Here is a 72089-nt window from a genome sequence, read left to right on the forward strand (position 1 = left end):
ACTGATCAAAAATTATTTAAACAATATAACAGAAAGTGAATTTAGAATAATAGTCATAAAATTAATCGCTGGGCTTCAAAACAGTATAAAGGACAGCAGAGAATCTCTTGCTACAGAGATCAAGGGACTAAGGAACAGCCAGGAGGAGCTAAAAAATGCTATCAATGAACTGCAAAATAAAATGGAGACAACTACGGCTCAGATTGAAGAGGCAGAGGAGAGAATAGGTGAACTAGAAGATAAAATTATGGAAAAAGAAGAAGCTGAGAAAAAGAGAGATAAAAAAATCCAGGAGTATGAGGGGAAAATTAGAGAACTAAGTGATGCACTAAAGAGAAATAATCTACACATAATTGGTATTCCAGAGGAGGAAGAGAGAGGGAAAGGTGCTGAAGGTGTACTTGAAGAAATAATAGCTGAGAACTTCCCAGATCTGGGTAAGGAAAAAGGCATTGAAATCCAAGAGGCACAGAGAACTCCCTTCAGACGTAACCTGAATAGATCTTCTGCACGACGTATCATAGTGAAACTGGCAAAATACAAGGATAAAGAGAAAATTCTGAAAGCAGCTAGAGATAAACGTGCTCTAACATATAAAGGGAGACCTATAAGACTCGTGACCAATCTCTCTACTGAAACTTGGCAGGCCAGAAAGGAATGGCAGGAGATCTTCAATGTGATGAACAGAAAAAATATGCAGCCGAGAATCCTTTATCCAGCAAGTCTGTCATTTAGAATAGAAGGAGAGATAAAGGTCTCCCCAAACAAACAAAAACTGAAGGAATTCATCACCACTAAACCAGCCCTATAAGAGATCCTAAGGGAGATCCTGTGAGACAAAAACAAATGAACATTAAAAAAAATTTTAATAAATAAGTAAATAAAAAGGAAGTGAAGTTTTACTTTCAATCGGAGCGTGTTTGGAAACTCCCAAGGCAGGGGGAGGTGAGGCATTTGACAAAGAGAAAGATGTTATTTTCTCCCTTCCATTAGCACAGGGCTGTCCTGGAGTAAGTGATGTGGTTTCAGCATGGTTCCAGGGAAGTGACTGCACATTGGGAACCAGATGCTTGTCTGGCCCATCCTGTAGACTCTTGTGTTCTGCACGGGGTTCAACATAGACACAGTATGTAAATATGTTAACCCAGAAAGAGTAAATCCATCAAAGAAAAGAGAACTGTCATTTACTAAGGGCAACTAAGTGCCACACACTGAACTCAATACAATTGGTCCTTAATACTTTACAGATGACTCCAACACTCAGAACACAAAACTGATCAACCCAGATACCTGGCAAGTGGCAGTGTCAACACCAGAACCCAGATCGGACCATCAAGAGCTCACACACCTTTGCCCTTCCATGTCTGCCCTGAGGATGGTGGGGCCTCTTCTGGTGACTCTAGGCTTCATGACCATGTGACGTGAGCAGTCACACTGTGCCCCACACTCAGAAGGACCCTGGACTTGGCTTAACGCTCTGTCATCACCATCTTGAAATTCTTCATAATTTCTGAATAAGGAGCCCTGTGTTCACATATTGCACTGGGCTAGCAAATTATGTAGCTGGTCCTGTTTATAAGTATAGTCTAACCTCACCTCCCACACTTTCCTGATACATCATTTCCTGCCATCACGTTGGCTACCTCTCTGAGACCCATATTTGTGTCTTTCTTTATACTGTTGCTCATATCTGACTGGGGGATGGGTAGAGAGTAGGAAACGATCATTCGCTATTCACCTGTGGGTACCGTGCTATCACATTTAATCATCATGACAACCTTGGGATGGAGCTAACACTATCCCCATTTTGTGCATGAAGAAATAGGCTCTGAGAAGTTTAAATTACGTACAACTGATGAAATCCAAACAGACATTTGGACCCAGGTCTATCCGACCTACTCCTTCTACTGCATTATGCTTCCTCCAAAGGTTGGCATAACCTTTTCTGTAAAAGCCAGATAGTAAATATCTTAAGCTTTACAGTCCCTACCATCTTGGTTGCCACTCAACTTTGCCATCATAGCATAAAAGCAGCCAGACTATACATAAATAAATGGGTGAGTTTGTATTCCAATGATTTGTATTTGTATCACAGAGATTTAGTCCATGAGCTATAGGTAACCAGCCCCTGTTTTACACCAGCTGCTATTTGACAGCCCCTCGTGACCACTCTAGCTCAACATGGTCTTTCCTTTATCTGAATTCCATACTTTATAAGTCTAAAATCAGGCAGGAAATAGAATTCCACTCAGACGGTTTAACTAGAGAGATGTTAATGAAGAAATTATTATACAGAGGTGTGGACAGGTGAAAGGAACCACAAGGAGTTGAGGTGCCCCAAGACTAGCAGAAGTGGGGTGCTAGGGGTTGAACCCCTTCCTAGGGGTTGAAACGCAAGCATTGTTCTGCAGAGCCAACCTTGAATATGTCATAGACAACAACACTTCAGGAAATGGTAAAGCCACAACCAAAAGAATGCTGGAACCTTGGATGAATTCATGGAGCAGAGAAGCCTGGCTACCCTGTACCTATCACCTCTGAACTATTTACATGGGAAAGAGAATGAAGTATCTGGTTTGAGCTACTAACTTTTAGCATTTCTTTGTTACAAGAGTATACCCTAACTGATGCCCTGATACATGGCTTAAGCACTTAAGAGGTTTCGTCTTTTTCTCATACGAGAAGTACAGTAGACTTCTCCAGGTATTGGTTCAACACGTTCTAGGATGTCAGGCTTGAAGTTTCTGTGATTCTCTTGAACTTTCCTTTACAAACTCAAAGTGGCCATTGAAGCTTGAGTTATCACATCCGCATTTTGGAGGGAGGGGAGGAAGAAGGGGAAAGCAGATGGAAATGAAAATCTTCTTTGAAATCCCCAGTGCTCAACCACTCCCATTTGATCAGCCAATGTCACATGGCCATTCCCAGCTCAGAACCAGGAAGGTGAGTTTTTCATTTTCCTGCCCTCCTAGTAGAGGAAGGCAAGGGGAAGGAGGCTGGGATTGGTGTTGAGAGAGCCATTATTAGTAATATAATTATTATATAGCAGTTCCCAGAACTTTCTGGGTTGTTTCATGGAAATTCCTGACTTCTTCCAACTGTGCTGCACCTGCCATCAAAGGCTTTGGATCTAGCTGGAGAAGGCCATTGTCCTAAGCACCCAAATAGAAAGTGATAAGCAGAGGGTCCCCCTGAGCCTGCCCCTCCCCAGCTTACTCTCTGCAAACAACTTTCCTTTGGGACTCTGACTGCACTCAGAATTGTCAATGAAGGAGGCTGCGTTACCTAAGGAGGCCAACAGGGAAATGGCTGGTGTTTGGAGTCTGTGAGTGTATAGATGTCGTGTCTTATCTACAAAGTTCATTCTTAAGCTCAAGGGGGGTTTATGAGGTACTGAGGGTCTCACATTGCACATAACAGAGGCTTAATATGAGCCAGGCACGTGCTCTGCACTTACCAGGTATTGTCACAGTTGGTTTTCTCCAAAACCCTACAAAGTGGACAAAATTATTTTCCAGATTTTTCAGATGAGAAAACTGAGACTCAGGGAGGTTTGGAAGAACAGAGAGATATTTGGGAACATTTTGCTCTGAATTGTGCAACATGTCTCTACTTCTCTTGGAAGGACTTTGGTTACAATTTAGATGAATGTTCCACGCTTTGTGGGTGCCACACTAACGTGTCTTCTGGATGTGACCCTGTGCTGAGCATGGTGACCTGGAAATTCTTTACATGGGTCATGGGTGCCACCTCATTTCAGGAGTTGAGAGAGGGCAACGAAGACACAGGAGGCAGACACAGGAGGTTCGTCCTGTGTGTGGAGGAACTCTGCCTCCAGTTCTGACTTCCATACATGTGTGGTTCCATGGCCACCTTCAGAGTGGAGCAAGGAACCCTTTCCCACATAAGTCCTCACAAGCCGTTCTGTATACACTCTCTTACCTGATTTCTTCACCAAAGGCCCACTGCAATGCAAAAGCATTATCACATGCATATTTAGTTTCACTAAGATACAAATCTGCCTAACAAAATATTTACTCATTCTTTGACCCTGTGAGTGTAAACGCATGACAAAAAACTCAAGAACTGAAAACCAGAGCCAAAGAAGGAAAACACACTAGTTTGAGCAAGCTGCTACACCAACTGAAGCACCTTCCACCAGGAATGGTGGGGTTTCTCCATCCGCAGCTCAGATTAGCCCCCAGCCACCTGCACTGCCCTGCCTGACGCACAGTCAGGTCAATGCTTGCTGGCTCCAGTCAGACCAGCCCCAGACCATCTCTCTTGGGGCTCAAGTCTTCCTTTTTCCTAGGGCCACCCAAAGAACAGGCTGATCCTCTCCCACCACCCCCCTCAAAAAGTGAATGCAGAGAGACAAGCAGAAAGAAAGGAGGGAAGTTTCTACCCACCTGGCTCACTGGACTGTAGCCCTAGCATCCCATCTGGGTGTCTCTGGAAGTGATCTTGAGCAAGAAATGTCTGACCTTCCTAGAACTCTGACTGCACAAGCTCCAGAAAATTGGAATAGCACCACTTCCCTGGGTTTTAAGTGCTCATTTTCTTCTCTTCCTTTTTTTTCTCTCTTCATTGTCTTCTCTTCATTATCCCCATATCTCTCTTGTGGTTTGCTCTTAATGAAACATTTTCCTCTAGTTTCTTTTAGGCCCAGCCACCTCCCCCATAGACCTATGGCTACTACTTTTGTTCCACTTCTGCCAGATTGTTGCCAGAGAACTCTACAGTAGGAGGACACATGGTGGTCCCTTATCACAGGATGGACATTTGTCTTTATAGCCTGCCTGGCATCCTTTCCTCCAGTAATGGCTCACTGATTTTCCTTAGGGCTCCAGCGCCCCTCCGTGTGTGTGTGTGTGTGTGTGTGTGTGATCTGAATGGAGCTGACTGCATTCCCTACTCTAGGAATTCAGCTATCGGAGGGTCATATCTGCCCTGGACATAGGGACAGCTCCATAACCCAAGTCAGGCCAAAAGAATTGACTCAATTCCAAGATGTCCTTTCAAATGTTGGAAAGAGGCATGTAGACCACACCTTACGAATTTCATTCTAAAATGCAACGGAAGGAGGAAAAAAATCATAGAAAAGGTAAACGAGAAAGAGACATGATGTGATTGAGGCTTTTAAGGGATCAGAGTGCATGTAAAGAATGGACAAAGCTGAGTTATGGCAGTGGGAGGTGGTGGAATAAAGAGAAGTGAACAGTTTTGGGGTGTATGTTGTAGTCCAAACCAACAGCCCTCCTGCTGTCTCCAAGACAGAGTCATGCAGGGGGAAAAGGCCCTCAAATCACCCTGGCACACTTTTTCCCTGATGAAAAGAACAGCAGTTGACTTCATCCAGAAAGTAGCTGCAAGTGTGATGACCCAAACAAGATTTTGAAAAAATGATCACCTTTGTGGCATCTGTCTTCAAGTGTTGAAAACACTGGTTGCAGTCCTGGGGCCCAAGATCTTCCTTAGGGTTCATTCAGATTATAAGAGGGACAATATTGGAGAGAATGGTTTTAAATGTCCCCCAAATTTTTATTACCCTCATCGAACACATAGGGAAATTATTTATTATTACACTTATCTGAACACGTAGGGAAGAAACACACAGGAATGCGTGTTGGGTCACCTTTCTTCAGTTGGTTACTCTGAAACCATACATACATACATACATACATTCCATTCATACAATGTCACATGAACCTTAGAAGAAAAATGAGCATTCTTAACTGTTATGGGTTGAATTGCATCCCCCAAAAAGATATGTCTGTGTCCTCACCTGTGATACCTGGGAATGTGCCCTTATTTGGAACTAGGTCTCTGCAGCTATAATTAATAAGTTACGGTGGGGTGATACTGGAGTAGGGTGGATTTTAATCCAATATAACTAGTGTCCTTGCAAGGCGGAGACATAGGGAGAGACACAGAGGGAGTTCAAGGATTTCTAGCAACCACCAGAAGAAGCCCAGAACACAGGCACGGCCCTGCTGACACCTTGCTTCTGGATTTTGACCTCCAGAACTGTGAGAGAATAAACTGTCTTATGTTTCCCAGCTTGTGGTACTTTGTTACACAGCTCTAGCAAACAGGTGCATTGGGGTTTTCTAATTGAAACAAATTTTTGAGTTTTTGACAGAACTTCAAATTTGGGTTTTGGATTAAAAAGCACACCTTTTAGGACACCTGGGTGGCTCAGTCAGTTAAGCGTCCAACTTTGGCTCGGGTCATGGTCTCATGGTTCATGAGTTCAAGCCCTGCATTGGACTCTGTGCTGACAGCTCAGAGCCTGGAGCCTGCTTCGAATCCTGTGTGTGTGTCTCTCTCTCTCTGCTTGCTGAATGTTCTCTTGGTCTCTCAAAAATAGGTAAACATAAATTTTTTTTAAAGCACACCTTTCAGTATTTTCACATGCATATGTAACTTTTAGGCCTTAAAAAGATCTTTGGGATTATCTGGGCAGTCATATTTTGAGCTTTTTTAGTCTTTGCTACATTAAAAAAAATTAAGATTAAATTTTAAAAATTAAAAGGCACATTTATAAGCACATATAAACACATACATATACACACACATGAAAACACATATATGGTTTCCAATTACACTTTCAAAGTCGTACCCTACATCTATTCACTCAAACACTAGTTACTTGTGTGTGAACCCCTTCCTAGCACTTCCCGGGGTCTTTAGCCAAGCAGATACTAGAATATTCACTGAACAAATGAAGATCACTCCTAGCAACATATTGATACAGGCAATTTTTTTTTTTTTTAGGGAAAAAGGCATTTGTCCAAGGAATCCTTAATTAAAGACCAAATCACAAATCAGAGCTGGGAGGAAAAATAAGGCTCATATCCACTTATTCCATGTCCTACCCTTGTGAAGCAGTAATTCTCCCCCATTCTGGTTCCATGTGAGTATTGTGGGTCTCAGATAGATAGATGATAGGTAGATGCTAGAAGATGATTGATTGATTGATGATAGATACATAGATAAATAGATAGATGATAGCTAGATGATAGATGATGATGATGAAAGATAGATGATAGATGATAAATGATGATATACAGACAGATAGATAGATGATGGATAGAGGATAGATACATGATAGATAATGATGATGATAGATGATAGATGATAGATGATAGATAGATGATAGATAGATGATAGATGATGACAGATAGATAGATAGATGAAAGATAGATGATAGAAGAAAAATAGATGATAGATAGATGACAGATATCTTGTAGATACATACATATGTACATAGAAAAATATATGGAGATATATATATATCTTCAACATGGTAGAACTGGGGGGAAAAGCCATACACTGGGCCATGAATTAAACATGGCCAATCTCATTTCCAGCTGAGTAGAGGCTTGGCTTTCAGTGTTACAGCCTTCCATGTTCCCCTGGATTTCTAAAGTGTTTGCAGACGCTCAAATATTTCTCTCTTGTTTGATTGGAGGTCCCATGGCTGAGGCATTCTCCTGTCCAAAAAGCCTGTAGAAAAGATGGGCACTAGAGCCAGGCAAACTCTCAGGTTTCCCTGTTCCCCCCTCCTCCCTGCACTTCCATCCCTGCTCTCTCCCAGTTGCCCAGGGAAGCTCTTGCCACATGGGTGTGGTCCAAGGCCACAGGGACCGGAAGCAGCCACTCCCACTCCCTCTGGATGCCAGGGCCCTTGCAGAGACAGGTTCACATGTGTAAGCCCAGCTCTTCATCTTCTGCCTATTTATTAGTTTTAACGGGCACCATATGCAATCCATTGATTTTTGTGTAACATTTTTCTTTTCCTTCCTGGACCTTCGCAAACTATTCCCACCATGGCAGGCAAACAAGCACAGCTGGGGAACACACCCCATAATAAGAATCTGGTTCCTCTGAAGACTCTCTTTGGATCCACTTTTAGATAGGAGAAAAGGGTTCTGGGGGCGGGGGAGCAGGGGAAGTGGATTGTGCCTGGCCCAGCCTGAAGTGACATCATTCTAACTTATCAAAGGGAGCCAGGGCTATGATACTTTTATGGGAAACTGCTGTCGCTTCCGACTGAGTACACGCTATCTACTTTAATTTCATGATTAGTGTCATTTCATCATTGGAAAGACCAAGCATTTTCCTGTACAGTGGCATAAAGCTAATATAAAATCAAGCATATGGTTCCTGAAAATATTCATACAATGTTTTTTAAAAATTGACATAGTTCAATAGTTGGACAATAAATTTCCTTCCTAATGAGACGTTAAAAAGAAAGTGAACATTTGATGTTATGCCCGAGGAGAGTTAGTTATTGAAGATTTATAGGCAATCTGTGCAAATACTGTCATTTTTTCCAATGAGTTTTTAATTTTGGTTTGATAATGTCCAGGTGTCTATATTTGCCTGTGATACTACATGCATAAAACTAGAGCAAGAGACATATATTGTCTTTCTTCCTCCTTGAACTGTACCTATCCCGTGGGCACATTCACGGCAGAGTCGTACTGAGTCTGTTCATACACAGCTGTGCTTACACTGCCATACGTACATGACGTTAAATAAAGACAGGCCTCTAGCTACCCACACCAGCAGATGGTGCAAGAAACAAAAATCTTTCTACAAGTTTTCCCCCAGAAAGATGGCGTCCACACAGGGGGCGCAGAACTCCTCTGCTGAGCCTGAGATACTTCCGCATTTGGAATGCTCACAGGCTTGAAGGTGGGCGTGGCCTGTAGGACTATCACGGGTCTTTCAGCAATAAGGGGCCTGGTGTTCATCTTCAACTAACGTTCAGATAAAACCCTCCTTGTGTGGGATCCTTTTGGAAGCCTGCCTGCACCAGGCCTTCTGTGTTGTCTTAGATGCTACAGCGACCCTCTTCTGTATCCTTTGCCACCATTATGAGCATTTGAGTGGCTTTGTGTGTTGAGTCTTTGTGCAGTCCAGTTATCCTACTAGAAGCATCAAATGGAAGAACTTTGGAGTAAACTTCAAAGGTCTTTCTAACGATCAGTCATGTACGCAGTGCCCGGGGAGGAGCAAAGCCATCCATTAAGTTCAAGTCACCTGTTGCTATCCATATGGAGCCTCCATGTGGGGGAGGAGGGCAGGCATGGTCTTTCTCCCCTATTAGCTGCTCTCCCTCTCTTTCCAAAGCACAATGGGCCTTTTCTTCTCACATTAGGGGTACCCACAGCCACTCTTCTTCTGGTCTACTGGGGGTCTCCCAAAGAAACCAGAAAACATGAAAAGGGACAAGAACGCAATTTAGACAGAAAACTCAGATCTCCTACCAGATTATCTCTTCAAGCTCCCTGTGTGTTATCAAATTCTATTAAGTGTCTCTGTTAAGATCAAGTGATAGAAACTATATTACATATGTAAGGTATTCTCCAATCTGGAAAACTCTAAACCCATGACGGAGAGGGGCATTGGCTGTGGTAGTGATGGTCGCGGTGATGATGGTGGAGGCATTGATGATGTTGGTGGTGGTATTCCTGTTGTTGGTAGTAGTAGTGGGGGGATGATGGTGGTGGTGATGGTGGCCCCAATGGTAGTACCCCAATATATTATCATTTCTTAATTTTAGTTCCATATTCCTCTGATAAAGTACCTATGGCTTAATATAAAATTTTCTTCCATTGCCTGGTGTTGAACCTCCTTCTCTACATTTCTGGAGCCTCTCTGAGACACAAGCAGAATCCTGGGATTCTTCTGGAAACTCAAATCAGCCAGCATCCTGCCCTGTCCCCAAGCAAGCAGAAGTCATGGAAGGATAACCCCTCCTGGCTTTCTTTCTTACTTGCTCCTCTCCCTGAAGGCTTAATGGGCATCCTGGAAGGGCAGAGCTGAGAGGGAGAATAGGAGAATGTGGCCAGAGCAAACCTGCTTTCCCTCCATCAATCCAGACTCAAACCACAAACCAGCTGGGCAGCTCTGGTAGAAACCTTGGCGCCATCTGCTGGCCATTCCGAGTATGGTATCCTGGAGGTAACGTGGTCCTGTGAGAGGGGGTGGCTGGAAGCCACACACCCTTAAGAGATCACCCCTCTGTGCAAGGTGCTGTGTGGACTCTAGGGGTGGATGGTGGACAAGACGAGGTCGCTGCTTTACAGGCTGTCTTGAAAATCAGGGCACATACCGACTGGGGTCTCCTGGGGGAAAAGTTGGAAATGAGGATCACACTTGAGAAGGGCCTTGAACGACAGGCCAATAACGTGGGACATCAGCCTGCCTATGTACCCCAGAGTGTGCTCAGTGGAGGGCCAAGGGTATGCAAAACCCCAAGAGAAACATGGTACATTTTCCCAAGAATTTATTCCAAAGACTTGGAAGGAAAAACTGTAACAGTTTTGAAGATATTTTAAATTAAAACAAACGCATATGTATCATCCAGTAGAATGCAAAAGTTTTACAATTTTTAAAGACAACCAGCAATCCTCAAAGACGTTTTCCACCTGCCACAGATGTCTGCTGCCCCCTGGAGGTCAGGGTTTCTAAGTGGTAGAGGCTGAGATCCACTGCACAACAAACCTTGGAAGGGACGGCGGGCGGGGAATTCGGATCAGAAAGGACCACTTCAGGCCTGGATTGGGGCTAGGGAAGAAGAGGAAGCGATTTTCAGCACCGTGTCAGCTGTGCCATGACGGGCACTGACATCCGAGGGCTCCTGCTCTGGTAGGCGGCTGTCAGAGGCTGGAAGTCGCCTGTGCTGGAAGTTCAAGGTGAAAGGCACCTACCAGCCAGAGAAAAGTCGGCCTCCGTGTCACCACTCTCCACCACCATTACAACAAGGTCATTGGCAGGAACAGCAGGCTTTGCTTGCATCAAGGGTGATTGCAAACATATGCCGCCTCCAGGAAATAGTGGCAAACGCCCGTGCTTTCATCCAACCGCTCTCCAGTCACTCCTGGTTTCCCCACTCGTGGTATAACACGGCCAGAGGAAGCCTCCCCACCCCATTTCTGCACAAAAGAAGAAAGGATTTGTGATGCCACACGTCAGCCGAAAGAGCTTAGGTCAGTAGGGGGATGATTGGTTGGAATTTGACCTCTTTTATCCCCCAAACATTCATGATCTAAGGTGTCTTTAAGAATACACACTCTGGAAAGCCTTGACCCTGGTCACCGGGTTCCCACACACCGGCTCTCTTTACTCAGCTTCTTTTGAAAATATGCATATTTTCCTCCATGGAAATTTCTTCCCTATCGCCCACCCCCACTTGTCAACCAAAGAGCAGAGCATTATTACGGTACAATTATTTTCTCAGGATGACTTGGCCAGGAGCTGTCCTAGCTATCTGTGCTAAGTATGCCCTTGGCTTTGATCAGATGTGAAGTCCACTGGGTGTTTTTTAGGTGTAGTAGGAGGAAGCGGACACAGGATTCTTCCAGCGAAGAGGTTTGGCCTTGCCAGACATTTGCTTTGTTCGCTGAATTATGTAAGAGAGGGCAGTGAGGCTGGAGGCTGGAGCCAAGTCCCTGGAGGAGCTAAAGAGTTGGTGGAGGGAAAAAGAGAAGTCCACACTAGTGAAGCCCCTGAAACCTTATGGAGGATTTTTAAAAAGGCTGCCTGTGTGCTGAGCAACGCTCCTGCTGCCTCCACCTCTGCAAACCTGCAGTGAAACCTACATCATTTGTGAATGATTTGGGAGCTGGATATGCATTGTGTTGGGGATATGAGCCATCTGAGAGTGGGCAGGGATGAGGGCAGAAGCTGGAAGGAAGCCCATCTGTTTTTCCCTTCACATATGCATCCCGGTGATTTAATTCTCGAGTAACATTCTTCCGTTTGCAATAGAAGACACCCACGTGATCTGAAGCCCTGTAAAGACATGGCAGCGGGGCATCATGGAGAAAAAAGGGAAGGCTTTCATGTTAGAAAGCCAGAGGGTCACAGCAATGGCACTGCTAGGAATTTCCCCAAGGGATACAGGAGTGCTGATGCGTAGGGCACTTGTACCCCAATGTTTATAGCAGCACTTTCAACAATAGCCAACTTATGGAAAGAGCCTAAATGCCCAACAGCTGATGAATGGATAAAGAAATTGTGGTTTCTATACACGATGGAATACTACTTGGCAAAGAGAAAGAATGAAATATGGCCTTTTGTAGCAACGTGGATGGAACTGGAGAGTGTTATGCTAAGTGAAATAAGTCAGGCAGAGAAAGACAGATACCATATGTTTTCACTCCTATGTGGGTCCTGAGAAACTTAACAGAAGACCATGGGGGAGGGAAAGGAAAAAAAAAGTTAGAGAGGGAGAGAGCCAAACCATAAGAGACTCTTAAAAATTGAGAATAAACTGAGGGTTGGTGGGGGTGGGAGAGAAGAGAAAGTGGGTGATATGGCATTGAGGAGGGCATCTGTTGGGCTGAGCACTGGATGTTGTATGGAAACCAATTTGACAGTAAATTTCATATTAAAAAAAAAAAAAGAAAGAAAGCCGGGGGTTCAGGGCCCCTGGGTGGCTCAGTCGGCTAAGCGTCCAACTCTTGATCTCAGCTCAGGTCATGATCATGGGATCGAGCCCCGCATTGGGATTCTCTCTCTCCCTCTCTCTCCCCCCGTCCCCCGCTCTTCACATGCACTTTCTCTCTAAAAATAAACTTTTTTTTTTTTAAGCCTGAGGTTCAATTCTCAGAGCTTCCCTTACCCTCTGTGTGACCTGGACAAGTCCTGGAGTCTCTTTAGGACTCAGAATCTGCCTTTATAAAATGGGACTTACAATAGCAGTCATCTGAGAGGATTGTTGTGGGGTTTCAATGAGATAATACATGGAAAGCAGAAGAATCCAAGATCCTTATTATTTCTTGGCTCTGAGACACACCTGGCCTCCCTACCGAATCTGCACACAACCCCCCATACACACATACCACGGGCAACCTTGGATTTTTTTTTAATTACAAAGGTAATACATGAATATGTGCTTCTTATTAAAAAAAAAATAAGCTCCATAAATGAGACTGTGGTCTCCTTTGCCAACCATCCTATGGAATAGGGTGCTATCCAAATATCCACGTGGCCTCCCACATTTCCCAACATCCCTTGCAGTTAGGTTGGGGTCATGTGACTATTTCTGGCCAAAGGACTGTGAGCAGAAGTAAGCCACACTCTCCTCCATCTCACAAGTCTGTAGACCGCACGTTTTGAATAGCAAAGCTATAGCGTGGACGAGGGTGTCCTGTCTGTCCTTTTTATTACCTAAGGCACTGGATCGGCTCACCAAGTGGTTCTCAAACTTGAATATGCATCAGAATCACCTGGAGGGCTTGTTAAAACATAGAGTGCTGGTCCCCCTCCTCAGAGTTTCTGATTCAGAGGTGGAGGGGAGAACCCAGGAATTTGCATTTCTAACAGGCTGTCAGGTGGTGCTAAGGCTGCTGGTCCAAGACTGTGGGAGCCACTGGTCTGATCTATCCTGTTCTCATACATGCCCTCAGTCCCACCTGACCTCCTACAAACATCAGAGTTGCAAACTGTTATTAATGTGTGTCTCTTCCCCATCCCTTTTTTTATGCACTCACACCCATAGGTCTATATAAAAAAAATGGAGAGTTTCCCTTAGTTTCACATGAATGGCATCATATTAAATATATTATCCGGCATCCCATCTCTTTTATTCAACAATATGTCTTGGGACTCATCCACGTTAACTCATACACAGCTAGCTCATTCTTTTTAGCTGCCACATGGCGTTGCACCGTATAGATATACTATGCTTTCTTTTCCCGTCCCTGTCAGTGGATATTTCGGTGGTTTCCAACTTCTTCCGATTCAGACAACAATGCAACGAACTTTTACACATATTTCCTTGCGTATATGTATTATTATTTTTATCAAGGTTATGCACATTTAAAATTGTCATAGCTGCTGTCGACCATTCTTATTTTCTAGGCCCGTGCTAGAACTCATGACAATGAAGAAAATAAATCTTTTTAAAGTAAATTTTGCCTCTTTGCACTTTGAGGAGCCCTGATGATATACTGCGACATTTCTCAAAGTATGTTTCATGGGGGGAAAAAGGAGTCCTGTGCTCCAGAGTGAGTAATTCAAAGTCAAACAGTGTAAAACAGCTGTATGCACCACAGGCCTTCTCAGAGTTTTTAATACATAAAAATGTACCTGCAACACTTCTCAAACCTACTTGCCATGGATACCATTCGTCGCTGGGAAACTCTGAAACTAAGGTTACTCAGCAACCACTTGAAGAAAGAGTATTATAATAAAAGAGCAGACTTGGGCATGAGGCTTATTAGCTGTATGACCTTGGACACGTTATCTAGCTTCCCTAAACCTCAGTTTATTTGTGTATGAATAGGAATAAACCCTACAGAATTGTGATTAAATGAGAAAACAAATATGAAACCACTTGGCATAAAATAAATGTCATTAAATCCTTCCCCTACAACCTAAGGCTAGACGTGGGCCTAAGAGGCTGGTGTCGACTTCTTCAGCTAAAAGGATATAAAATATTTCCTATCGGAACCTGGCATTGCCCCTGTGTCTAGAACATTTTGTTTCTGCTGTGTGCCCCACTGACCAGAAGAAAATATATCATTGTGGGTTTTCTTTTTTTTTTTTTTTTTTTTGGCAGGGGGAGCTCTGCAATCAAATTAGGTACAAACCCCAGCTTACAGGCTGTGTGACATTGTACAAGTTACTTAACCTCTCTGGGCTCAGTTCCCTCATCTTTAGAAGGGGACGCTAACGGCACCTACATCACAGGATTACTGAGGCTGAACTGAGATAATCCATGTAAAACTCCATGATTAGCCCAGTAACAGTAAGTGGATTATTAGTTATTAGGATTCTGGTCCTGTCCAGTCCAGCTGCTTCACCTGTCTGGTTCCTGATTGCCATCTCCCTGTTCCATCTCAACCTTTGGTTTCTAAGTCTTTTCTGCATCTGGACTTTCCATAACCATCAGTGCCCCCTTCAACCCTGCCCCACTCTTTTGCCCCTGACTTTCTACCCTGCAGGTCCTGGCCCAACAGGACACATCTTTCCCGGAAGCCCTGATGCAGGGGAACAGACAGCCCGCACAGCAGGCAGAGCTTTGCCTACGACATGACAGTGCCTTCATCTGCAAAGCCGGGTAACAGAGACAACAGGGCAGCAAAATGATCCCTCTCAGCTTGTCCAAGGCCTGAGCCTGCCACCTGACTCGTGTACCACCATAAAAGACCCAAAAGACCAAAAGAAAGACGGTCTGATGAAAACAATGATCTACTAATGAGGGAATTAGCATCTGAATGAGTGGCTTTTTGCATACCTCGAGTTCATAGCCTCCACCCTGCAGTGCTTGGTCCTAAGGGAAAGGCCTCAAGCCCTCCCAGATAGCAGCAGGGGTGTACCATCTATCTATCTGAGCGGGGGTGGCTGGGTGGGTGGTGGCAGGGGGAGGCTGGGAATCTTCATCGAAATCTAAATTTTCCTTTTCAACTGGCATAAGAAAGACATGCGGAAAGAGAAGCGGGTGTCAGGCTCCATCCTCCTTGGTCCTTTCCCAGTCACACTCCTGGGAGAGCCAAGGACTTGCCGCTGATGACATCGAGGGCTGAGGTGAGGCACCTGTGGGGCTGCAGGCAGCCCCGGGCACGCGGGAGGGACTCGCTGTGTTGTTTATTAATTCAGGGACAGATCTGTGCTCCCGGAAGATGCTCACAGAAGACCATCCGTGAACCAATTCGCTCTGTTTAGCATTTGCCAAGTGCCCAATATGAGCCAAGCCCAAAATGACACGATCCAGGCCTCTCACTGCAGGGACTAATGGTCACAAGGGAAGCCAGCAGGGAGGACTCAGGGGGTTGGGGCCACAGCAGGTACAGTTGGAGGGTGGGACAGCATGCTGGCCACCCTCTTTGGGCCACTGGCAGCTTTGATGCTTCGCGGCTACTTTCCAAACATTTGCCCAGGAAGGGCTATGGTATCAGTTGCTAATGTTCAGCATACAGTGGTATCCCACAACACGATTGCCAATTCCATGTATCGTGTTCGGTGACCTCATTGGGAAAGGTGATAACAGGGCTCCTATCCTGCCATTTTTGAGCACCTGCTAAAGTTCAGCATAAGAAAAGGTCAGGAAGTGCCTAAGAGAGGGCCAAGTCTTTGCAGGGGAGCCCAAGAAAAACACATAACGGCTGTAAATTTGCTCCACAACACTCAGATGACAAAAAGAAAAAGGCCATATTACGTTCTTTAAGAAAAAAAAAATCAAATTAAATTAGATCTGGCTCTGAGCCTATGTCACTAGAAACTCCATCTCAATCACGTTTTGAAAGCAGAGGTTTATGAGGGTCACATGACATCCCGGGGGTTATGCGGTGGCCAGAAAAGGTGGGTAAGGTAGTGTGCCGGGGTCGCCGAATCACCGTTGATCCTTCTGCTGAGCGATGTTCCCAGCCCTGCTGCCTGGGTGAGCACGAAGGTTCTCCACAGCACCCACTCCACCGAGTGAGGGGTCAGCTAAAGGCCCCCTCTCCCTCTGCACCCCACATCTCAGCTTTAGTAGTACCTCTAGATCAGCCCACACCCATCCCCACATCTGGCTGCAGCAGGCCAGTGGGACCCAGGACCAGAGCATTTGTGGGCCATACCCCACACATACACAAATCCACTCCCTTCCCTGTCCTGGACGAGCCCAAACGCACCCTCTGGCCTGAGCCGCCTCTGCAACCTCCCTCAGCTTCTCCAAGGACCTACATCCCCAAACAAAACCACGATGGGTCAGGGATCTCCCTCTCATGCGTCTGGCAGGTGCCATTTTGACTCTGAAACACCAAAGCAATTTAGTTGGGAAAGCCCTGCCTGGGAACGGCTTGGTGCCTGCTCAGGACGGGAGGAAAATACCGCTCCTCTTATGAGCCTCAAGGAGAGCCTTCGAATGAGTGTCTGGGTAAACCTCCTGTCCCGCAGGCCCCCGCAGAGCAATGCACTGTCATGTACATGTTATACAGCCCATACACAGCCTCTTAGCTCCCACTGCTCCAGTCCTGATTTTGTATTGCAATTAATAAAGTTCTCAAAGACTTTCAAAGACCCAGTCTGTCCCCAGTTTCCGTGATGGCACAGAGCTGCAGAAAGGACAATGACCTTAGAAAAGTGTTATTTCAAGCATGATGGGAACATAGAGAACATCTGTGTTTTCCCCTATTTGTAAATTCTTATTTGCCTTTTTCCCCTGCTTAAAAACAAAATATTTGCATATTATGTATTGTTCAAGGGGCAGCTGGGTGACTCAGTTCATTAAGCATCTGACTCTTTGTTTCAGCTCAGGTCATGATCTCAGGTTTGTGAGATCAAGCCCCACATCGGGTTCTAGGCTGGCAGCATGGAGCCTGCTTGGGATTCTCTCTCTCCCTCTCTCTCTGCCCCTCCCCAGCTCTCTCTCTCAAATAAATAAACTTTAGGGGAAAAGATGTTCAAAATATTTCAGAAATATTTGGTCTAAGAAACAAAAATCCTCCCCCCCCCCAAAAAGCAAAAATCATCTACAAGCTCACCCATCGGAGTTAAATATCAACAATGGTTTGGCACATAGTCCTCCAGATATTTTTTCCCAATGAGCATATTTTAATTACTTTTTTATTTATTTTATTTACTTTATTTTTTTAAGAAACAAAGCCTTTTTTTTAAAAATTTTAATGTTTATTTATTTTTGAGAGAGAGAGAGACAGAGCATGAGCAGGGAAGGGGCAGAGAGAGAGGGACACACAGACTCCGAAGCAGGCTCCAGGCTCCGAGCTGTCGGCAGAAAGCCTGACACGGGGCTCAAACCCATGAACCGTGAGATCATGACCTGAACCGAAATCGGATGTTTGACCAACTGAGCCACCCAGGCACCCCTACTTTTTTAAAAAATAAGATCGTACTATATGTGAAATATTTTTTCAACCAACAGATCTTGGACCTGCCAAAAACTGAGATCTACCTGCCTCAGTCTTTCTAAGAGCTCTGTGGTATTTTACTGTACGTACCATAATTTACGTAACCTGTCCCCTGCAGGCTGACATTTTATCTACCCACATTACAAGTGAGTCCCAGAGGGCCTAATGGGCTTGGGCTGGGTCACATGGATAATTAGAGATAGACCTTAGACTAAAGCCTCCGCTTTTGTCAAACCAGAGACAGCCCCCTAAGTTTCTATTTTTTATGTATTTCATTTCCCAACGGCAGGAGCAGGGTCTATATGGGAGAAGGACTTTGGGTCAGGTTTTGTGCCAGTGATTCCAGAGAAGAATTCAGGACAACTGGCTGTCACAGCTAACAGAATGCCATTCAGGTCCTTTCATTAAAGAATGAGTTAGACACATGCCATCCTACTGAATTAGTAAGAACATAGAGACAAAGAACATAAAAGAACCTGGGTGGGGGAGGACTGGTGTCTGGTCCTTAAATCAATTTTTGATAATGAGTGTCATATATTTAAATGTTCACACATAATCATCACATTAGCATTAACTATACCATCAAAGACAATCTGATTACATAATATGCTTCTTCATGTATCACCGCCATGAACTTGTTAATACATGTAATTATAAATGGAGAAGTAGATTGGGGGTATATCCAATAGAAGCCTCTGGAAGGCTGGGTGTGATTTCCTGCTGTTTCCCATCAACTTGAATGAAACAAAGCTAATGATTGTCCTGGCACCATGATGCCAGGACACACTGCCTGGCCATTTCTCCCAGGCATCAGAGCAGACCTGCTGTTGATGCTTTTCAAGGTGTTTGTGGGCTCTGTGTATCATCCTCTGGTGGCCAGAGGCTCGTGTCTAACCTTTACCAGCTTCAATGGGAGAGGGGTGGGGCGGGGGTATTGGGAAGTTGCTGGGGTGGTGCCCAGATCAAAGGGGACTAAACCAGCAAAATTCAAAAAAGCAGAAGTAACGCTGGTCCTAGAGGAGCAGCTCAAACACTGCCCCACTGTCCACACATTGGCTACACACTGTGGATACTGGGGCTCCAACACCTTTGCTACAGATGCCTTGCTCACCCTGCTGAGGCTCCAACACCCTATGTTGGCCGCTGTCCTCATCCTATTCGTGCTCAGATTTACCCATGTTCACACTCCTCCATGCTACATGAGTTCCCATACTCCACGACACGCTCTGACACCCCTCACTAGGCCACCCCCACGTGGACACCAACGCCCTCCTCACTGTATGCAGGCCCCACACCTGCTCCAAGTACTGAAAATCCAACTACCCTCTGCAGATGCCTCCCTTGCCTGGCTCCACCTAAGAACTGCTGGACCAGATTGTTGGGGATATATAAAAATGGTTTGTGTAAGACTGAAAGCTGAAGGCATTTATCTTCATAGATACCAGGTCTCTCGGAGCCAGCTGATGCCTCCAAGGGAGACCCAATAAAAATGGATACATAAAAATGGATAAATAAAAAATTGGATAAAAATGAAGAAATCTCTGACATTCAGTCTTGAAGACAACCATATGCCTTATGGTAAGAGCAGCGTGGCATTATGGGAAGTGATCAGGCTCTGGGCTTAGATCCCCTTCTACCATTTACGACCTGAGCAACCACTGAGCAGGTCGTTGATATCTCTGGGTCTCCATTTTTTCATCAGGTTTGTTTGGTGGTAACTGTTTTAAGCCTCTTGTACATGGGAGACGCTAATAAATGGTATCAATTATTATTATTGCTGGATAAGAGTGGGGTACACAAGCTGTTCCATTTATTTCTTTTTTCTATCCATGTCTAGTCCAGTTAAAAAAATGCAAACAAAATTGTCTAGAATATTTTCTGTATTTGTCAAGTTTCCCTTTAACAATCCATCCAAAACATCACCTTATTTTAGCAAGATGGATGAAAATTCCAACTACCAGTTTTTAAGACTGTTTTCTGTCTGGAGTTTCCACTGAGCCAATGCATCAAAGGTTCTCTCTCCTCCACTCGGTGACTAGGGGCAGTCACTCGCCCCCAGACTACCCGCAACCTACTTGAGATGCATCCGTGAGCCATTCATGTTTCAGATCCACACCAGAGAAAACCCTTCAGCAGCTCACTGGCTGGGTATCCTTTGGTAGATCTGTAATACCTCCCTCTCTCCTTTCAGATGGGAAACTGAAATCCAGTGATGAAAGTCTTTATACTCACTTTAACCCTGAGAAAAAGCAGGGGAACTCCTCAAAGAGACTTTCTCAACCAAGCCATCATTCGATGTGGACCTTTGTGTCTTCCCTGAAATGGCTTTCAAGATCACTGTTTGACCTTTGATATTGGCGTGGCTATCACTCCAAGACTAGGAGAACACCAGTTTGGTTTTCTCATGGTAGGCACACACAGAAGAGCTGGTTTTGGGGTGCTTCCCCCATGATATAGGGAATGGGAACAGAGAACTCATGATCATGGGAAAGGGAGAACAAGTCTTTAATTTTACCCCAAGTTTTGTTTCTCCCACCACTTCTTAGGTCAGCTCCTTGGGTAGACCAGCTGTCTGAGTTTCCTACGTGGGCTCTGCAAAGTTTCTGGTGCATATATCCAGCCTGATGGGGAGAGAGAGCCCCCTATCATCAGAAGGGCTAACTCAATACACACTACTTTAATCAGAATTACAACTCTAGTTAGAATGATTTTTAAGAATGAAGGCAAGACATCCACAAGACTCTTTCTTCAAGTGAAATCTGTTGTATAAGCCTAATACACAAAACGGGTGAAAGAAAAGCTTGTTCAGTATTGGCCAGGTCAGTAGAAAGTATCCAGATGAACACGTACACACAGAAAATGAGATATAAAGCTAGTCATATTCTTGGGGACTCCTGAAACTTGAAAACCACCAACAAGAGGATGGAATGTGGGTTTTGATTCTGAGACACCTCAGTTTGAACACCAAACCTACTTATTTCCTAGCTCTGTGTCTATAGGTAAGTGATTTCACTTCTCTTAAGCAAGGCTCCTAGTCTGTACAATGGAGACACTAACACTGATCTTACTTTTTTTCTGAGGAGCTCTCATAAGGACGATCACAAAGTACATGAAAAGCATCTTGCACACTGCTGGTGCATGGTGAACAGCATTGTGAGCATCTCAAGCGCTTGGATGTTTTCTCCACTTTTCTAACTCACTTAGCTCCCATCCAACAGTTGAAAACGTGGTTGCTGAATAAACGCTTGTTGTTTTCATTGCCTTTTGTCCATTAAAAATGTGTCCATGTAAAAGTAGGCCTCCACAGCCCTAAATCCTGAGCTATCATTATTCTGAAAGAGCACAGTGGGACACAGATCATATTGAGAAGCATTAGGCTAAAGAGAGCTTTTAATTGCAAATGGCAGATAAATGAAGATGGGTCCCTCTATGTGTGTGCACACGAAAATTGACAGTCCAGATGGTGATAGGAAATTGAAAGTGCTACCTGCAATGCTTGATATGAATTACAAACTGATCTTCTATAATAGCCCAAATATCTCTAAAGACGTTTAATGTAACCATTCAGTAGCACACCCTTTTTAAAAAATAAATTTGCTTTACTGAATGTGTAAATGGATTAATTGATAGAGGGTCACAGAAGCCTTTGCCACAGTGTTGATAATCTTGTTAATAAAACATCATGAAATTTTTCTAGGGAAAAAAAAATCCTTTTTCTGATTTCAACCTTAACCGGAAGGGAAAATGTTCTTTGCAATGACAGCAAATCTAAGAAAAGCAGGAGAAAAGCATCAATAAATATAAAAAGGAGGCATTTATTAATCAGAAAACAAGAGGAAAGAGATCACAGTAAAATAAACAAATGTCCAGATAATGTGATCAAGAAAAAAAAGAGAAAACAGTTCCTAAGAATCAGAAATAAGTGGAGGGATATAAACAAAGATATGGAAGTTATTTTATTGTTTTTAATCTGAGAGAGAGAGAGAGAGAGAGAGCAAGTGAGAGAGAATCCCAAGCAGGCTCCACACTCAGCGTGGAGCCTGACACAGGGCTCGATCCCATGACCCTGGGATCACGACTGGAGCCAAAATGAAGAGTTGGACACAATAGACTGAGCCACCCAAGCGCCCTGAAAGTTATTTTCAATCATGGAGAAGTAACAGGTATATTCTGTGATGATAAATTTGAAAAGCTTGATAAAATGGTTTTCTAGAAAAATATAAACTGTCCAAATTTTCTTAAATAAATAGAAAATCTGAGCAGACTAGCAACTCTGCAAAAAACTGAGAGTAGGAGAGAATTGGAAAAGTAGTTTACAAGGCCCCTGAGCCCAAATGATTTTATAGCCTATTTCATTTAACATTCAAGAAACTATCATTTCCATATATAAATAGTTCCATAAGTCTGAAATAGATCCTAAGTTTCCCAATTCAATTCATTAAGCTTAGCATAACCTTGACACAGTACCATGGAAAGAAAAAAACAAGAGACAACATTATGAATATAGATAAAATTTAAATTGCAAATCAATAAGCAAATAAGCAAAATTTCAAGTAATAGTAATACCATAACCAATTATGATTTGGAATATAAGGCTTGCTCAATAGCAGGAAAGCTATTGATGTAATTTATCATATCGATGGATCATAAAAGACATAGCACAGGGACAGCCCAGATTTAGAAGTCAAACAGAAGACCTTGCAGCTAGAGCCCCTGGGTTGGAAACATGGCTTTTCCTCTGATGCTGACTTTTATCAAGCAATTAAACTTCTCTCAGGGCGCCTGGGTGGCTCAGTCGGTTAAGCATCGGACTTCAGCTCAGGTCACGATCTCGTGGTCCGTGAGCTCGAGCCCCACGTGGGGCTCTGGGCTGATGGCTCAGAGCCTGGAGCCTGCTTCTGATTCTATGTCTCCCTCTCTCTCTCTGCCCCTCCCCCGTTCATGCTCTGTCTCTCTCTGTCTCAAAAATAAATTTAAAAAACGTTAAAAAAAATCAAACTTCTCTGTACTTCGGTTCTCTCACTGAAAAATGGAGATACTGACATTATCTACTTTATGGGGTTGTTGTGGGGATTGAAAAATTCACATTTATAAAGTTGTTTACACCAATGCATGGTGTTTAGGAAGCCCTACACACATACTTGCTAAGTAAAATAGACTTAATCATCGTCTCTATAAATGCTGATGGCAGTTTATCATCCCTGTTAGAAACTTTCAGTAAACTGAAGAGAATATTTCCTTAACACCATAAAGAATATCTATCCCAGACTAATGACTAGCACCACTCCATCCTGGCAATAAAGGGACACCCATGAAAATCAGGAGCAAGATCCTGATGGCCACCATCACCCCTTTGACCTCTGCCAGATGAGTCCCCAAGGCAGCCCAACTACAGGGAGAAAGAAATTATTCTCTAAGTAGACAACACTATTTTGTTTGCAGTCAGATTTGTCTTCAACATTTTCCTGATCTTCAGCTGATAATGAAATAATCCAAGTTATTCAATTATTTCCTCTCATGCCAAGCCCTGACATAGAATACTCAGAGGTCCCACATAAGCATTCTGGTGAGAAGCAAAGTGTCAAATGGTCCCGAGGGATGGTGCCCACAGAGACCAGCAGCTCCTGGCTGAGATGCTGAGAGCCTTGTGGGGGAAGCAAGCCCTGGTTAGAAAATTTGACACTGGAAGGAGATTTCTTGGCTTGGTCCAAGGTCATGCTTCCTTGACCTTCCTTCAGTTCCCTTGTTTTAAATTTAAAAAAATGTTTTAATGTTTATTTATTTTTGAGAGACAGAGACAGAGAGGGAGCAGGGGAAAGGCAGAGAGAGAGGAAGACACAGAATCCGAAGCAGGCTCCAGGCTCTGAGCTCTCAGCACAGAGCCCGACGCAGGGCTTGAACCCATGAACCGTGAGATCATGACCTGAGCTGAAGTCAGATGCTCAACCAACTGAGCCACCCAGGCACCCTGATTCCCCCATATATGAGGATAGTGTGACCCAACCAACTTTTGATATGGACAATATGTCCATACACTAAAGATTAAAAATTTACTAAACAAATATTGAAACTCTGTAGTTAGTCTTGTTTTTCTCACAGAGCCATGGGTTAGCAGTGCTGAAGCTACTTTTTGTATACACTAGGGCTGAGCAAATAAATAATGGGGGCCAGGTTTCTCACTGGTAGATAAAGGAGTTACAGAGATGGAAAAGGGAAAAGCTAGAATATACCCTGTAATGCTGGGTTGGAACTGGTAGTATCCGTGTGAACAATGGGTCTTAACATATACAGACTACTCAACATGAAAATAGATGTGTGTGTGTGTGTGTGTGTGTGTGTGTGTGTGTGTGTACATACATCTATGTCTTAGCTATATTCACTACAAGGGCCTAGAAGCAATGTCATCCCAGTAGCAGTAAGCTATAAGCATCCAGATATTGGTTTCTAAATACTCTGATCCATTAAAATGAAACAGAATTCTTTGGAGAAATTGCTGATTCCAGGGTGGAAATAGGAAAAGTGCAAAGATGAACCTAGAACCTAGAACATTTTATGCCCAAAAGTAAGGAAGTGTTCAAAAACAATGACAACCCATCAAAAGGACTTGGAAGCCAACTTGGTATCTAATGGCAAAATCTGGGGCAACTGCACATCAAAATATAGAATGATAGTAAAAGCTTATGACCTATTGACTATAATAAGAATCCACACTAATGTAAACAAGCAAACACATATATTCATACTTACATGAATAAATAGATAAGTAAGAAGGAAAAGTTCTTCTTTACCGAGGAAAGTCAATGAATAAATGTAGAAGAAATGATAGGATTATAAAATCACCTGTCTGGCCAATTGATTAAGGCAAGAATACTCAATGGATAATCAAATCAGTAAGTGAAATTTTTATTTTGACATATGAACATTTATGTGGTTACTAAGTACCTTTCCATAATATGTTTATTAATTATAAATGGAAAAATAGCAACTTTGCAGTAGAGAAACCTACCAAGCAACTTACGTCAAACAATCAGCTTTAACATCATCAGCAATAGGTCAGATCGATAGCATGTGTCTCTTAATATGATGCACTGACAGATCACGACATCATTCCTGCCGAAAGCACACACTCTGAATCTAATCACGAGGCAACATCAGACAAACCCAAAGGAGGGGTCTTCTAAAAGCTTGACTGCTCTAGAGTCTTCAAAAATATAATCCACAAAATATAAAACAAGTCTCAGAAACTGTTCCAGTTTGAAGGAAACTGATGAAATGTGACAACTGAGCACAACACACGATGCTGGGTTTTCTTCTGCTATAAATACACTGTGTCTTTATAATTGAGTTCATAGACAATCGTAGTCTGGGTCTGGTCTCATATTGGAAATAATGGATAATGGATAATGGATTAACATTAATAACATGTAATAACATTAATAATTTCAGACATTGTACTATGACTATCTAAGAGAAGGTCCTTGTTTTTAGAAATTCATACAAAAGTAGACAGGGATAAAGTCTTAATCATGTCTGTAACCTATTCTCAACATTTCAGCAAAAAATTAATAATGTAGAAGTAGAGAGAGAGAGACAGAGCAGGATAAAGCAAATGTTAAAGGTTACCATGTGGAGCTCGGTGAAGAGTAATACCAATTCTTTGAACTACTCTTATAACTTTATGAATGTCTGAAGTTGTGTCAACATTTTAAATTTTTAAAATAAAAAGGATGGTGTTGCAGTTTTAAAACATAGCCATGAATTCAGTGGTACTCTTCCCATTGGGAGGTAGGTCAGTGTCCCTTCCCCTTGGTTATGGATGGGCTTGTACCTACTTGTACCTTGGACTGTGACAGAAACACTACCATGTGACTCTAAGACCAGGTCATCAAAGATGACCATGCAGCTTTTGCCCTCATAACTGGAAAGTTTGCTCTTGGAGCCCAGAGCCACCCTGAGACCACCATGCTGGAGAGACCACACAGAAGCTTCCAGCTACCAAGAGTGCCAGTTGAGCAGCCTCAGTCCAGTAACCAAACAGTTGAGTGAAGAATGTCTTAGAAGTGGATCCTCCAGCCCCACCTATTCCCACCCCCAATAATTTAATGTCACCCCCAACCATTTGAGTCCCAGCTGAGGTCCCTACTGACATGATAGAACAGAAAAGAGTACCCCTCTGTGCCTTCCAAATTCCCGACCCACAAAATCCATAAGCATAATAAAACCGTTAGTGTTTCATGCTACTTGGTCTTGGATGGTTTGCTACACAGCCATAGGGACCCAGAACAAATAGCTAGTATTTCTACGGCACTGACTGTAGGCCAGCCAATGTGCTGAGCACTTCACCTGGATCGTCTCCCACACCCCTGTGCACACCCTGTGTGACAGACACTATATTCTTCCTGTCTTACAGATGAGGAGGTGGAGGCCCAAAGAGTTTTTATAACTTGCCCAAGGCTGGTTCATAAAACTAGGATGTTTTCACAGGAGTCCATATTGACACTGGAGCACCAGTTTGTCCCCATCAATGTATTCACTCCTTCAGTTCCCATTGATCCAACAAATAAACCACATGAGGGGCTGGAGACACTGCAGATATGGTTCATGCCTTCGTGGGACGTACAGTCCGGTAGAACAGACAGAAATCAAACACGCGACACCAGAGGAGATATCAAAGAGCAACATGATTAGTGCAGGGAATGAAAGGGACACGCATTCTGATTCAGCCGAGCAAGTCAGGATTATCAGGAGGCTAGAGTCCTTCTAGAGCAGAATTCTAGAGCAAAAATCTAGAGCAAGATTCCAGAAGCCCCTGCCTCACTCTCATGGGCTTGGGGCTCCCTGTTTATGTTTCAGACAAGCTACGATGCAGACAAGTCTCTGCCTGGTCTGGCTTTAACCACCTGGGCACAGGGCAGACCAATATGTGTGGCTGTTTCCCCAAGAACTCCCTCCCCCCACCCCATCAAGGGGAAGTGAATTGTGATGAAATGTGGCCACTGTTCCCTCCAGTTCAATCAACAGAAAAAGACAGGTTTCAAGTATGCCACCATCATCAAAAACAAGTATATCTGAGAGGGCCTAGGAATCTGTGTTATTCCCAGCTGGTCAGGAGTTCTGATCTCTCACGGACAGGCAGGTGCCCCATCACACCCGCTAGAGCCCAGGGCTGCAGGAATCCAGCCTGAGGCCAGGTGCCAGGAGCCCATAATGTGTCCTCCCTACCCTCACTGCCCTTCCCAGCTCTCCCAGCCGGGGACCCGTGGGAGGCTAGCATTCCAAGCTGGGGGCGGTGGGAGGGGGGTAATGCCACCTTGCAGAGCCCAAGAGCCACTTTCTTTCCACAGCTTTGGCCTGACATCTGGTGGAGGAAGGAGACTTGGCACATTTGGTCATTTAGGAGGGTAGCTGGAGCCCCAGGCAGACATCGCAAGGGCTTTTCCTTGTACTGAAAGGAAGGTTCTGGAGAACCAGGGGCAGGGAATTTCCCTTGGACCAGTAAAGCCCACCATGTCTTGAGGTAGGTGCTTCCCCTACATTAACGCACCAAATCTTTCTAACGCAGCCATGAGGCAGGTGAGAGCTTTCTCAGATGAGGAAACAGCCCCTAAGAAAGGGTCAGTGGTAAGAAGTGGGGACCTCCGCTTGAGACAGAGGTTGAGGCCACTTCCCATCCTGGTCGTTCTCAAAGTGCCATCTAGTCCCCCTGAAAGCTCACTTGGGTAGTTTCTCCAACTTAACATGGCCAAACCAGAACTCTTGATCTCCACACCACATCTGCGGTCCCTTCCTCTTCCCACCTTCATCTTCCCCATGGTGCCATCATCTGCCGGTTGTCCAGACCAAAACCAGGGGACCCACCCTCGTATCCTCTTTCCCTCCCATCTACCACATCCAATCCAGTGGCAAGTCCCGGCAGAGAGCATATCCGAGGCTTGCCCTCTCCGCTGCCACCCCAGATCAAGCCTTCCTCACAGTCCACCTGGGCCTGTGCAGGAGCCCCTAACTCATCCACTCTCCTCTTCCTTTTCTAGGCCTTTCATGCCATTGCCCAAAGGGATCCTTTTAATTTTTTTTCACATTTGTTTATTTTTGAGAGACAGAGTGTGAGCAGGGGAGGGCCAGAGAGAGAGGGAGACACAGAATCCGAAGCAGGCTCCAGGCTCTGAGCTGTCAGCACAGAGCCCAGCGCAGGGCTCGAACCCTCAAACTGTGACATCATGACCTGAGCTGAAGTCGGACGCTTAACCGACTGAGCCACCCAGGCACCTCATAAAGGGATCCTTTTAAATAGAAAATCAGATTGCGGCGCCTGGGTGGCTCAGTCGGTTAAGCATCGATACTGGTTCATCAATACTCATTTCCATAATTTATCATTCCGTTACAATAACCCAGGCTGTTCCCTCTTGTAGTGCCTACAAATGAAGCAGCTGGCAACTGTGACGCTAAGAGAATATGATGCCCCAAACAGGGAATGGCAAGGGTGAGACTAGGCCTGGCTCCCTACCAGCAGAGAGAAGGCTTGGGACTGGGGGCTCCCTCAATTTGATTGGCTTTCTCCCAGCTGAAGGAAAATGAGATGTGGGCGGAGCTTAGCAGACTACAGAGGAGCATGGGCCCCAGCGGCCTGGACTTCCTGCCCTTTGGTGGGTGGGACAGCTTATCAAAAAGGTACAAAGTCACAGCCTTGATGGCAAAGCAAACCCCCCAATGCTCTCGGTCTGCTTGTGGGCTCTGGGGAACCTGGCTCTGCTGAGCCCACTGGCTCTCCCTGCCTGTGTGTGTACGGACGAGGACACACCACAAATGATTTCAGTTCCGAGAACACAGAGGGAGCTGGAGGGGGTTCTCAGACTTCAGCCTCTGCAGAGACGTGGATATATAATGACCCTTTCATTGATTGAGGGGCAGATGGCAAGGGCAAGTATCGATCCTAAAACTCCGGACAGGAAGACGAATCGTAGCAGTGAGAGAAGAAATGTCTACATTTGAGAAAATTGAGAATATGCCAGAGACTAATGTTAGCCCAAGGCCTGTGTCCGTAAGAAAAAATAGAGCAGATAATGCGGAATCTTGGAAGGAACCATATCTATTCATCAAGCATTTATGGGATGCCGGCTCTGGGCTGGCTTTCAGAGTGCCTGGAAAGAGATGATGCCTCCCTCTCTGGAACCCCCTGTTGGACATTTCTTATACTCTGAAATAGTGTACAGTATTGTATCATCTGGGTGTGGGCGGGAGGGGGGGGGTGCTCCTCATGGTGAGGACTGTCATTTCTGTGCCCCTAGCAGAGAGCCTAGCACTACTCAATATTGAGGGTTGGTGGGGGGAGGTGCTTGAAGCTTTTCCCTGGAGAGAAGCTCATCCTAGGAAAATACCACTCTTTCTCACAAGGTGGCGCTCAAGGCTCACACAGATTTGGACACAGCCCTTTGAGCACTGAATCCTCTTACAGATCATCTAAATCCTACCAGGTTTTTATTTGTTTTTAATATCTGAAGGGGAAGCTGATGTTCTTAATCAGCTTTCCTCTCCCCAACCCCATCAAAATCTAATTTTTTTTTTCAAACCCAGACTCTTGTCTGTAAACAAGCCGTAAAATGGACTCCTGAGCGTTGTCTGGGCACCAGGCTGAGCTCACTTTCTATCTAGATGGCTGTAACATGTGGAGTTAGTTTGATTTGTTGATATCTAGGAAAGCAAACTTCTCCATTCCAAGCCAGAGGAGGCCAGGCTGGATACTGTTGCCTTGCTGGCCTTGAACTAGTGGATCTGATCCAAGCCCATTCCATGACTTTTATTGGCATTACTGCAGTTAAGAAATTCCTTTACAGCCGGCTTGCTAGTCATAAGGCTGTAAGCCTGAGCTTCTAGAAAAGCACAGAGGAAAAGAGCTCTGAGAAGTGGTAAGAGAGAAACAGATGAGTGGGGACCTCCAATGAGTCACAGGATCTATCATGCCTAAGCCAGCCCTGGACTTTCCAATTCACTTCAACCAGCATTCCTTGCCTGCTTAAAGCCAATTTCACGGGGTTTCCTCTCCCTTGACACTGAAAGAGCTCCCACTAACACATTTGAAGAAAGTCCTGGTCACCTGATATGTTTTTGTTTTGTTTTGTTTTTTGAGAGAGAGAGAGCACAAGTGAGTGAGGGGCAGAGAGAGAGAGAGAGAATCCCATGAGGTGCAGAGAGAGTGCAGAGCCCGAAGCAGGGCTCAAACTCATGAACCGGAAGATCATGACCTGAGCTGAACTCAGATGCTTAACTGACTGAGCCACCCGCGCGCCCCACCTGCTATGGTTTTATAGACCAAAGGCAGAGGTAAGAGTTCAGTCTCCGAGGTCAGTTGCCTATATTTGAACCAGGAGGTTGAGGCAGCAACTTCAGGAAGCCCAGAGACAGCCTTGGAGCTGCCCAGCACCTGAAACCCAGACACCATGCTGGGTACGAGACATCCCTGGGCTTCAGGAACGTGGGGGAATAAGGCAACCTCTGAGTGCTAGCTCTGTGGTGATAAAAGTATGACTGTAATAGCTAATTTTTCAGATGAAAATAGGATTTCATAGTGATATCTGCACCCCCATTTGGGTTGCAACATTATTCATGATAACCAAGATATGGAGACAACCTAGTGTCCATCAACAGACACATGGATAAAGAAAGCGTGAGATTATGTATATCCATCAGCCATGAGAAAGGAGAAAATCCTGCAACTTGTGACAACATGGATGAATCTTGAGGACATTACGCTAAGTGACATAAATCAGACAAAGACAGACAAATACTATGATCTCACTTAGATGTGGAATTTCCAAAAGCCTAACTCACAGAAACAGAGAATAGAATTGTGGTTGGGAAGAAGGCTTGCTGGGGGGGGGGGGGGGGGGGGGGGGCGGGCGGGGACAGGCGGGACTGGAGAGAGACTGGAATGCTGGTCAAACAATACAAACTTCCAATTATAAGATGAATAAGTTCTAGGGACCTAGTATACAGCAAGGTGATCATAGTTAATGATTCTGCCTTATATACTTGAAAGTCGCCAAGAGAGGGGCGCCTGGGTGGCGCAGTCGGTTAAGCGTCCGACTTCAGCCAGGTCACGATCTCGCGGTGCGTGAGTTCGAGCCCCGCGTCAGGCTCTGGGCTGATGGCTCAGAGCCTGGAGCCTGTTTCCGGTTCTGTGTCTCCCTCTCTCTCTCTGCCCCTCCCCCGTTCATGCTCTGTCTCTCTCTGTCCCAAAAATAAATAAACATTGAAAAAATAATTTTTAAAAAAAAAAAGTCACCAAGAGAAAAGATCTTAAATATTCTCACCACAAAAAAAATTATGTGATGAAGGTGCTAGCTAAGACTACGGTGCTCATCATTTTACAATACAGAAGTGTATCTAACCAACACAGTATATGCATTAAACTTACCCAATATTATACGTCAATTATATCGCAGTCAAGCTTGGGGGAAAAACTAACCTTTCATGAGTAAATGTGTGCCAGACCCTACTCTAAGTGTTTTATGTGTATTAGTTCATTCAATCTTTGCAATAGTTCTACATAGCAGGTACATTTGTCATTTTCACCAAGAGGTGAGGAAGCTGGGTCTTAAAGAAACTAAGACACTTGGCCAAGGTCACTCACAAGTTTAAAAAGAAAGGGGAGAGGGGGAGGGCTGGATTGGAATCCAGGTAGTCGAGTTGAGGAGCCCAAGTGAACCTCCTCCGAGTTCAGACCCGGGGCCCAGGCTGAGGATGGGACTGAGCAGCTCCGGAGTCATCTGAACCAGCATCCCAGGCTCTTAAAGCTGGTGACCGGGACTAGAGCTGGCCCTAAATTTGGTGGAGGTGACCCTGTGGGTGCAGACCCACGAGTGAAAGCAGAGCGCTGGTGTGGACCAACAAGTTCTCCTGGGATTAAGGTCCATGTCCAAACCCTGGATCTGTCCCTTCTCGGCTGGGCACTTAACCTCCCTGAGCATCGGCCTCTTCTCTGTAAAATTGGGCGGACAAAAATACCCACTTTACAAGATCGCTGTAAGGATTCCAAGAGATCACGCAGATACAACATGTATCACTGTGCCCAATGCCCAGAGAGCTCACAAAAAGTTCAGTATTGTATTTATTTTATATGAGATAGGGAGAAAGTGATTAGGGGACTACAAAAATCCAAGAGGCTTTGGAATTTTGAAAATGAGACACAGCAGTGGAGAGTCTATAAATCCGCGGTTCTCAGTCGGGCCGCACATTAGAATCACTTAGGAGACTTTTTCTTTTTTTTTTTTAATCTCATCCCTGCACCCTGCACCCTGCCCCTAGACCAATTACATCAGAATCTATGGGGAGGGGGCCTAGACATTGATTTTTCTTTTAAATTTTTTTTTCAACATTTTTTATTTATTTTTGGGACAGAGAGAGACAGAGCATGAATGGGGGAGGGGCAGAGAGAGAAGGAGACACAGAATCGGAAGCAGGCTCCAGGCTCTGAGCCATCAGCCCAGAGCCCGACGCGGGGCTCAAACTCCCGGACCGCGAGATCGTGACCTGGCTGAAGTCGGACGCTTAACCGACTGCGCCACCCAGGCGCCCCTGATTTTTCTTTTAAAGCACACTGGGTAACTAGTGTTCGGCCAGGGTATAGAGCCACTGCTGGGGAGCACAAGCATTTGGTCCAGCAGAACCTGAATGACGAGGCTCTCGCCAGCTTTCTTCTGGAAATAGGAGGGGGTGGCCTCTCCAATGGTAAAATCAAAGCTAGGGCCCCATTCTGACAGCTGAAATTTACACAAGGTTTGGACAGGTCTGTTCTCAACGTCGGTGTTGCAATTAGCAGCTCCTCCCGGCTTCGGTGACATGGTGACAGATGGATGAAATGAATACGCTGGGAGATTAAATAATGGGGAGATGTTATGCCAACAAAATTAACTTGTCCAGCCCTGTTCCTTAGCAACTGCACTATTATTTCAGGTTTCCTTTCGAAGCCTCTGGTTGTTCACACCACTCCCTTTCATTAAGATGCGAGGCACCGTTATTTATAACTTCAATGAAAAGAGAAAATCAAGGAATGAGGCAAAAGAAACTTCTAACCACTCTCCGAATGGCATCAGGCCGGCACTGTGCAAATAGGATCCAACTGGCAACTCGTAAATTGGGGTGCTTAGTTCATTTTCCTGCAGACATAGCATTCTGTGCCCCTCCAAGGCTTCACAGAGCGGTTCTGCCTTTTATGAAAACGCAGTGCGGCTTCCAATCCAATCAGGGGCTACCCGGATCGTCATTGTGTGGGAGTCAGGCCCTGAATGCCGGAGTTCAGAACACAATGTCCTCAGAAGAAAATCGCTTTTGTGTTTCAGGAACAGGCACAGAGTGGGTAACTGGCTGGTTGTCAGAAGGGGTGGGGGAACCCTCCTCTTTCTAAACTCTGCCCAGTTGAGTTACCAAAGACCATCCTGTTCTCAGATGGAGTCTCTCCTGGATAAGCAGCAACTACCAGGCTTCACTGAACTTTCCCGACTTCACTGAGGTGGTGTTCGTGGCTCTGGGTACCAGGAATCCCTGAGATCCAGTGTCTGGCCCAGAAGCTTGGCTTCTTGTCATCCCCTAATCAAATCCAGCCGTGCTCTTGGCCGCCCTGGCCTGATCATCTTACGTATTGACCACTGGGGGCTTTTGGTCTCAGACAATTTTTTTTTTTAAGTCTCTTCCAGAAATCTCTGCTTACAAGGTTTGCTACTGTTGCTCTGGGCTTGAGGCTAAGAATATTTCCAATTTTACCCTTGGAAGCTTGGGTTGTTAACCAAGGTTAAGAATTCAGTGGGTCTATGAACCGGGATCAGAAAATAATTGACCTGTAATTTTGACTCACCTACCACAAAAAAACTGCCGTTTCCCTCAATTATGAATGGAGGCAAAAAGACACAGTCAAATTAGAGACATCAGTGACTCTGTCACCAGCAGAAGTCACAGATCATTTCACATCACACTTCAACTGTGGCAGATTCTCCCAGCACCACTTATGCAAATCAGGTTTCAATGTTACCGTGACCATCAGACCCACCACTAGATATTTTATTTACTATATTAATAAAGAAATGGGTATGTGAATACATCCCCATTGTAAGTTTTTAAATATTCCTTTAATTGTGTTTTAATATAATTGGTTTCCTTTGTAAACGTATGTGGTTTGTGCACTTTGAAACGTTATCTTGGAACTTCTACTTCCAGGAAGACAGGTGTACTTTTTCCTATTCCTCCTGCTAAGTACCACTAAAATTCCTGACACTATATACGTAAAGAAAACATAAGATTCTGAAAGGTAGAAGGAAGGACCAAATAGGAACCTTGGAACCCAGAGAGCAACCCAATGGTAGGTTCCCTGGGTTGTATTTCCACCTAGTATATCCCAGACTTGGGCCACAAACACTAGCAACACAAAACACCACTAGACACAGGCAAAATTAAAACGTATGCCCCCAAAGTTTGCTCTCTAGCCAGGCACAGGAAAAGAAGCTTAGCAAGACAGATAACTTTCAGGCAATAGCTGTTCTACTCCAGTCAAAGACCACAGAGAAACTGTGGCCACACCCACACCAGCTGCTGTGCTGGATAGGGTCTCTTTGCTAGAAAAGATTAACATGTCCCAGGTACATGGTATGTAGCCTTTGATCAGGCAAATGCATTCCTTTCCTCTCCTACAAAAGAAAAAAATCAGAAACAGTTTGCATTGAGTGTATGTTTTATAGTTCTGTCCCAGGACTAACTTTCCCGCTCTCCATCATAATAGAGTCCAAAGAGGTTGACCAGCTGAACATCCAACAAATCACATTGGCTCACTGCCGCTGACATGGTGCTAATTGGACCAAATAAGCAAGATGAAAGGGATACATTTGGAATTGAGCACAGGCAGGACCAGACCCCCAGGTCACCCAGCACAATTACATCAGCACCTTTCCATCAACTCACACCTATGGTCACACGGGGAATCCCTCATGAGCAGCTAATGTTCACCAGTGGGTCAGTTCGGTATGTTGGTACAAGTCAAAAATAGATGGTGGCTGCATTCTAGCCCCTTCACTAATCACCTTAAAAGACCACAGAGGCTCGAGTGTAGTTTCAGGCAATGTACCTGATCAGCCACTCTGTGTGTCGTGTTTACCTGGTTAGAACATATGTGGACTCATGGGCAGTGTTAAATGGTCTGCTTCATGTCAACAACTGTCAGCTCCTCCAGGAATCTCCTCATTTGAAAAGAGCCAACTCATTCAAGGCCATGCCTCCTTCCTTTGGCCACCTACATCCAATGACTGACCGACATGGAGAATGGTCCCACCCTTCCCGTTCCCAACACAAGACATCCCAGATATTCCCAGAGAGTTGGCGGAGCCCTCCACTGATACTGACTTGCAACTCACCTTCTGTCTGACCAGTTATCCCCTTCCCTTCCACAGGGTGTTGATCCTTAGAACTCCTTAAGAAACATGCTGAGTGCTAACCTCTGTTTCAGAGATTGTTAATCAGAAAAGGTTTTTTTCTTATTTAAAAAAAATTTTTTTAACGTCTATTTATTTTTGAAACAAAGCATGAACGGGGGAGGGTCAGAGAGAGAGGGAGACACAGAATCTGAAGTAGGCTCCAGGCTCTGAGCTGTCAGCACAGAGCCTGACATGGGGCTCGAACTCACAAGCTGTGAGATCATGACCTGAGCTGAAGTCGGATGCTTAACCCACTGAGCCACCCAGGCATCCCAGAAAAGTTTTTTAATATGTTCAGAAGAACTCCAAGGTAAGTAGGAGTTGGGGAGTGTTATGGACTGAATTATGCCCCCTACCTCAATTCATATGCTGAAGCCCTAACCTCCAATATGACTGTATTCAGAGACAGGGCCTTTAGAAAGAATTAAATGAGATCATAAGGGTGACACCTTAATCCAGGACTGGTGTCCTTATAAGGAAAGGAAGAGATGCCAAGGATACACACACAGAAAAGGCCACGTGAGGGCACCTTATAAGAAGACAGCCATTGGCAAGTCAAGGAGAGAGGCCTCAGGAAAACAAAACAAAACAACAACTAAATTTTCTGACCCCTTGATCTTAAACTTCCAACCTCTAGAACTGTGAGAAATAAATTCATGTTGTCTAAGCCCCCCAGTCTCTGGTATTTTGTTAGGGCAGCCTGAGCTGACTAACACACAGCCCTAGCAAACTAGCACAAATCGCTAAAGGATTACGTTGAGGAGACTCCCCAGAAGAAAGCAAGAACGAGATGTGACGCTAGTCTTGAAGGAAAGAAGCTGATCACTTAATAGTTTGGAGACTGAACACCAGGGGGAAGAGGTGCAAGGAATGAGGCCAACAAGAAATTTTCATTTGGGGTTGTTGCCGAAGGACTTGGGTGATGTTTTAAGTACTTTGTGTTGGGACGTAAGTCCTTTCTGGGTAAAAGGTTTGAGGACCAGTCTGGAAACTGCTTGCCTCCAGACTTCTTTTTGAGTCAGACAATAAAGGTCCTCAAGATTAATCCTTTTGGTTAGTTGGGTATTCTCTTACTTTCTACAGAAAGCATTCCTGATTGAGGCAGGGACGAAGTGCCTATGGTGTAGATCCCATACTGTACCTTTTCTTCCTAATGTAAATAGGGCAAAGAGGAAACATCTGATCTGACAAGGCATGGAGAGATCTGATGTCAATTCCTCTCAAGAGCCCTTTCTCACCTGTTGTCTCTTCCCCCTTCTCACTTGAACCGCCCCAGTTCTGATCCTTATTCTCCCTCTGCCAGATGATGTTAAGGATTCTCTTACTCATCTCTCTGCCTCCTGTCTCTCCCTAACCCACACTTTTCCTGTTGTCAGGGTTGCGTCCTAGAGTACATTTTTTAATCTCCCACTCATTCTAAACCTTCAGTGACTCCCTACTGCCTCCCAAACAGTCCAGACTCCTTAGGTTGAAAAATTCAAGTTAGGATATTACATGGATAGGGATGCAGGCTTTGGAATTCAGATCCCAGCTCCACCAATTACTAACCGGGACACCTTAGCAAGTTATTTGACTTCCCTAAATGGTTGCCTAGCTGTAAATTAAGAATAATAATGAGAATAACTACTCCCTAAGTTGGGAAATAATTGATGTAATGGAAGGTACCCAGCACAGAGTAAGAATTCAACAAACATAGCTGGCAGTACATCATTTTTTTCATGTTTACTTATTTATTTTGAGAGAGAGAGCGAGGGAGGGGCAGGGAGAGAGAGGATCCCAAGCAGGCTCCGTGCTCAGTGCAGAGCCCAACACAGGGTTCGATGTCACGAACAGTGATATCATGACCTGAGCCAAAATCAAGAGTGGGACACCTAACCAACTGAACCACCCAGATGCCCTGAATGTTGCTGGTATTATATGAATCTCCCCGGCTCTAGCTTCAGCCAACCCATCTTTCATCATCCTTATAAGCACAGTTAGCACCTTTCACTGAACATCACCCTTTCCCACCTGGGTCCCTTTACTAACGCTCTTCCCTGGCCCATAGCATGCTTTCCTGCCATTATTCTCTCCGTTGCTTACAATCCCAGGTACCTTTCGAAGTCTGGCTCAAACGCCACCTCGTTCACAAAGGCTTCTTTCATCACGAAGGCCAAATGTGAATATCTCCGCCTCCGCTGAACTTGCGTGGCACTTCCTTATATAGCACTTTTGTGACAGGCATGTCTGGGCAGTATTCCAGTTTCTTGTCAACTTGCCTTCTCCCTGGCTCCCAATCTGTGGCGACACTTGAGCTGACTCTAGCCCTCCTCCAAGATGGTCTTCGCTCAATGACTCTGGCCTTTGGAGTTTCAGCAAACTCTCCCCTCCGTCCTCAGGGATGTTCCTGAAATCAGGGATGGTAACAGCCCCTCTGCTTCCACTGGCTGCTGGTTACCCACATTCCTCCTACTTCCCTATACCTCACCCTCCCCTTTGTAAACAGGCCCTTTATCAATAAACCCTCCTCAACTGTGTTAGGACCTCGTTGAAACACCTGTGGTCAAAAAGGGTGAAGTACTTGACTCCCCATGGGCCTTTGACTTTTGTGGATTCAACACTACAAGAGGGACCCCCCCTGCCTTTCCCAACTCCTGGGAAAATCATGGCCTGGGTTGTCAGGGTGTCACTGTAAACACCAGCTATTGTTTGCCAAGGAACAGCTAGGGTGGCACCAGCCACAATCAGGTGATGAGCAGGGTCTGGAAACAGCCAAGGAGAAACAGCCAAGGCCTTTGTGTTGGGAGCCAAGATTCCTACAACCCACTCAGATGGTATCAGTCAATGGGAAGGCTCCACAAAGAATCATCCCCTCACCCTGCCCCCGCACCACAAAGGAGCAGCATCTCAATACCTGTGATTCCAGTGAATTCAAACTGCTCTGCATTCCTGTGGAGCTCTGGGAGCCCTTCTAAGTCCTGGAATCATTTCTCCAACCAATGCCACTCGCTGGCTGAAAAATGGCGACACAGTGGTACATTCAGACCACAGACTCCTCTTCAGCCTAGAATGAGGGCCATCCCTATGTCCCAATATTAAAGGCCATCCTTGGTATAATTTTAAGGGGAGGGGGAGTAAATTATAAAACATTACGTACAGTTTAATCCCATTGTTGTAAAATATATCCTAAATATATGTGTGCTCCTGGTAGAGTCTGGAAACAAAAGCATAAACCATTTTTTTTACTGTTTTTTATTCATTTTTTGAGAGGGAGCGTGTGAGCGGGAGCAGGGGAGGGACAGGCAGAGAGGGGAACAGAAGATCTGAAGCTGGCTCTGCACCGACAGCAGCAAGCCCAATGCGGGGCTCAAGCTCACAAACTGTGAGATCGTGACCTGAGCCAATGTCAGATGCTCAACCAACTGAGCCACCCAGGTGCCCCAAGCACAAACTATTAATAACCCCTAGGAGAGATGAATGGGAAATTTTCACCTATCAGTCTTTTCAAGTAAAAGATTTGTTGATTTTGTAATTAAAAAAAAAAAATCTAGGGACGCCTGGGTGGCTCAGTCAGTTAGGGTCATGATCTCACAGTTCATGGGTTCAAACCCTGTGTCGGGCTCTGTGCTGATAGCTCAGAGCCTGGAGCCTGCTTCGGATTCTGTGTCTCTCTCTGCCCCCCCCCCTATCAAAAATAAATGAATATTTAAAAACAATCTAAATGCCAGAGGTCCTTTATTCAGCAAGAAGCCTAGCTTTATTTTTTATTTTTTTTAATTTTTTTTTTCAACGTTTTATTTATTTTTGGGACAGAGAGAGACAGAGCTTGAACGGGGGAGGGGCAGAGAGAGAGGGAGACACAGAATCAGAAACAGGCTCCAGGCTCCGAGCCATCAGCCCAGAGCCTGACGCGTGGCTCGAACTCCCGGACCGCGAGATCGTGACCTGGCTGAAGTCGGACGCCCAACCGACTGCGCCACCCAGGCGCCCCAAGAAGCCTAGCTTTAGATCAACAACTTCCTAGAGCGGTGGGCCAACAGGCGATTTTTTTTCCCCTGGGCTAGCTTTGTTCCACCAGCTGACCCCATCTCTTCTACAAAAACATGAAGTGTGTTCTGGCAGGTTGTGAACCTCAGCTCCCAACACGAAGACCTAGCTGGGAGCTGCCCTGCTGGCTTACCCAGGAAAAACAACCAAACTCACCGCTCCAGGTGAGCCACTGGAGAGGCCACCCAAGTCCAACTCCTCCTCTGGCCCTGCGAATCAGCTTCCTCCCTCTTTGCACTACCCACCACCCCCCACCCCCGCCCCAGCCCCAGTTCCCACTATTTCCACCAGCAGGAAGGATGGGATCACTGGAGTCCCCAATACATACACAATTTAAGTGATTTCCTGTTACTTCCCACTTAGAGATGATGTGCAGGAAATAGGCAATCGACTCAAGTGACACAATCATGTCGGAAGCAGGATGGGGAGCCTAGCGCTCCCCAAGCAGCACCCTGAAAACACCCCCCCCCCCCCCCCCCCCGCCAACCACTCAACCAACTGCCGATGCCCGCCTGCTTGCCCTGCAGTCAAGGGCTCAGCCACACGGACACTCCAGGTTTCTTCCTTGGAAACCAGATGTTTCCACAGTGATCAAGAGTTACCTAAGAAACTAAGTGTGGATCACTTAGAACAAGGCACCAGAACCTGCCGTGGAGAGGAGCCCCAAAGTATGCCTTCTCCATGCCGGGGCTGGACAGCTGCCCAGGGCAAGAGTTGCTGCCCAAGGACTGCCTGAGTGCATCCTATCCATGCTCCTCACCAGTGCCGAAACCTCAGAAAGAACCTCGAATGCACCTCACTGGGCCGGCGGGAGCAGGAGCGCAGAAGCTCCCGGGCGCCTAGACCCCCTGCCCTGCAGCGCCCCCATCCATACGCGCCCCCCTTCAGGCAGCGCACGCCGCAGTGTCCTGGGGCTGGGGCGCGGAGAAAGCAACGGAGTCGGGGCGGGAACGAGATGCAGGGCATGGCCTTGGCCTCCCCTGCTTCGGGGAGTAGAAGAGTGAGAGGCAGACGATGGGGACCGAAGACAAGACCCGGAGTTGGGCAAGAACTGGAGAGCATGGGGTTGGCGCGGGTGCGAGTGGTGCCAGGGGCAGAGCAGTTGCAGGACACTGAAGGAGCGTCGGGGGTGAGGCTCCCGCCCAGCTCTGGTGCGGGTGAAAGACGCTCCGAGGCGGAGAGCAGGGGCGAGGGACGCCGCAGGCGACCGGGACGAGCAGCTGCAGTGAGCCCGCGCTCCGCCTGGGGGCGCGCGGTGGCCGGTCCGGGCCTTGCGCACCGAGGGGCTGGGAGGACGGTGAGACGCTACGAGAGGCGACAGGGAGGCCACCACGGCGTCGACCATGGCAGGCCCGTGGTGTAGGTCCGGCGCTGTTGGCCACCACGGGGTCTGCAACAGAGGCGCGCGGCCCCGTGAGCGCCCCCAGCGCGTGGCTCCGCTGCAGAGCGGCCACGAACTCCGATGGAGATCCACCGCGAGACCAGGAAGCTGAAACCCAGACAGTGATCACTTGTCTGGAGGACCAGGAGAAAGCACAGGAAGGTGCTGGGCACCCAGCGCTGGAATTTGGGGACCTAGGCCAAGGTCAGCGGCACAGGAGCCGGTGGTAGAGGGCCAGAAGCTAGTCCCATGGTGCAGGGACTGCGTGCTGCTGCCCATGTGGATGCAGAGGGAGTCGCTGGTGACTGCCTCTGAGCCTCTGAAAGCACCCCCGTGGGGTGGGAGAAAGAAGGACCCCAGCAGCCAGGCCACGGACACTCACCTGGTCCCCCCGAGCCAATCCACCCTTGCCAGGGTGGAAAGCACTAGTGCAGCCCACGGATGTGCTGGTGCAGCTCACAGACCCCACCTGATGTGCGAGACGACAGGCCCTTGGGTGTCCTCAGGAAGCCCAATTTCCCGCGCCTCGGTCAGGCAGAAGGACCTGTGCTTTGGCCAGGTCTTGAGGCTTTGGCTCAGCTGCATGTGATGACAATTGCTTATTATCAGTCTCAGAAGAGGCCCTTAAGAAGGTTTCCATCTCCCAGAAAGTCATATTGATAGGAAAATGCCCCAAGCTCTGCAGTTATATCACAGAAAGAAAGGGGGCTTTGCTGGAGGAGACTAGGGTAGGAAGGAAATAGGAATAAAGAGACTTGTTCTAAAGAAACCGTTATGGCCGTTGAAGGCACTTACATGCACTCTCGTTTTCCACCTGTGCCTGTGCTTGGGTCTTTTTTGTGAAAATGAGGAGGTCAGTGTGCCCCAGCATCTGCAGTGCAGATGGGGCCTAGGAAGGACTTGCCCCACCCAGTGGCTCCACCCCCTGCAAGGCCAGGCCACCAACCTGACCGCCCCAGGGCATGCTATGCTGCAGCCCTGCACCCCCTCCCCAGGTGACGGGGCCATCCTCCTAGGATAAAGACCCAAGGGTGACTGTGGTGTTCCGGGCTAGGGAAGAAGCCCAGCGCCTGACTTCTAACCTAGAGCTGGGGCCTGAAATTTGTATTTGATTTTTCCAGCTCAAAAGGATTTTTTTTTTTCATTACCTGGAGATACTGAGTGAATGGGGGTAGGAGGGAGGGAGTAGCTTTCCATTCATCTTTAGATGTCACTCCAGAAGGAGGAGATGAGTTCTGGGACTGTGGGATTTAGTCATCAGCAAGTCAGGAAGAGGGTTTTTTGAGAGCTGAGGGAGGGAGGCAAGGAATACTTAAAAGAGGAGACTGCCCTTTGCTTTTTCTGGCTGAGCTTTTCTTGCTCCAGCCCCAAACCTCAAAATGAAACACATGTGACCTTTCATTGTTAGGTCCCTCTTGAGAGCTCTCTGTGAGATTTACCACATTAAGGGCCCAGCTGGAGATCCTGTGCAAAATCCTGTTGTCCACTTCTGCCTGGAGCTTATCTGAGAAACGATCAATTGTGTGAGCTCCAAGACCCCACAGTGGGCAGGAAATGTAATGAGCAACCCTCTGCTGATGTGATGAAGCGTCTGCAACAGAATTACCCAGAGTATCTCTCCCACGTGATTCACCTTATACGAACCCACCAACCCACCGGAAGGTGGATGCTTGAATCCCACCACCTGCTCTCCACGGGAGTGGAGAGAGCTTCAGATCAGAGGTATATTATAGTTAATATGGGGAAATAGCAGAAAAGGGGCTGAATCGAGAAATAAAGAGCAGGAAATGAAGAAGAATTGAGTTGGAAAGCAGGGGGAAAAGATAAGAAATCTGTTAAAAATACGAGCACTCAATTTTCAAAACAAGGCTTTCTACTTGCAAAGACTGAGAATGCAGTCTTTCAACATATCAAGTCTGCAACACCCATCCATCCAAAGAAATATTTCACACGTCCAACATCTGTTTAGAGTTTATCTCACTTTGCAAAATAAATGGATCGCTGGAAAGGTGTCCATAAATGCATTTTTAAGTCTTAGAAGTGTCAGAAAATCATCTTCATGACTCTGTCATGAACATTTTGGAATCTGGGTGATCAAATTTTACTTACAGACCCATGCGTTGGGTGTTTTTAAATTTCCGAAGTGATATGTGTCAGTGGATAATAAAATGTTAACCTTTAATGATCCAGATTAATGATGAATATAGAAATTAATCATGAAATTCTCTACTCTCCCTTTGATAGACCTGTCAACTTAGGCACATGCAGTTTTGGAGAGCAGAGAGCTTGGTGCCATGTATTAAAATGCTGTCATTACTGAGATTTGGACCAAGGGGTCACAGAAGACCCCAAATGAACAGTTCATTCCTGGAATTAGCTAGAATTGACAAATCTGGATTGAGTAGCGTGTTTTCCTTGGCGTGATTTATTTTCACTGTGACCCTGGCCATCCCGAGGTTACGTAACTGGAGATGGTACTAATTTGATATTTATTGAGCACCCACAATGTATCAAACACAGTGCAAGCCCCAAACTGAAGAGCTTCAAACAGTAAGTCAGTCACACATGCGTCTTACGCAACAAAGACATCAGCAAATGGAGGGAAATCCATGGAAGATCTGCTTTGGGGAACAAAGGTGCTCCTGGCCGCTTGTCGGTGGGGGATAGACCCTGGGTTCGCTCTCAGATCTAGCTGTACCCTTGCCTGGGTCCCCTTGATGTCAGCCCCATGCCTTGCATTTGCAAGACTACTAAATGTTCAGACATGCAAGCCACAGGACAGAGATGGGTTAACTAGCCAACCCGAGAAACCTGGAACTTAGCACCACCAGTAGAACAGGCTGATGATCCACAAGAACAAAAATTCAGGAAGGTTACATCAATCGGGATATTGTTACCTTAGCATCTCTCACAGTTGCTATTTCCAGGTGACCGTTGCCAATGCATATTGAAACACTCCCCAGCTGATTTAGTGAGATAAATCTATTGATGGGCTGCCAAAAGTGAGGCCCGGTGACAATGCTTGCAAAGAGAATTACAGAACCTCCCATCAGCCTCAGAATGGGCTGCTGCTAAGTACCCGGCTGCCTCTGCTCCCAGCTTTATGGCCTGTATGATTCCTTGCAGGAGGAGGACTGGATGTGTGGACTTGAGGACTTGACTAAGTTATATCAAATAAAATTTTCTACTTCAACACTAAGTGGATTTCTATAGGACTCACTTCTGAGAGTGTTTTTTTTTTTCACTTTTTAATGTTTATTTTTGAGAGAAAGAGACAGAATGCGAGCAGGGGAGGGTCAGAGAGAGAGGGAGATACAGAATCCAAAGCAGGCTCCAGTCTCTGAGCGGTCAGCACAGAGCCCGACGCAGGGCTAGAACTCACAAGCCATGAGATCATGACCTGAACTGAAGTCGGACGCTTCACCAGCTGAGCCACCCAGGTGCCTCCTGAGAGATTTTCTAAAAAGTCAGTTTGCTTTATAGTCAAACTAGTCCCAAATAGATTCCAGATAGGGTAAGAATTAATTAGTTGCTATTCAGTAGCCAATTTGGATAATGTGTAAAGATGTTTATAAACACGGCATAATTCTCCAGCCTCTTTAGGCTCTCCATAAAGTCCATGTAAATGTTAAAGTTTTTAACTTAAGTTGTAGGCATAGGAACAGGTGGCAGCTTTTCTAGTAATTAATGAGGACACTTTCTTCTCACAGTTGATGTAGACTTACATCAAGCTAATCAGAGAACACTTCAATTTTTTTTTTAACACCCTGGAAACCAGGATTTGGAATAATTCATGGTGTATAACTTTATAATGCGAATGATCTAGAGTTGAATCATGATACTTAAAAAAAACTGGACGCACACACTCACTGCCTTACATATAGGAGATTTGTAAGGAAACCTGAATGAATACTTATATATTCTTATTATAAGGATTTGCCTCTGTGTGATTCATTGGATACTGTCTGAAAGCTAGAGGAGTATTATTCCCCATCTGTAGCATAGGACGCCCTGTCAGAATTCAACTCCAAATTTTTAATACCTTTGGCAGGTACAATCAAAGCTTCATTCAGATGTTTCTGAGATTCATTAGAAAGACAATAATTCTTAAGGGGCTTAACCTTAGATGCACATTAAAGTCACCTGAAGTGCTTTGAAAAAATGCTGATGCCCAGGCTCCATCTCTAATCAATTGGACTCTCTGGGGATAGGTTCTCAGCACTGGTGTTTTTTGGAAGCTCTCCAACTGATTCTAGGAGTAGCCAAGGCTGAGAACAGTGATTTAAACATTCCAACAAAGAAAGTACAATTAAGTGGGGGTGCCTGGGTGGCTCAGTCAGTTAAGCATCTGACACGTGGTTTCAGCTCAGGTCATGATCTCAGTTTGTGAGTTCGAGCCCCACGTCGGGCTCTGCACTGACAGTGTGGAGCCTGCTGGGGATTTTCTCTCTCTGTCCCTCCCCTGCTCACTCTCTCTATTTCTCTCTAAATAAATAAATAAATAAATAAATAAGGAAGTACAATTAACCAGATCCCTCCCCAACAAATCCCATCCTTTCCCCCATCCCCTCCATTCTAGAGGCATGCCCATCAAAAGAATGCTCTGAGGAAACATGAAATGCCTGTTTGGCCTTGAGCCTCCCAAGTAATGGAGCTGTGAACCACAGGAGCCAGTCTCTGGGATGCCTGGGGAATGAGCTCATGTGGAACAGGGAGTGACATAGGCTTTGTTCTCACATCCACAGATGAAGCTGAAAGTATTTGTGCCATTGCTAAAGGTAACCTGCATCTCCCAAGTTTAACCTGCCTATCCTTTCTCCCAAGCCAGACTTTTCCTGCCTTCCCCCATGCTGGGAAAGGTCTAGCCACATAACTACTAAAGACTCATATTGCTAACTAACCCAATCATAAATACTTACTCTTCCATCATGGCTGCTGGCATTGGAGTAATGGGACTTAATCCTTGTCATCCCCAAGCCTTTCTCCTCTTTCCCTTCCTTTCAGGGCACACTTTAATGAATGAATGAGCCCATTTCAGAGAGTAATATAAGGAGAGAGCTTGACTCTACTGTATAGTGAGCTAGGGCAGTACTGGAGTCTTAGAGATGATAACTGAGTTGCTGCAGTTCCTGCACTAGTTCCTGTCCTATATGCCACAGGGGCTGATCTGGCAGGTGGATAGCACGTTTCACTTCACAAAACTCCCACCCTCACTGTCCAGTCACTGCTCCAACATCAACGTGAAGATCCTTGTCCAGGGTACTTGTCCTCATTTACAGAATCCTCAGGAGGCTAAGACGAGGGTTATCAGCCTGGTATCATGGCCCAGCAGTCTTCGCTTGTCCCTCTAACGCTGGAAAGAATTAAGTATTTGATGGTGGTCTGGTGGCAGTTTATTTTTCTGTTCTGGCCTTAAGTAAATGTCTCCCCATCCTTGTATCCTGGGTTGATTGTGTTCCAAGTGTGTCACCACAGAGCAGGTGCTGAGCAGTCAGATGACAGCTGTTGATCTGTTGCAACTGAGCAATTAGAGAATGCTATCGAACACGGTTTATGTTGAGTATTCAGAAAACCAAATATCTGTGTTCCTGCCTTGTAGCAAACACTGGGTGTGTATACAATGTCTGTCCTCAGTTATATGCCTCCTTAAGTGATCTGGACCTTCTCTTCTTTATCCCTATTTATCTTTTCATTGACTAATTCATCTTATCATTTTCAGATAGAAGTTAGGTGACAAGGAGGAGGGAAAACACTTAGAAACCACCTTTCAGAAGATCCTGCTATCAAAAGGTGGTTTCTAAGTGTTTTTGCGCTATGGATTCAAGTGAAATTAAAAGTAAAACCCTTTTGGTGTGTAATGGTCTTATTCAGGAAATGCTGAAATCCCAGATACAGACTTGTAATACTTCCCTGGAATCCTAGGAATTAATGGGTTCAAACTGACTAAGCAACATCAGGCATTCTAGCTCAGTCGAGTCCTTCTTAAAAGGCAACCGGAAAAAGCCTCACCAACCCCAGCGCAGCCATTTGAAATCCCAACCCCATTGTTCCTTCATCTCACCATTGAGCAAGCAGAAAGGAAGGCGAGGAAGACAGCCACGCCTCTGAAATACTGTTATGAACCAGGAGAAAGAGCTTTGTTTGGCATTCAGGGCATAGGGAGGAAATAATAAATCCTCTCACCTCTCCTTGGCCTCTTGCAAGCAAAGCACAAGACTCCCTCCAAAGCCCACTCAACATTTTACAAAGACACAAGGACAAAGCAAGACAGCTGGACAAGAGGGCTAGGCTGGAAGTTTGGTCACCTATTGGATTTGCTCTGGCGCTGGGGATAAGCTCTCCAGTCCGGCCTCAGGTGGGCACCCTCGGAGACCAGTGGACACGGAGGTCCCCAGCCAAGGCCCGGTGCAGTGGCATCAGATGACCACGCTGACTGTCATGCTCTGGCCGTGGGGCACGATCTTGCGGGGCCAGGCAAGCAAGAGCTTGCGCAGCTCCTCACGGAAGCTGTCGTGCAGCCAGGCGTAAATAAAAGGGTTGTAGCAAGCCGAGCTCATGGCGAGCCAGTGGCAGAGCAGCTGCACTAACCCAAAGGCGTAAGGGTCGATGGCTTGCGGGTCGAGGTCCCGCAGCAGGTTGAAGACGTGCAGCGGCAGCCAGCACACGGCGAACACCACCACGACCACCACCAGCAGACAGAAGGTGCGGCGGCGGCGCGCACGGTCCCAGTCGGCCTGGCTCTGGGTCACGCAGCCTGGCACCACGCGGTTCCGTAGTTTCACCGACACCCGGACGTAAGACAGGAGGATGACCAGCAGGGGGAGCAGGTAGGTGACGAGAAGCAGCCCCCAAGCATAGAGCTGGCGCTGGCGCTCCTGAGACCCCCAGAATTCCTCGCAGAGGCGCACACGGTGCGGCTTGAGCTCGACGTGGTACGTGTGCATGGCGGCCGGCAGCGCCAGCACCGCGGACAGCGCCCAGATGGCCAGCACCGCATAGGCGCTGAGGCGCAGCGAGATGCGCCTGCGCAGCGGGTGCACGAGCACGACGTAGCGGTCCACCGCGATGGTGGTGAGAGTGAACACCGACACGTAGACGGTGACGGGCTGCAGGAAGAAGACAAGGTGGCACAGGCCGCCGCCGAACACCCAGCCGCGTGGCTCGAAAGCGTAGGCCAGCGTGAGCGGCACGCAGGCGGTGCACATGAGCACGTCGGACAAGGCCAGGTTGCCGATGAGGAAGTTGGTCACGTTGTGCAGCCGACGCACTCGCGCGATCACCAACACCAGCAGGCAGTTGCCCACCAGCCCCACGACCACCACGATGCTGTAGAGCAGCACGATCAGCCCTTTCAGCTGATGCACCAGCTGCAGGCTTTGGAAAGGCGTGACAGCCTGAGCGCCTGGGCCAGTCACCGACGCATTGTCCGCTGAGGCCTCTGTGCTCTGGTTGGCAGGAGTTGAGGCCGCCGGTGGCAACCCAGAAACTAAGTCAGGGACCGGGGGACCCTGAGTCGGCAGTGAGGCCATAACCACCTGTCCAAAGAGAATCAAAGTCTGTCACTTCCCATTGTCCATCCACCCCCTCCCATTGTCCATCCACCCCTCCTACACCATTCGTGCCTCCCTCCCCCACCTCAATTACCCAAATACTCCCTTTAGAATAACTGGCCAAAATAAATCAACAACAACAATCAAAAGTGCGGTCATACCCCATGTAAAAATAAATCTATGCTAGGTCACATATGTGCAGATTATTTAAACGCCTCCTACTCAATTTAGAGCCTTCGCGGTCCACGCAGGTCAGACCCTGGAGCATGGTCCTACCTGGCGAGTGGGGCTGGGCGGGCGGGAAAACGCTACGGGGAGGGAGGGGCCGAATCCCGGCTGTCCCCTAGCTGTCCTCAGCCCACGACGGCAATGCAGGCTTCTCGCTTCTCCGCGGGAGCTGAACGGATTCAGGAGTTCCCAGTGGGCTCGCAGTTTTTGAGAGGGACTGGGAGCGCCTCCCCTCCGCCCCGCCCCCCCTCCAGCGCTCCCTTGTATGGAAAATGGGGGCGGAGCGCGCACCACCCGACTCGGTGCTTAGACAACTAGAGAGAAGGACAGTGGAGAGGGTGGAAACAGAAAAGGAAGGAGGGGCCGACAAACCTGGGTCCGAGGCACGAGGGAGAATCTTGACTGCAGGAGCTTGCTGCGCCTGGGGAGAGTCCTGCTCTGGAGGAGGGTGAAGTGGACGAGGAGAGAGGAGCGGCGTCTAGCGCTAGGCTCGCAGGAGCTAGGACCTGGTGTAGTTTCAACAGCGAAGGCGCAGGGGAAGAAGTGGAGTGAGGGATTGAGCAACACCACAGGATGTGAAGAGGTCCTTAAGAGCTGGATCCTGCTTAGAGTCTGGACTAGAGTGGGTAGAAGGTTCCTGCGGAGATTTAAATTTTACAGCCTGAAAATAAAATTAAAAAATAAAATAAAACTTAAAGCCTGGATGGAGCTTGCCGCAGACCTTCCGGCCTTTGCCCTTCCCGGGACCCACTGAGCCCTTCCCTTAGACTGCGGCGCGCCAGGAGAGCCGCGAATCCGGCCAAGCCTGAGAAAGAGTTCAGAACAGCGGACAGCTCCCGCGGCATGCTGCGGGGCGGCGCGTGCGTCCCCGGGAGAGGACGATTAAGGAGTTCCCGCCCCTCTCTGGGTGCAGCGCTTTCAGAGAAGGGACCTAGCCTGGTTCTAAGGGCCTCGCTGCCTGCTTCCTGGACCGGGGCTGCCGACTCCGAGAACAGTAGGGTGGAGGGGGGGCAGATAAACTGGGGTCTCTGGGGGTGGGAAGGTGGTGACGTGCTCCTGCTATGGGTCACCGACTTAGTGCCAATGACGACGCTTTTACCTCCCTCGGTCAGAAAATGCCGCCTTCATGCCAGTTACCCTACACAGGCACCGTTCAATACTTGGCCCCCACAACCCCCCATTCACCCTTTTTGCTCTTTCTTTCTCAGCTACCATGACTTACCCCTATCTGCCAGATTCTCCCAGGACAGTAAGTAGGCAAGTTCCTGAACTGGGGCCCTACCCTCTTCCTCCTTACATAAACGCCCCCAGGCCTCCTTACCTCATTTTAGGACTAAAAATAATACTGGTGCTTGCAGGATTTCCACTAGGATAACAAAAGTAATGAACATTTGAGAAGCTTAAAAGTTACATAAAACCTTTAGTAGTATTAAGTCGTCATTGATATGCAAATTAACCCGGACCACAGTGGGGAGAGGGTCAAAGAAGGAGGCTTTGTAACCTCCCTCCTTTGAAGCTGTCTCATCCCCTCTTTGTCCCCTTTCTGGTAAGCTCTTGTCCTTTGTCCTCTAGCTGCAGATACCCCATTAGGCTGGAAAGAAGTAAAATTAGTACACCTTGCAAATTCAAGTGACTCACTCATACAGGAGGAAAAGTCAACATCGGAAGAAAAGCAATCAATTTTATGCAACTGTATCTATTCCAAACCCACACTCCCTGAGTTGTAATCAATTTAGCTAAAGCCAATATGATATGGAGAGAAAAAAAACTCAAAATGAAATGCAGTCTCTGCCTGCCTAATCCTTTATCTGGTAATGTTTCTCATCATGTTCACCAACAGGGGTTTATGAACCCAAGAGCAGAGGCACTATTTTGCTTCAAAGTATCTTAAGAGGACAGGGCGCCTGGATGGCTCAATTGGTTAAGCATCTGACTATCAGCTCAGGTCATGATCTCACAGTTTGTGAGTTCAAGCCCCACGACAGGCTCTGTGCTGACAGCTCAGAGTCTGGAGCCTGCTTTGGATTCTGTGTCTCCCTCTCACTCTAGACCCCTTTCCCACTTAAACTCTGTCTCTCTCTGTCTCTCAAAAATAAATAAACATCAAAGTATCTTAAGAGGAAATTGCAGTAATGAAGGTGAAAAAGGATTTGGGATGTAGTTAAACCCCATAACTAGAGCCATCATTCTGGTAGATATCACTGATACATAATACTAAAAAATAATAAAAAGACAACCTTCACAACATTTGCATGCAAATGTCAGCATTTGGAAGTTCACCATTGGGACACCATCCAGAAAAGAGAGTTGGTCATTTGCCCCATTCCAGATCAAATCTGGTAAGAGTTTTGGTCCTGTCAGTATTTGCAAGGTAAAAAAGAAGTAAACTAGAATAGCCCACTTTAAATCTTTATTCTCTCTGGTCTTCACTGGAATTAAGACTAGTCTCTCTCTCTCAGCCAGGACATCACAATTAAACCATACCAATGTTCAGAATTTCCTGTATTCACAGTGCTCCAGAAATCTGAGAGATCATCAATAAAAAACAATTTTGTAAGACAACTGGAGGAAAAAATAACACTTCATATAGTAGATAGCAAATCACAGGATTTTATTACCTCTTCTTCCTTAAAAGCTTTGAATGGCCCATCAAAGGAAGGTGAGGCCTTTAGCATGGCATTTCCAATCAACATGTACCCCATTCCTATTCTAATCCTTTTTTTTTTTTTTTTTTTTTTTTTTTGGTCTGGCCTCCCACCTCTATCCAACTCTATGTATATGCAAGCCTAACTGGACGCTAACACGTTCTCACCATTCCTGTTCAATAATTCTCTCAGGGTTTGCTCCCTTTCTTCAGAATGCTGGTTGCTTCATCTCCACTCAACTCCATATCCTTCATATCCCACAAGACCCAACTCTTAGATTAGCCTGTCCTGAAAGTCTTTTCCCTTTCGTGATCTTTCTGTCCTTTATTACTTTCTACCTTTGAAAGTGTTTTACCCCCTGCCTCCACCAGCCATGACTATAAACTCTTTATGGCTACCTACAACATGCTGAGCCCAGCAGATACCTAATACCCATTTCTTTTGATTGAACAGATAAAAATAGCCACTGTTTGTTGAGGGCCTTTCACATACCAGGCACTAGGTTAAGTACTCTGCATATACTGTCTCATTTGATCACCTCAAAACTATTATACCCATTTTATAGATGAGGAAACTGGCTCTTCAAGGCTAAGTAACTAACTGTAATGGCACAGCTAATGAGCATTGAGGCTGGAACTTCAACTTAGATGCACCTGATCCTGGAGCCAAAGTCCTCCATTTCTGTACTTTACTGCCTCTGAATGAATGACAGATGTACCTGCACACACCGGAAATACAAGTCGATCCAAATGGGATTAAATAAATATAGGAACCCTTCCCCCACTGTGGTTTATTAAAGGAAGCTCTAACAAATGTGTTGCAACCCTAACCTTATTACATTTAAGTTAAACAGATCTTTTTGGCTCACCCCAAATGTCCCTTGCTCATACCCCATGTAGGAGACAAAACTCTGGGCTGCATGAACTTCAGGAGATGGTATTATGCTTTATGATGGCAGTAGGCAACTGGATACAGAAAACAGAAGACAGAGACAATAGAGATAAGGACTGCAGTTAGAATACTGGAAAACTTGGTTAAGGGATCTGAAAATTCATGCTGATACACTGCAGTTAGCCCAACCATAGGAGAAGCCACTAGAGATCTTTTTTTTTTAACAACGCATTGGGGAACAGCAATTTTTGTCACTTGTCTAAGTCCAGGCAGTGACAGAATAGATGCTCCCCCAGAAATGAGTTTTCTCCCTTAAGCCTGTCCTGTGTGTGTATTCCAAGAGGCAGGCTCCCACCGGCTCTTCAGGCTGAGCCATGCAGCAGATTGGAGGCCAACTCAGCACAGCAGGGCTGGCCTCCTACAAGAGACAAAAACCTGAGACAAGCAGTGTGAGAACTGACATGACATCATACAGTAAAGTGAAAAAAAAAAAAAAACCCCATACGTTTCCCTTAGATCACTTTGAGAAAGTGCCTTTCATCACAGACTCCAGACATACCAGTTATCACTTCCAGTTTTTCACGCACACACTAGTCATCTTTAAGTTCTCCAACACAGCTTTGCCCAAACAGAGTGGAGGCATAAAAGGTATGATTCTGACCAGGAACAGTCTTTCTTTGGCTGGGTTTTTCTTCTCAGCCTGTTCAAAATCAAAAGGGAGCCCCAAATAGTCTTGTGTCTTCTGCAGTGGCCTGTGGGGCACACATCTTGCTTCTGCCCTGTTTTAATCTGGGCTCCCCAGAAAAGGAGTGGATGAGTTCCCAGAGTAACACGAGAAGTTGGGGTAGAGTAGGAAACTCTTCCCTGTCACCTGAAAAAAGAGAACGATGAAATCTGCTAATCAACAAATACCTGTGATATATCCACTGTGTGAGAAAGTGTGGACCCGGTGCCCCGAGTGACAGAGAGATGAGTAAGACATATTCCTGCCCTCAATGAGATTGCAGTCTAGGGCAGAAATTAGCTAGGAACAGAGTTAGCTGGCTGAGAGAACTATGGAAACAATCCCACGTGCTACTCTAGGAAACTCAATCATAAGCCTGAAAAAACCCTAACGAGGGCACTTGTTGGGATGAGCACTGGGTGTTAGATGTAAGTGATTAACCACTAAATTCTCCTCCTGAAAACAATATTACACTATATGTTAACTAACTAGAATTTAAATAAAAATTTGGAAATAAAATAAAACTGAAAAGCCCTGTGGCTTTAGGAAGTTAGCCACCTCTGAGACTTGATTTCCAGTTCTTTCCAGACTGTACATCTCACTATAAAGCTGTGTCTTTACTTTAAAAAAAAAATAATGGTTTGTACATGATTTACCCACTCAACTAAAAAGAAGACCTTGACTTAGCAGCCAGGGTATTAAGAATCGAGAGAAGCACTGAAGTCCTCCATACAGATGGGCACACTTGTATCTATCCCTACACCCACCTCTGGACAAGTTTCTTTATTATCCAAACACTTAAAGAAATAAATGCAAAAGACATTTGCAGACAAACATAAAACTTTCCCCCCTACGGAAAAGGTGATCAACATATAAAATTGAAATAAAATATAAAAGGCTTCTCTAAGCAAAGCTTGTGCCACAGCAAACAAAGAGTTAATCTGCTTGCCCTTGGGGGGGTGGGGGGGAGGTGCCTCAACCCTCCTGGTTTTCTTTAACCTCCTGGAGTGTGAAGCTGTACTGTTCCCCAAACAGGGCTCCCTCAGGAAAGAGCTACCTACCTGCCTGCGCTTTTATCTGTTACCAAAGTCCTAAAGCCCCACGTCTAGAGGCTTCAGGAAAGAAGGACCTTCTGCTTTTCGTTTTAAACTGAAAACTCCCACCATTACCGAAAGAAAAGAATCTTTTGAAAGGACTCTAGGTTTCAAATAACGTTGCTGCTGATAAAGTTCGTGGGTCAGTCTGAGTTCCTCTTTGCAAGCAATAGAACCAGGGCACCTGGATTGTTCATTCGGTTGAGCGTCCAGCTCTTGACTGAGGCTCAGGTCATGATCTTAAGGTTCATGAGACCGAGGTCCCATGTTGGGCTCTGCACTGACAGTGCTTGGGATTATCTCTCTCCCTCTCTCTATGCCCCTCCCCTGCTCATGGTTTCTCTCTTTCTCAAAATAAATAAATAAACATGAAAAAAAAGATTTAAAAACAATAGAACCCACTCTGGCTGGTGTAAGTAGAGAAGAATGGCAGCTAGCCCACAAAGCTGTTGGAAGGATTGGGCAATTCGCCTCAAGGCTAAGCTTCCCAAACCATCCCTGATGAGGACACCTCATCCTCCCCAACTCCCCTGCATCCAGTTTTGCAGCCACTGTTTCTGTCTCCTCCACCAATGTCACTTCTGCATTAGGAACTCAATCTTGCAGCCATCACTGTTCCCAAAAGCCAGGCACCTCTGTTGCACTCTGTCCAACAAATGGGGCCCCGTTTCCTCAGGTCATTCATTTTTTTTTAATGTTTATTTATATTTGAGAGAGAGAGACAGAGCGTGAGTGGGGGAGGCGCAGAAAGAAGGAGACAGAATCTGAAGCAGGCTCTGGGCTCCAGGCTGTCAGCACAGAGCCCAATGTGGGACTTGAACTCACGAGCCCTGAGATCATTACCTGAGCCGAAGTCGGATGCTTAACCGACTGAACCGCCCAGGTGCCCAGGTCATTCATTTTTGAATGACCTCATTCAGGTGCATCAGAGTGGCAGAGCCAGGATCCCAAACCTGAGCTTTAATTGCAAAGCGTGCTGGGGATTTGTGTTCTGACCTCCACATTGGGAAGATAACGAGGAATTTCTCCAAATACAAGCAGATGATGGTAACCATAAGTTATGACAAATGCTCATCATCCTCTGTTATCAGTCTCTCATAGCAATGATACTGATTTTAAAGACCAAAAGCTATGAGGAGACCCCTATGATCTCTTAATTCCCTGCCCTGATTCTTCAACATTTTGAATGAGAATGTCAAGAGAAACATGAGAGAATTAAGGTTGTATTATGAATATGTTATATTAACTTAGCTTACCCTAATAAACGTAATTAACTGTGCTCCTCTTTATGAAAAACAAAACCCCAAATAAAACTAGTTTCCAAAATATAAGAAATACAGCAACACCTATACCAACGTTTCTCACTTCGCCACTATTGGATCAGGTAATTCTGTGTCATGGGGGGACTGTCTTGGGCATTGTAGAATGTTTAGCAACATCCCTGAACTCTACCTCTAGAAGGTAGGGCACACATACCCAATTGTGACAACCAAAAATGTCTCTAGACATTGCCAATACCTACCGGGAGAAGGGATAAGGGACAAAATCATCCCTATTAAGAACCAGTGACTCACACCAATACAGCACTTTTAAAGTACGCAAAGCACTCTCCTTAGAAGGGCCACCAGCCTTCATGGCCAACTCTCTTCAGACACCTTGACCCCAGAATTGCATTGGAAAACATTTTATTTCCCATATTGTCCTCTCACTACTTTCTGAAAGAGTGACAAGGCAAAAAGAGAAAGATGATATTTAAGAGGGAAAAAATAAACAGCCCTAAGATAAGGAAAGCCCAAGATGTTTGCCAATGGAGGAAAGAACTGGTTCCAAAGCCCACATAAGGAATAGCATAGGACTCTGGGGTTTGTAAAATAGTTATACCTCTACTAAATGTGAATTGCTGGGCAAAATTCCTTATCCTGGAAGAAGCCCAACTTTGAAAACAAATTGATCAATCTTTGAAAAGAAATTATCAGTTAAGAAATTGATAATAATTCCCACCTCTGGAAGATGTGGAGAAGATCCAACATGAGTGAAAGTACTAGTATGTAGCCAGAGCACACAGTAATGGTGGCTACTCTTGGATCATTCTTTGTCCTGTCTGATGTCACTTCCTCTTGTCAAGAGGGGGCTCTTTCTAGGAGATATTTCCAAACTCTTCCACTTGAATGTTACTCCAAAAGATAGTCCTTTGTGAGAAGAATTTTCTCCTTCCCCTCCTAAATGCTTTCCTTCATTTCATCATTGTTTATGCGAAACATCATTGTTTCCCATCATTGGGAACGCAAAGCCCAGGGCAAGATATTGTAAGGAGAGTCAAAGACAAGAAGAAGAAGAGAAAGAGGAAGAAGAAGAAGAAGGAGGAGGAGGAGGAGAAGAAGGAGAAAAAGGAGAAGGAGAAAAAGGAGAAGGAGAAAAAGAAGAAGGAGGAGAAGGAGGAGGAGAAGGAGGAGGAGGAGAAGGAGGAGAACATTATTGTCTAAAAATCTGCAGTGTAGTAAGAAAGAAATCACTGAGATGTATGACCATGGTCAATGCCACTACCACCACCTGCTGTGAAAGACAGACATTAATGCTTACTGGGAAATTTGCTAATTGGCTTTAGTAAATTTGAATTGTGTTAACCCTTGTAGATCATATTTATTTTTAAGCACAAGAGTCTTTAAAGTGTTCATAGCATTTTTTTACCCCACCGTATCAACATTGCACATGTTACTTAAATATGTTCCCCTTCCTACGTTTATGTGAATCGTACACAACTTCAGGCCCATTAGGAATGTCTATGAGTTAAGTGCTCAGGTGGCAGGAAATGAACAAGAATTCGGGGCTCATGTCTTTCCAATCACCAAAATGCTCTGCAGGCTGTAGCCTTGTGTCAGGAATCCATTGCCCTCTTTCCCTGGCCATTCCTTGGGGTCATTTCTTTCCAGAGGAGGGCCACCAGCACTCCTGGAGTAACCAGGTGAAAATGCTTCCTGGCACAATTCCTTCTTCTTCTTTGCTGATTGTCTCATTTTGAAATGCAGTCTTTAACAGTATCCCAAGTGTTGCATGAAGGATGCTGACAATGCAGCCCGGTTTTGGTGCAATTGTGCAGGCCTGGGGGGATCCAAGCTGGCTGAGTTGCTGGCTCCCTGGCAACATTCTACAATAGCTCTATCCCTTGCCCTTGGCTTATCTGGGGGTTCTCATCACCAACGGCCTCACTGCAACATTCCTGGACCTCACTGCATTCCTAAAGTTCCAGGACCCAGCCAGGTCACCTTCTCTGGTGACACTCTGTACAAAGAACCCATAAAAGACACAAGACTTGACTGACTTGTCATATTCAAGATCTCGGCACTAAATTTACTTTTTAACTTTTGATTAGACTTTTATTAATACTTTAGGCATGAGCAGCATGAATCACGAATGGTGTATCTCAGCTTCGTCTGGGAGGAGTAGAAAATATATACAAATACAAAAATAGATAAACACAGAGACCAAAATAAAGCACTTGAAAGCCATTTTTATTACATCCTTTGGGAAAGGCAGAGACAAGGCAATTTGCTTTCCCATTTTGATTCCAACCCAGCTTCATTATCAGCTAGAAATGGCTTTTATGGCAAAAATTGTCTTGCATCTGCATTGTGCCATTTAGCAGTGAAGGGCTCTTTCTAGTCACATTTAGATGGGAACCTTGACCTTGCAGAAGCCCCTCATTTGGGTTTCCATTAATATATGTCTCCTGACAAAACTCAGTAATGAACCCAAACCACATCTCATTACATCCGTCTCTGAATTATTATGTAGACACATCTAAGTTCATTCTAGTGTCACTATCTAGGGTGAGGGGCCCTTTCCTATTTTTTTTTAGGCCAAGTGCAGAACTGGAGTGGTCCTCACAGTGTTTTCAAGTGCATTATACATGTGTGTGCACACACACACACACGACATTCAGAGATGGTAGTCTGGCACTTAGAATGTCTGGGATGGTGTGTCCTCCCAGTGTCTCATCTTTGTCACCAGGGAAAAAGCCCTGGCTCTCTTTGAGAAGATCACGAGCAGTATCCCTGCAAAGGGTGAATAGCAAAAATACATTACTCTTCTCCCAGGGGACACATAGACCACCTTCATCAGAATCAACTCTGGTGCTTATTTAAAATGCAGATTTTCAGATCACAAGACAGACCCATTAAATCAGAATTACTGATGGTGAGACCTGGGAAAATGATTTTTTCACAAGCACTGCAGACTACTCTGATGTACGCTCAGGTGTGAGTGGCCTATAGTCTGCCATTAGGTAGTGAATCTATATAATCCTGGCTCCCTACGTCCCCAACGTTATTGGGATACCAGCCAAGGGGGCACAAAGCAGCTGCCAGGGGAGCCCAGCAGTGGATTTCAGCCCTCCCTTTCTCCTTACATGACAGATAATGGAAGATAAGTGTATTGTGCCAGTTTTCCCTATAGTTTATCTTTTTCAAGTTGTTTTTAATGACATCAGTAGCACATGCGCACATTCTCCTGTTTAATAGAAATGAAACATAAGCCTGACGTCCCCTTGACCTCAACCCCAGTCCCTTCCTCAGAGGTTACACATGGTCTTTCCTGTGCATTTATATGAATGTATCTGAACCCATGGAAAAGAAATATTGGTAGACATTTAGGTTGTTTGCAACTTTTTTGTTATAACAAACCTCAGTATGATAAAGATGTTCCAGATGTTGGTCAAAGAATACAAACTTTCAGTTATAAGAAAAATAAATTCTGAGGAGCTAATATTTGGCAGGGTGATTATAGTTAATAATACTAAAGTAAGGGGCGCCTGGGTGGCTCAACTGGTTAAGCATCCAATTCTTGATTTCAGCTCAGGTCAAGATCTCATGGTTCCTGGGCTCAAGCCCCAAATCAGTCTCTGTGTTGACAGCATGGAGCCTGCTTGGGATTCTCTCTCTTTCTCTCTTTGCCCCTCCTCTGCTTGCATGCTCTCTCTCTCAAAATAAATAAGTAACCTTAAAAAATACTAAAGTAATATTAAAGTATATAATACTAAAGTATAATATATTTTAAAGTTGGGAAGAGGGTAAATGTTCACAAAAAAGAAATGGTAATTATGTGATGTGAGGAAGGGATTAGCTAATGTTATGATGGTCATCATTTTGCAATATGTAAGATTATCAAATCAACTCATTGTACACTTTAAATTTACACAACGTTATATGTCAATGATATCTCAATAAAGCTGGGAAAAAATTCCATATGTTAAAATTTGGATTGAAAGTAAAGCATAATATCAGTGATGATGTTTCTAGCTGCCCAAAATATTCTTATACAGCTCTGTATTCATTATTTATTTTGTAAAAACTCAGAATTCAAATTCAGACAAATAAAAATCAAATCAAGTGAACATGTTCCCATATTCCTCCTTGGGGTGAATTCTCCTGGGGCTATTCAGCAAAAGGAAATTTATAAGACATAAGACATGACCCAATTCACACTGACCACCAGCACTGCATGAGACTCTCTTTTGCTTAATGAATTTTAAGAGCTTGTTATATACAGCATGAGTTCTTATAATGCTCAGATAAGTATGGAAAAGAAATGCATCATTCTTCATGATGCCGGGAATACCCCCCACATCCCCTCAACTAATGGCTAATAAAATGTCTAAGGCAAAATCTAAGTTACTGGACCCCAGGATCAGGTGGAGTTCATAGGACAGGCTGGGGCCATCACCAGCCAGGCTCTTGTAGGAGTGAGCTAGGACAAGGAGTGACCTGCCTGAAGAGGTCTAACAAGGACAATAACATTCCCAGCCTATGAATCAGGACCCCCCAGGTGTGAACTCCCACATTGCCAATTGTCTGTACCACGCAGGGCAAGCTCTATCCAACTCAGGATCTCTGTGTCCTCATCTGAGAAGCAGGTCTGGGGGACACCTGGGTGGCTCAGTCGGTTGAGCGTCTGACTTCAGCTCAGGTCATGATCTTGCAGTTCATGAGTTCAAGCCCCGCATCAGGCTTTGTTTCTGCTTCAGATCCTCTGTTCCCCTCTCTGCCCCTCCCCTGCTTGCACTCTCCCCAAAATAAAAATAAATATTTTTTTAAAAAGGAAGAAAAGGAAATCAGGTTTGGGCAGGAGACCTAGACAATTCTGAAGGTCTCCATAGGCTCTCATAGTCCAAGAGTCCAAGATGGCGGCCCCAGATAGTCAACTATCCACATACCTGGATGACATCACCACCTGTCCACACACCTGCATGACACCATTGTGTCCAGTTCCACCTTCATGAAAGGTGATCCACCTTTTATCTGACATACTTGGACATCCTTCACAGCCACACCTTAGCTTTTCTCACTCCAGGTCTGACCTTCCGGCAAGTCTAGGTAATAACCCTGGGCTCTTGGACTCACACTTTCACTGAGGAAGAATCCCTGGGGGAAACAGTTTAGTCCCTGGGTGCTCCTCAGGACATTTCAGCTCTCAGGCTGTTAGCATCATGAGGAAAGTCAGCCTGCATAATTGTTGGTGGGCTTCAGAGTTTAGTAAGTTGCATTTTGTTCGATTCCTTTGATTTACCACATCCAAAAAACACAGTTACTCGTTCTCACTCTGCAGGCACTTTCCGGACAGGAAAAGGCCCCGCTGGTTACCGCGATGCTTGTACACGCAAGATTTAAAAAGTTGTAATGGTCTGTCTCCGTCTACTGTTCCCCAGCTACTTCCCTTTGGTATCACAAATCCCAAAAACAAAATTGAAGGAGGCAGAGGGGTGTTTCCCCCCTACATTAAACCCACAAAATTAAACATAGCTAGAGAGCAACCTGAGATATTTCTCTCTTTTTTTTAATGTTTATTTTTGAGAAAGAGACAGAGAGAGCCAGGGAGGGGCAGAGAGGGAGACAGAGATTCCAAAGCAGGCTCTGTGCTGACAGCAGAGAGCCCCATACAGTGGCTCGAACCCACCGTGAGATCATGACCTAAGCCAAAGAAGTAGAAGCCAGACGCTTAGCCTACTGAGCCACCCAGGCACCCAACCTGAAACATTTCTTACGCAAGTATCTTCATTAACAAAAAAAAGAAAACACCTGGGACATAAGGCAATAAGGGTTTTGTTTTTGTTTTTGTTTTTAGGAATTATCCAGTAAGGCATAAACATTCAAGCGGCTGACAATCCTGGGAAACTACTGGATAGGACTTAAGAGCTTCCTGCTTTCATTTCTTCGTTTTATTTTTTCAGCTCTCTTCACTGGCCGATGGAAAATGGGTGTAAATATTTCAGGGGCTTGCTCCTGCAGGCATGGTCCATGGGCTGGTGGCATCAGCATCACCCATGCGATCGGGACGTGTGTTAGAACCTCAGGCCCTGCCTTTTCATACCGTCTCAGGTGACTGGTGTGCACAGCCCAGTTTGAGAAGTGCTGTGCTAGAAGCTTCTCCCTCTCGCCTTCCATTGAGTGCTCAGGATCGCACCCCTCACTCTGCACCTGGACAGACACACACCAGCAGCGTTTAAGAAAACCCCTCTGCGAAGCTCAGGCCAAAATTCAGGTTCTGAAAAACCCTGAAATCCTGTAGTCTACCCAGACCTCGTCCTGGTCTTTCTAGTGGAAATGCCTTATACTATGTGCAGACCCCACACCCCGTTTTGTTCACCAAAGCCCCCCACCACGTTCCTGCTCCCCCCGGCACAGGCCCACACGTGTGTGCACATGTGTGTATGTGTGTGCGAGCATGTGTGAAAGTCAGGTGGGGACTTAGCCATACTTCTCCCATCATGGCAATTATCGTCTGTCTGAGCAAGGCCCCTCTCCTGTAAATATTTATTTTTTTCCCCCTTATCTCCTTCTGTAGGCAATTATCCTAAAGATTTCACATACGTATCCTTGAATATACAGACAAATCCTTCAAATGAGTGCTGTGGGCTTGAAGGAAGGCTTAATTTACATAAATATTATTGTGCCATAAATCTTGTTCTGGGGACTCATTTTTTTTCATTCCATACTAGCCTCCAGGGCGCCTGGGTGGCTCAGTCAGTTAAGTGTCCAACTCTTGATTTTGGCTCATGTCATGATGTCACGTTTCTTCGGTTCGAGCCCCACGTGGGGTTCTGCGCTGACAGCATAGAGCCTGCTTGGGATTCTCTGTCTCCTTCTCTCCCTCTCTCTGCACACCCCCCCACTTCCCCATTGATGAGCACTCTCCCCCTCTTTCTCTCTCTCTCAAAATAAACAAAAACTAGTGTTTAAGGTCCAGCTGATGCCAGAAGGAAAGCATCAGAACTCCCAGGAAACACATTCCCAGCCCTTTGGGTCCATGGCAGGACCCAGGGGTAAGACCTCCCTCCTCTGCCCACAGCCCACAGGGCCGTCCCTTGCTGCTGGGAGGCTGGGAATGCAACACGTAGCCCGCCGACGTGTTGTTCCTTATCAAAGGAGCCGGAGCCGTCCTGTAACAGCTGACAGTCTGTCACGCTGCACTTCTCCTAAGCTGGTGGGCAGGCTGTGCTTTGTGGCCCTGATTGCACTTCCATCTTCGTGCTAAGGATGCCCAGCGCCCCCTCTGTGGCTGACTCCTGGGAGTGCATGTGCAAGTGACCCCTACCTGCATGCAAGAGGCTCTCTGGTCTTCGTTGTGTCTCTAGTCTTCTCTATCTTCTCTCTGATTTCCTCACTTTCCGAATTTCTTTTTTTTTTTTTTAATGTTTATTTTTGAGAGAGAGAGACAGACAGTGAGCAGGGGAGGAGCAGAGAGAGGGAGACACAGAATCCAAAGCAGGCTTCTGGCTCTGAGCTGTCAGCATAGAACCCGACGCGGGGCTCAAACCCACGAACCGTGAGATCGTGACCTGAGCCGAAGTCAGCCGCTCAACTGACTGAGCCACCCAGGCGCCCCCTCACTTCCTGAATTTCTGTGCGATAGGAAAACAATTTGTTATTTGTAACCCATCTGTATTCTAAGGGGAGAGGCTCCCCCAAAGAATCCTTTGTTTGCTGAAAGGGAGAAAAAAGAGATTGAAATTGGCCTGTCTGGGAAATAGGACAGAGGCATGGCAGATGGACAAAGTAGTCGTGGGGAACACAAAACAAAACAAGTATCTTGAGGGAAGGTTGATGTAGCTTTGCTGTTGTATGAGGTAACCTCTCTTCTACCTCCCGTCGAGCCTTCGGGAAACCCTAAACTTTTCACCAGAGCATCTGGCATTTGATAGTGGGGGGAATGAGGACGGGATCCCAAAAGTGCAGTCTGGCACCCAGCTGGCCACGGGGTGAGAGCCGATGCTGTCCCTGGGGTCTCGGTCATTTGAGGTCGAAATGCCATGTGTCATCACCAGCCTTGAATTTTCTGGTTCGGGGCGGCGGGGGTCTCAGCTGCTGAGAACGAGGTACTGATGGGTACTGGTGGGTCACTGGCTTCACCTAACTGCTCAGCAGCTGCGAAACCCATCCAGGGCACCGGGCCCTGCCCAGAGGAGCCTGGCGTGATACACAACCCCACAAATCGAGGCCAAAAGCAGTTTTTACAGGCGAGGAGACTGAGGCCAGGCTGAATGACAGGCCAAGTCCCCCAGCTATTCAGGGGTGCGACAGAGCCATGGCTCCAGTGCCCTGAAACTCACACCCCATGCTTTCTCCTCTAGTTGCTGGGTGTTTCTGTGACGCCAGTGACCCCCTGGAAGAGTAACAGCTTCCACCTGGTTTCCCACCCCTTGATGACACGTCTCTTCTATTCATTCAAAATAGCATTCCCCGCTGGTTGTGCGCCCACAATAGGAAAACTAGAGAAAAGAGCTATTATGCAGAGGCCGGCTTTGGCTAGGCTGTGCCCACTCCCGGTGGGTAAGAGCATCCTCAATCATGTTTATCTCTGAAAATCCTGCTTCGTTTCTAAAACCAAGAAAAAATTGGACACTTCTCTCCATTTCGAGTCCACACTGATCTCTCTTCCACTTCCCAGCCCCTCCCACGCCTGCTCCCACCCCCCCCACCCCCCCCCACCCCCGCCGCCCCGCCATCCTGGGTGCGGGCTCTCTCTCGCATTTAGTGCTGCCTCCTTCTAACGGTTTTATTTGTGTGGCTGATTGTCCCCGTGAGACCAGCCAGGGACGGTGATTTATCCTGCTCCTGTTCCCCACAGTATTCTGTAAGCTCTGGTTAAATTAAATCCAGATGAAGTCAACTTGACAATTTCCAGATTTAGCCGAAGTGGCTGTGAGCAGGAGGGCACCCTTGAGACACGAAATAGGTTCTAGTCAGTTGGGATGTGTCAAGAAAAAAACGCTTTCCTCGGAGACAGAGTGAGACGGTTATGTTTCTGCTTTATGAATTCAACCTTTGCCTTTTTCCTTCCATTCCTTGAAGGCAAAGCATTGATTTTACAAGAGAAGGGATTGATTTGTACAATGTTCATTCACCTTCCTCCTTTTCGCTGAAAACGGCCTTGGAACCAAAGCAGACACCACTGGGGAGGAGTTCAACGTGAAGCAGAGGGCAGATGGGCTTTGGTGACTCTAAGATGTTAGGAGGGTGGGATTGTCCCTGGGCCGAGCGGTGAGAGGGCTTGCGGCTGACAGGTGTCTCCACCCTCCTCAGCCTGGCTCCCTCCCTGCCATCCCAGGAGTCCCGAGACAAGCAGCATTAATGCAGCACATCCTCTGAATTAATTCCAAGAGGGTAACTCGTATTGCCTGCTGCATAAGCCTTTGCCTGCCCTGGTTAATTATTCCTGGGCCCCAGGAGCTCTGGTGTCCAGACCAGCCATCCCTAAGCTCAGGGGTTCAAGGTTACAAACTCCAAAGATCCAAGTCTGGGCACGGGTCTGGGCCAGAATCCAGAGACGGGAGCAGGGGAAATGGGAAAATACTCCCACTGCATGCCTGCCTCCAAAAATGACAACTGCTCTGAAAAGTTGAAGTCTCCTGGGAGACACGCGGCAGGCCTGTGAGGACAGCTAAGGAGAGGAATTTCCACTTGGGAATAAGTTTGTAGAGGTTGGAACACAAGCTCGAGGAAGCGTTGTAATAAGTGAGTGGGTGCCCAGAGGTGGTCATCTGGAAGGCCTCATGGAGGAGGGAGTAGAGACCTTTCAAAACCACTTCCTGTTTGGGGGTAGGGTCCATAGCGGAAGCAGAGTGCCAGGGGGGTTGAAGACATGGGCTCAAATGTTCTAAACCTTCCTGGCTGTGTGATGCTGGGTGAGTCACCCTACCTCTCTGAGCCTGTTTCCTCTTCCATAAAATCCGTGTCAGAGCAGCCCTTAACTTTCTAGCGCTCTGGTGAGTCTAGATGAGATACCGAGTAAAGGGCTCCATAGAGGTCTTTGCACACGGTTAGTGCTCAGTAAATGTTTGGGATCGTATCAGCCCTTTAGAGCCATTCTTGGCGCTCATTCATTGTTTCATTTCTATCTCACAGTAGCCTTGAGAAGCAGATGAGATCGTTGTGCCCATTTTCAAGACTTGGAAGCTGAGGCTCAGAGGGACTGAATGATTTCCTGAAAATGCCATCACCGGAGGGGCAGAGCCTGGCTACACACGGGGTCCATCCGCCTCCTTGCCGCACTGTTCCATGTGAGAACAGGACATCAGGGCGGCAAGTGTTCCTAAGAACACCAAGAAGCTTCTAAGCTTGCAAAGCAGTTCGCCCAGAACAAACAGAGTCACTCATTTTATTCCTTCATAAAACAGAGAGGGCAACTGCTCTCATGCTATACAGCTTGGGGTTAAGAGTGGACAGTATGAGCCAGACTGCTGGGTTCATCTCTAGGCTCCACCACAGATTAGGTGTCTGGCTGTGGGCCATTACTTAATCTCTAGGTGGCCTCAGTTTTCCTCTCTCTAGAATGGACACAGTAATCTGTGTACCTACCTCATAAGACCGGGTGACTTCAGTGCTGGGAATAGCACCCGGCACAGAGTTAGCTCTCGGGGAACAGTAGCTGTGACGACCCACGTTGCGCAGGTGGGAACCTGAGTGCTGGAGGGGCAGAGGCCGGAAGCTCAGTTTCTAGGATTCTTCCCATCCCCCCTTGAGGGCCTGGCCCATCTGTTCCAGACTAGATCCGCCAGCTGGAGCATGTCAGCCCCTGCGCCAGCCGCCGGCCCAAATGAACAGCCACCTCCCTCTCACTGAATCCATGCATAATGCCGCCTACTATCGCGGGATTCTTTTGAAAATATTAAATAGATGTATTTTCTATTTCCTGAAGCTTTGTCGCTTTTTAGCCCCAATCAGGGATTTTAAGCCCCAAGGGTAAAGAGCCATGTCATCATGACAGAGATTTTATCGGTATTTAAAGGCTAATTTTGACGTGTGCCTTGAGCAAGGAAAGTCAGAATGAAATAAGCAGGTTGAAAGCGCTCGCAGATTCTAGACCAGGAAGGGAAATGCTTTCAAGTTCAGGTGAAAACGCTGTCTGAAAACATAATGTGCTTTTTCCCACCCCTTGTGATTAAATAAAAATCTAATTAAGTCACAGAGTTTGCCATGGAGAACTCCAATGAAGGCACGATGTGATTTAATAAACAGGAAAATGCTCAAACGCGGTGATCACACACGCACACAGATTCAAGCCGTCAAGACCTGGTGTTGCCAGGATGTACATAAAACCGGTAGCAAGCACCATCCACGCGTTTTAGAACTGTTGCCAAACTACGTAAGGGTACCTGATGCTTCCCAAACAATTTTAAAACATCAGCAGTATAAACTCTCATCTTCAAATGATGTCAGATCTCAAATGTTTTCTTCCCACTCCAAGATAAGGGCTTGGAAAACAACAACGAAGGCTGTTAGTTTTCACAGGTGGCATGTCTAGGGTGGAGAATCTTTTCCCCGAGACAGAGGCGAGTGATGTGGAAAAGGTGCGGTGGGGTTACCCGGCTGTGAGCCCAGCCCGAGCTCACGGTGATGGGCAGGCATTAAGAAAATGAACACATATTTAAACAGCATTAATAATCATGATGATGATGATTGACAGAAGCATAGGGCATGAGTTCAAAGAAATGACTCTCTGATTATTTCACTTACGAACTTAAGGCTCAGCCTGACCTGGGGCCAGTCTGGAAGAAAGATGTGGGCACACTAGTGTGTATATGACAAGAAGGTGTGGAAACTGATGGGAACCTACAGGCCACATCTAGGAGGAAACGTGGAAGGCACTGAGGCTGTTTAGGTTAAAGAAACCAAAGAGGAGTAATTAGCAAGACCTAGGGGCAGAGCGGGAGAGGCTGAGGGCTCCAGAAAATGGACTCGTAAGATTGTCTTGAAGACGAAGTTTCCAACAAATACATTCTTCATTAATATATTTTTACTCCTGGGAATATAGCAAGTAGAATCCTTTATATGCAAAAAAATATTCTTGGTGCATATATTTTCCTTGAATATGTTTTTTAATGAGTTCATTAGAGTCAATGAATATATCATCTTAAGGCTATAGCCTTATGAACATGTTCTTATAAATATATTCATGCCGCCTCCTCTTCCTGTCTTTTCCTCTGGGCCCCCCACCTCTCTACTCCTCATCATTAGTCTCTGTTCTACAGCCTGTGGCTTCGACAACAGGGAGCAGGGGCAAAGACGCACTGAATTTCCTTAAAATATCTCTACGAAGACAAAGGGAAACCATTAAGTTAAAACTATCTAGTTTTCTTTAATTTTTTACTCGATTTTTTTTAGTCAATGTGGTGAATTGACAATGGGTAGCCGCAAATTGATCTTCTGTGAATTAGCCTGGTGGCGGGTTTGGAAAGCTGTGAGTTTTAGCTGGCTGCAAGTCAGGTATGAAATCACCGTGCTAGTCTGTATCGGGGTGATTAGAAATAACACTGGCTAATAATAATAAGAAAGCTCTACCTATTCAGAACAGTATTAATGATAATGACCCTTCCCTTTGACCAAGGTTGAATCAGAGGTGGTCAGCTGACCCTGACCCAAGCAAGGCCATCAGAATTCTTCCCTAAGACTTTTCGGATTGAGGGGCGCCTGGGTGGCTCAGTCGGTGAAGCGTCCGACTTCGGCTCAGGTCATGATCTTGAGGTTTGTGAGTTCAAGCCCCGTGTCGGGCTCTGTCTGACAGCTCGGAGCCTGGAGCCCATTTCAGATTCTGTGTCTCCCTCTCTCTCTGACCCTTCCCCATTCATGCTCTGTCTCTCCCTGTCTCAAAAATAAATAAACGTTAGGGGCGCCTGGGTGGCTCAGTCGGTTAAGCGGCCGACTTCGGCTCAGGTCATGATCTCACGGTCCGTGAGTTCGAGCCCCACGTCGGGCTCTGTGCTGACAGCTCAGAGCCTGGAGCCTGCTTCAGATTCTGTGTCTCCCTCTCTCTGACCCTCCCCTGTTCATGCTCTGTCTCTCTCTGTCTCAAAAAAATAAATAAACGTTAAAAATAAATAAATAAATAAATAAATAAATAAATAAATAAATAAACATTAAAAAAAATTTTTAAGACTTTTCAGATTAAAATTGCAAAAGGGAAAAAGACCTCCCTAAGACAGATCTTCGTCTCACCCACCCTGGTGAAATAAGCCGCTACCTGCGGGGAGAGAATAGACCTGACTGGCAGAGAGTGAGTGGCAAAGGATGTGGAGCAAGAGAGCATCTTGACAGGGTTCATGCACCTGGATCCCACTCTTCCTGAAGCCCAGGAGGAGGTGGCTAGTTCCAGTCTGAACGGATGAGTCAGGACACGCTTAGAAATGAATCTTAGTAGATGAGAGAGATTTAAAGAGGGGAAAAAACCCCAAGACCTGGGAGGTGACAGTGGCCCAGCCCAGAGGTGCCAGTGGTACAGGTGGCTGAGCAGTTTGGATGAGGAGAGTTAGGTGCATAGTACCAACCGGGGAGACAAGGCCAGATCTAGAGGAGACCTGTAAGCTAGACTCAGCCAGAGCTTTGCTGTCTAGGAACAGGGACCCACTGAAGGGGATCTTCAACAGGGGTATGAAGCTCAATGCAGGGAGGATAAAGGACTGAATGAAGAATGGCAGGAGGCGAGGCACCCATTGGTAGACTGCCCCCTAGAGGTCCAGGTTAGCAGTGAGGGGAGCCCAGCGAGGCAGGGAGAGTGACGGAAGGGTATTGCTAACTCCCTAAACCACCCTTCCCACCACTGGATGCACCACCTTCTGTGTGGGGCTGGGGATGGGGCGAGAGGTGCCAAAGGGAAGGGAAACAGGCAAAAGCAGCAGCTTCCGATGGCTTCACATACTACCCAGAGCACCTAGAGCGCACACACCTGCCTGTCCTGGGTTCCTCAAATGCTGGCCTGGCGCACTGCCCCTCAAGGTCGGCTGGACAAGCGCGTTTCTCCTGAGCTTGCCAATTTAGCTCTTGTATCTACTGGCAAAACTTGGTTCCTCCTTCTAAACCAGAGATTCCCTCTGACCTATACGTTCCACCCGACTTTTTATCTGTCCAAAAACGGAGCTCAGATAGAATTATTTCGTCCACCTGCCCTTTCTGCTTCATTTTTTCCCTCATGTCACTCCACACTGAAACGTGCTGCCAATAAAATAATGATGCTATCCTGGTTGACATAATTTCCCTTATTACGCCATATAATCAATTTCTAGACCCCTTCTTCTGCTCAGGAACACCTGCTTATCCAGCCCGATGGCTATACCAAGGAGCACTTTTTTCTTTTTTATCGCCACAGATGGAGGGCTTTGATTTGCTTCCTCGTCCCTCTGTCCTGTGTACCCCATAGCTCCTGCCATTTCTCACAATGGTTTTTTAAGTTCTGTGCTGCCCATTGTCAAGGTAAGCTTCTTTCACCATGAAAAGGCAACATCATTTTTTGCCACTGCATTTCGGCGCCTTCTGAGATGTCAAGGGTGATGTCCTTAAAATTAAGCACCTTAAAATTAAGCACCTATGGGGCGCCTGTGTGGCTCAGTTGGTTGAGTGACTGACTTCAGCTCTGGTCACGATCTCACAGTCTGTGAGTTTGAGCCCCGCGTCGGGCTCTGTGCTGACAGCTCAGAGCCTGAAGCCTGCTTCGGATTCTCTGCCCCTGCCCAGCTCATGCTCTGTCTCTCTCTGTCTCAGAAATAAACATAAAAAAAAATCTTTGTTTTAAACTTAAGCACCTGTCCCTGGGGGCAGGACCAGGTACTACCAGGTACAGGAGCACTCTGTGGCTTGTTGGCTCCTCGGGACAGAACTCTTCCTTTGCCCTTCCACTGGGGCACCTCCGGGACTCCCCCAGGTGGGAGTGCAGGACGGGGAGGGGCAAAATAGCCTGGGGCAGACAGGCCTCCATGCCAAGGGGTTTCCATGCAGCATCATGCGGACAGGTCCATTGTGCCCTCCCCTCTGGAAGGATCTGAGTTCTGTCAGCTTCCAGTCAAGAAGCAAGATGGGCTTGGGTCACCTGGGTGGCTCAGTCAGGTAAGTGTCTGACTTCAGCTCAGGGCATGAGCTCATGGTTCGTGAGTTCGGGCCCCACCTCGGGCTCTATGCTAACAGCTCACAGCCTGGAGCCTGCTTTGGATTCTGTGTCCCCCTCTCTCTCTGCCCCTCCCCTGCACACACTCTGTCTCTCTGTCTCTCAAAAATAAATAAATGTCAAAAAATTGAAAAAAAAAAAAAACCAAGATGGGTTTCTATTTCCCTGGCAAGGACACTTGGGACACAACATTACTTCCGTTACGGCCATGCTCAGAGCTGGGCAGGACCCAGCCCCACATCCACGTCTGGCCCAGCTCTCTCACAACAGTCCCAGACTCTTGGTGGGGACCCTTGTGACCTGATGACATACTGCACACTGTCAGCCTCAGGGTCAGCCACAGGCAAGTGAATGCGCTCACAGCAAGTGCTGGGAAGATTACGCAACAATCCACTTCCTTTTACTCCTGTCTTTCTAGGTTTCACCACCCTGTTAAACATAATCCACCTTTCCCATAAGTACTGCCCATGAATCTCCTAGCTAAACAATCAGAACTTGTGTTTAAATACCTGTGTTTCCCTCGAGGTCTACAAATGTCCATTTCCTTGGCTCTTTTTGACTCTTGGCTTAGCTTTCTGGAATGGACCTCCAAGTGCGTAGGTGTAGACGTCACCTGCTGGAGAGCGTCACTTGAATACCAACAATCCGAAAAGAGAAACCCAAAACTCTCCCCAGAGAAACACCAAGGAGTCCTAAGGTACAGAGTACCCAGCACAATAAAAAAAAAAAATGTTTTCATACATTTAAACAGAAGACAAAACTGAAAGGAAGAGAACAGAAAACAGGAGCTCTTACAGTTAGCTTAAAATCCTCCTCCAACGTCCTCCACTTGAGCTCTGTATTTGAAGGTTTTGGAGCTTAAAAAAAATGTCGCTTCTCCCCTTACTCTCACACTCTGCCTCTATCACGCTTCCATTTCGGTGCCCAGGTGTGCAGGCTTTTTCTCCGCCCCAAGGATCCAGCCCCAGCAGGATGTCCTCGAATTTAACTCAATTAAATTTAACAATTTAATTTAATTTAATTTGACAATTTAATTCTAATACTCTCTACCTGGAGACGGCGTCAGATCCCACAGGGTAAGGGCTCTCAGTCCCACAGATGTGGCCCCTCACCTTTCAGGCACCAGGTTATTTCTTCCCTGTGCTTCTGATGGGCTATAAACGGGAGGTCCCCACAACACGTGCCTTGGGTTTGGTAATTTGCTAGAGCGGCTCGCAGTATTCAAGGAAACAATTTACTTAACTAGATTATGGGTCTATGATAAAAGGAACATTATACGGGTCTCTGATGACTCAGGAACAGCCAGAGAGAAGAGGTGAACAGGGCTGGGTACGGGGAAAGGAATATGAAGCTACCGTGGCCTCTCCAGGCACACCACCCTTCCAGTACCTCCGCATGTTCACCAAACCAGCATTTTTTTGGAAGCTTCATTATGTAGGCACGATCGATTAAATAAATCATTGGCCCTTGGTGACAGAGTCGGTCTCCAGCTCCTCTCCCCTCCCAGGAGGCAGGGCTGAAAATTTCAACTTTGTAATGGGGGTTGGTTCCCATGGCAACCAGCCCCCTTTCCCCAGTCACCTATTAACATAAAGTCAAGTGTTGAAAGAGGCATGTTATGAATAACAAAAGATACCCATTTTACCTCCATTACTCTGGAGCTATTTCAGGAACTGGGAACAAAAACTAAATATTATATCATTAGAACAAAATATTATAACAAAAGATGTCCCTATAGCTCTTCTCACTTTAGGAAATCACAAGCATTTTAGGGGTTATATTCCTGGAAGCTTGGAGGA

The 72089-nt window shown here is 46.1% G+C and overlaps 1 protein-coding gene and 1 long non-coding RNA gene across 2 annotated transcripts in view; both read right to left on the minus strand.

Moving 5' to 3' along the window:
- Positions 1-45153: 45153 nt before the first annotated feature.
- Positions 45154-48321, minus strand: PRLHR (prolactin releasing hormone receptor). The gene has a single exon (XM_023240991.2). It carries the CDS (start codon positions 48260-48262, stop codon positions 47150-47152), a length of 1113 nt encoding a protein of 370 aa, XP_023096759.1. The 5' UTR covers positions 48263-48321; the 3' UTR covers positions 45154-47149.
- A 12499-nt stretch (positions 48322-60820) lies between these two features.
- The window catches only part of LOC123380929, an 11852-nt gene continuing 583 nt past the window's right edge, over positions 60821-72089 (minus strand). The window contains exons 1-3 of the long non-coding RNA XR_006587358.1: positions 71086-72089; positions 70800-70906; positions 60821-61334 (exon numbers count right to left, since the gene is read on the minus strand). The exon at positions 71086-72089 is cut by the window's right edge and continues 583 nt beyond it. This is a non-coding gene — a long non-coding RNA (uncharacterized LOC123380929). The remainder of the gene's footprint in view (positions 61335-70799; positions 70907-71085) is intronic.

The sequence above is a fragment of the Felis catus genome, chromosome D2 (assembly GCF_018350175.1).
Source record: "Felis catus isolate Fca126 chromosome D2, F.catus_Fca126_mat1.0, whole genome shotgun sequence".
Classification (NCBI taxonomy): domain Eukaryota; kingdom Metazoa; phylum Chordata; class Mammalia; order Carnivora; family Felidae; genus Felis; species Felis catus.

Excerpts from the sequence above, each read along its gene's own strand:
- PRLHR (XM_023240991.2), bottom strand. The coding sequence starts at position 48,262 with ATGGCCTCACTGCCGACTCAGGGTCCCCCGGTCCCTGACTTAGTTTCT.